The 65,249-nt window shown below is 34.4% G+C and overlaps 2 protein-coding genes and 1 pseudogene across 2 annotated transcripts; 2 read left to right on the top strand and 1 right to left on the bottom strand.

Annotated features, from left to right (window-relative positions):
• Positions 1-15,104: 15,104 nt before the first annotated feature.
• Positions 15,105-18,044, top strand: LOC110693638 (dof zinc finger protein DOF1.4-like). Its single transcript, XM_021870784.1, has 2 exons — positions 15,105-15,630; positions 15,899-18,044. Exons 1-2 carry the CDS (start codon positions 15,571-15,573, stop codon positions 17,156-17,158), a joined length of 1,320 nt encoding a protein of 439 aa, XP_021726476.1. The 5' UTR covers positions 15,105-15,570; the 3' UTR covers positions 17,159-18,044.
• An 18,107-nt stretch (positions 18,045-36,151) lies between these two features.
• On the top strand, positions 36,152-42,556 carry LOC110693637 (annotated as a pseudogene).
• A 6,063-nt stretch (positions 42,557-48,619) lies between these two features.
• On the bottom strand, positions 48,620-49,964 carry LOC110693636 (dof zinc finger protein DOF5.4-like). The gene has a single exon (XM_021870783.1). It carries the CDS (start codon positions 49,428-49,430, stop codon positions 48,816-48,818), a length of 615 nt encoding a protein of 204 aa, XP_021726475.1. The 5' UTR covers positions 49,431-49,964; the 3' UTR covers positions 48,620-48,815.
• Positions 49,965-65,249: the final 15,285 nt, after the last annotated feature.

Raw genomic sequence — 65,249 nt, 5'->3', positions numbered from 1 at the left:
TTAGGTCTTTACCTATTAATATAATTTATTATCAAAAATTACTAAAAAATAGTACTTGATGTTGTAGTATATTGATAGAGTAATTAGTTTATATACTACTTATCGGAACTGATCTTGCTCTTTTTAAAGGGTTGCTAAATGCAACTTAGGTTTACTTTATTTGTTTGCTCTAGTCTTGTTGTGAAAATTGCAATGACACTCATATGTATGTTTCCATTATTCATATGCATGCTAACATCTCTAACGTGTAACTAAACAAGAAAATCTTATGTGAATTGAAGTAGAAAAATGGAAAAAAAAAACATTATGAATTGGATGGATTAATGTGATTAGGTCATTTAAAAAGAGTACATGTAGAGTAGATTATATCGAAGGTTAAAAAGACCGATGATATAGATGAAAATCATTATAGGTTAATGAGAATATTATCTTCAAAATTGACTTATTAATTAACCATCAACTAATAACTTCACAAGCTAGTTCACAATACATCAACAACTCTTATATAAATGTATAATCGGTGAGGTGAATATAAATGGTTTTTCACGTTCTTTTTATTTGCAATTAAGATGATGTGTGTAGCATTTTCAAAGCTTTATCATCAACATTCAATGATTCAACAAAAAAAGTCACACCTAAAAATCCCACTCAAAGAGAGCAACTACCCAAATGAAAGGTCAAAGAATCAAAGATTAAATTTTATGCATAAAAAAAAAAAAAAAAAAGTCACAATTTGATCGTAGTATGTACGATGTCCGGACACCTAGTTAGTTACCTCATGTCTAAACAAATAAAACGGACGAGGTATCTTAAATTCTTAATGGATAAAAAAGGACAAAGGTCTTTTTAAGGTGGACTATATATCCAAGAATGAAATTTTTATTTTTAAATAAAATATGATATTGCTTTTCAAACATAACATTACATAAAATTCCCATACAAAAATTACTATTCCGTATTAACAGCATAAATTATTTTTGAATTTTTTTTTTTTTTATTTGGCATAAGGTTGGAATTTGGATAATCAACAAGAATGTACGGAGTACTTGTTATATATTTATTATAGTTACATCTAAAAATGATTATTAAATATTTAGCACATTAAATTCGAGTTATACTCAAATTACATGATATAATCTTGCTTAAATTTGATAATGACTTGCCAAGTTATGCTCATGAATCATGATTTGCAAAGTTATGCTCAATTGAGGCATAGAAGCAATGATGGGTTATTGAGCATATGGGAAAATTGACATCTTAATTAATTGTAATCAATATATAATAGTTGATGATGTTATGGTAATAATAAAGCAAACTACTTGATCATAATATTGATACAAATTGAACAAGCAAGTATAACCTTCGATTGGCCTAAAGATCAAAGGCGATCCAAATGACCCATTTACATAATTTAAATGTATTGAAAAGTGATAGTCATGAGTAATATTGAAGAGGATCCCTATCCCTAGTCAAAGCACGCAATCGTAGGACTATAATGAACAACCCTAATTAACAAATAAATTATTATAAAATCATGATCCATATAATCAAGGTCTATTATGTTGGAAATGCCAAATGCATGATAATCGAGATTTGAATCTTTAACAGTATATGTGCAAGATCTTTGCAAATAACTAGGCAAATCATATTATTTTTGATAAAATTAATTAGTAAAACAAAAGGACCAAACAAAACCCAAAGAAAAAGAAAGTTTTAGTAATTAGTGAAATCAACTGCAAAGGAATAAGAATAATGATGATATAGTTGGAAGAAGGTGAAGATCCCTTGAAATACTACAAAATCCAATTGTTCCCTAAACCCCATTTAACTTTAACTTTATTTTTAATTATTTTTAACCCTTTGAAATAATAAAATTTACTGAGCTACCCACATGACTCTACTATACATACATACACACTTATAGAATATAGTACTCATAATATAATGTTAGTTGATAAATTAGGGTGAAGAGATAATGAATAGCTTTTGTATTGCTTGATTTTTATTCATCAATAGGTTGAGTATTTATACAAAACTTATGCTCATAAGATAGGAAACAATCTCTCAAAAGATATATCATATATCCTAATGATATATTTACTAAATAATATCTTAACATAAAATAAACCTAAATATATTATTCCTTTAATGATATCTACGGAAAATATATCACACATATATTTTCCGATAACACATATCTCTAACACCCTCTCGCAATCGTAACGGCAGTAACACGAACGTTGCGATTGGAAATTCATCAATTTGTTGAAGCCGAGATACACACTCTTGTGATGCCGCCTTCAAAAAAAAATTCTTCAATGATGAGAACGTTCATCTTTTCGAACTTATCAGTCTTCAATCAAACAGGAACGTCATTTTTTCGAACCTGGAAATAGCAATTTTTGGTTTTTCCAGAGCAAAAACCGAGCTCCAATCAGATACTGGTTTTTTCAAGAGTAAACCACACTCAAATCTTTTATTGGTCTTTCAGAGTAAACCACACTCTCATATCCAAATGAGCAAAATCATGCTCGAATCAACTCACAAATCTTATCTCACGACACAAGGAGAACCAAATATATCTTGTCTCACGACACAACAGAGCCGTTTTTTTTTTTAATTTTTAAATATTGCGTCAAGCATAACGCTATTTAATGTCTTCATCTCCAAAGATGTGTTATAGTGGAGGAAGTCCACTCACATACTCCTACAAAAAAAAATTCTCCCAAAAAAAAATTCACATACATATGATTAACGTGTACCAACCCAAAAAAAAAAAAATATTTAAAGAGTATTAATATTGCATAGCGGAAGCAAAATTTTGAATCCCACCGATGGGTTTAATTTTCTAACCCACCGGCAGGGGGAAAATTTTTGTGAGCGGTCTCCCAAGAGTTAACCTGCTCTTGATACCATGATAAATTAGGGTGAAGAGATAATGAATAGCTTTTGTATTGCTTGATTTTTATTCATCAATAGGTTGAGTATTTATACAAAACCTATGCTCATAAAATAGGAAACAAACTCCCAAAAGATATACCATATATCCTAATGATATATTTACTAAATAATATCTTAACATAAAATAAACCTAAATATATTATTCCTTTAATGATATCTGCGGAAAATATATCACACATCTATTTTCCGATAACACATATCTCTAACATTAGTTAGCTTTAATATAATATAATCATAATTAATTATCTTAGTTAGCTTTAATTTGTGCTTAATAATATAATGTTCAGAGGTTTTTCAGTGCGGCAAGCCACATGGTGCGGCACGGTTACTTGTATTTTAGGGTTACTTGTATGGTGTTACTTGTATTATGAGGTTACTTGTATTGGATACTTGTATCGTGGGGTTACTTGTATGTGTTACTTGTATTCTGAGTAACTCCAGACCAAAATCTCATACCAAACCAATAACACCCTATAAGTAACCCTTGATCAAAACCAATAACAGCCATATAAATAACCCTAAAATACAAGTAACACCTGACAAAACCAGTAACACCCTATAAGTAACCCCGACCAAAACTAGTAACACTCATACAAGTAACCCCAGAATACAAGTAATACCTACAAGTAACCCTTGACAAAACCATTAACATCCTACAAACAACCCTTGCCGCACCATGTGGCCAGCCACATACAAAAATTTGTATATAATGTTAAACTAGTCTGACAGGAATAACGGTTGTCAGTTCCAAACCATAAAGAAGAGGGGGGAGGTGGTGGAAGTAGTGAAAAGATAAGAAAATAGAATGAATTAATTGAAGAAATAATAAGGGCAATTTTTTTTTTCAAAAAAAAAACATGGATGAACGAACCCTCGAGAATAAAGGCGTGGTGATTGTGGGGGGGTCCTTAGATTGAGATAGATGGATCACATAGATGTATGACTCCTCCCCACATGCTCCCTCTTGTCGCTTTCTTTTGGAGTTTTCAATGGTTCTTTCTTGATGCATTTTATGTTTTTGGCTTATGCTATTGCTTTATTTATTTTAAATAGCCGATCTTATAAAACTGATCCGACTTGAGTTTAAATTTTTTTTGAAATTGATCATAACTTAAAATGGATTATCATTTGTAGTAGAACCTTGGCTTGTTGGCAATTTTGGCATCATTTATGACACGTGTTGCATCTATACGTAAATTGTCATTGATCGTGTTATTACACCCAAGCTACCATTAATGTTGTTATTGAAGACTAATTTTGCCTATATGATGTGTATGATTTACTTCAACAATTCATAGTACTTAATTTATGCTATCATATTATCACTTTTTTAGTTACAAGACATAATCTAATTCTAATAGCTAGATATGGTAGACCTACATAATCACTATATTAGCCTGATCCACAAGGCCTGACTTGACCCGAAAATTCCATTGTTACACCTAACTTGACTTGAAAATCGCAACAAGGACCTCCCCGTTTTGATCAACATAATAGTGACGATTGAGCTGATTATACCAATAATCAATGCACACTTTGGAGACTAGGGATATTAAACAAGTAAATTAAAATTGAAAGAGTATACACGGATATAATGCCATTTTCTACAATTAAAAAGTTGGATGGTTGTACTGTTAGACTTTGGTTAACACTTTAAAATGATTTCCAATAATGATTTAATGGTTGATAGTTCATCTAGTGTACTAGTTTGTAGTATAGTCGTCATCTGCCATGAAAGCTATCTCGCAACTTCGCAAGTATGTGTCACTTTATTCATATATTCAATTACTCAAGTATATGCCTTAGATTCTTATATTTCTTTTCTTTATTTATTATATATATAAGTGAGATTATCATCTCAACTTTATACAAGCTTTAATGTGTGTAGTTTATTAAAACTTTCACATGCATGAATATTATGATAATATATACAAGTACAAGCTTCAATGTATTGTATGTGTAGCTTTTTAAATGAAATATTGCAAGATTCACATGCATGTATATTATGATAATATATAAGATTTCACTTAATAAAATACTTTATGCGTTATTAAATTATATTATCCAAGATATAAAATACAAATGTTGTCGTACCGAAAATTGTTGATGGATCAACTCTATGATGACGATCAAAATTAAACTTTGAAATACAAAATTGAACTAAAGTTATATATGTAAACCTTAAACTTTAGATCTTTTGCTAATACTCCCCCTTCTCATTATATGGTGTTTATTTCTATTTTCATGGTCAAATTATAAAAACTTTGACCCAACATTACTCTCGTAAATTTATTAAATAAAACATAGGACATATTCGGCAGAATATAGTTGTGGTACGTAATATCTATTAGTTGTGCAAATAACTTTAAGCTATCTATGACCTGTTAGTTATGGAGATGGATAATCAAAGTGTAGGTGTTCGATAAGTAGTTGTTGGCTAGCTGTTATATATAAAAAATATCTCCCCCTCCAAAAAAAATTTTCCCCTAAAAGTATAAATTAAAATTTCAACAGCTACCATTGATTTTCAAAAGCTACCTCAACCATTACGTTTTCATTTGTCAAATGCTCAAAGTTTTATTAAGTAATGATTTGACCAAGTCAAACCACTAAAAGCTACCAAAAAAATTAGTGTCAAATACACCCATAATCAAATATTGTTTTATATTCTCTCAATGTGTAGTTTATAGTATCAATTTTTTTTACAGTATTATCTAATAATTATTGAAGAAGCGTAAAGAGATCAATAGAAGTTTGTTGGCAAAAAAAAAAAAAAACCGTTATTAATTAAGATCTGGTTTATCATAAGAAGACATTGTTTAGCGTTATGTTGCTAGTTGCTAGCTGTTGGCTGGTTTGACGGGATTATTTTTATTTTTTTATTTATATTTATTTATTGTTGTTGTTGGGTTCACTGTTTTGACTTTTTAATACTTTTTCACTTATAAGCAACTTATCTACCTTAAACCAAAAGCTACTCCGATCCAATCATGCAGTTTTTTCATTTTGACTTAAAAGGTCGCTGAAAAGGCACACTTATCATACAAACTCTTAAATAGACCCGGTTCACATTAATCTATTGTGGACCACTTAGAGTAGTGTTACTATTGTCGTTTTATTAATTAAAAAAAAAGTCACTATGTTAAAATAATGGTTGTTATGTTAAAATAAAAGTGATTGTGTTTTTATAGATTAATTTATTTGATGAAAATTTTAAAATAGCGGTCAATATGAATAATATAAGTCACTAGGTTAAAATTAGGATCATAACGTCATACTTCAGGTTTGCAACAATATTAAAAATCACACAAATTTTATTGAAGGTTACTATGTTAAAATTAAAGTTACTATATTTAATATAAGGGTCACTATGTTTAATACCAAAGTCAGTTGCAAACGTGAAGAATTTCGGGTTTACAATAATATTATTGTGAACCAAGTTCACACAAGTTTTTCTGCACTTATCAAATAAATTTTGTAAAATTTTAATCAAATGAATAAGCCAAAAACCAATTTAAAATCAAGTGAAAAGTCATTTAACAAACAAGGTCTAAATCTAAATTTACATCATAAGATTCACTTGTGTAGGAAGGTTAACTAGGGTAATCAACTTTTCATTTGGTAGAATGTGGAATTTAATCATATACGAGTATATATTTTTAGTTTTTTACCAATGAAACAAACTTATTTAATATTCACTTCCTTGAAAATTCAATTTCACATGTTATCTATGTATCAACCAAACAACCACTTTATATGTAATGGACGACATTTTGCATAAAAGTTGGAGGTCAATGATTTAAGGCTATCAATAACTACTGAAGTAACTTGGTATGAGGTATGAGATAACAACCACATCACCACCAAAAGACAAGTCATTTACTATATCTTACATGAGAATTATAATGCGCCGAATTATTTGTACAACTTCGTATTTAATAACTGGATATAGATGATAGCTTTAATACTGTATCTTATCCGATCCAACTATATATTCTTGTTCATTTGTAATTGTGAACTTATTTGGGACTCTTCAGGACAATAAGCAAAAATAGTCATCAAATATTCCATTTTACATTTTTTTTTATTGCAGCAGCTAGAAAAGTAGAAAAGGAGATCAATTTCCATGTTATGTTTGTTAATTGTTATTAGCAAGTTGTAACATGCATATATGATACAATGATACATCACAATTTCATTTTTTTTGTTTGTGTGATATTCCTATACTCTAAATGAGAAAATAAATAACAAAATAAATAAATAAATAAATTTGCTTATCAATCAATTAGTTGCATAAAGGAGGTTAGAATGTAAAAACAAGTCCTTTATTTATTTATGTTACATTTTACTGATAGGAGAAATAATGCGAATTTGTTTATCTATAAGGGGGTATTTGGTTCACATAATTAAGGTATAAGGTATGAGTTTAGAATGGTTTAAACTCATACCTTATGTTTGTTTTATGATTCTATGAGTTTCAAACCCATACCTCAAACCCCCAAGGTATGGGGTTTAGAAACCTTGGGGGGAGGTGGGTTTGGCTCATTCCGATACATTTAGACTTAAATAAAAGAAAAACATTGCATTTCATGATTATACCAAACATATGGTATTAAGAATCAAGTTCCAAACCCATACCACTATGGTTTCATTCCTGATTCCAACCCTATACCAGTTTGCGAACCAAACGCCCCCTAAGAGTCATAAACACGATCGCATAACTGAGACAAAAAGGTACAAAGTAAAAAAAAAAAGTTCGCACCAAATCAAATAAATGAAAGAATTTCATGGACCATTTTTAACTAATAAATTAAAATTTTACAAAATAAATAAATTACATGATTATAAAAAGGGTAGTGTTATATGCAGCCAAGGGCTGCGTATAAGCATTTAATATACCTTTTTTTTAAGTATTAGTTGAAAATTTATCGATAATTTACGAGTAAATCGGTGTAATAAATGTTAATCTAATGTTTATTCTTTTCACTTTTAGTTTCTTATATGTATCCCTTGAAACTGCATATAGCCTTTTCCTTATAAAATTCCCGAACATACAATGATATATATAGGGTAAAAGAAGGTGTGTTTAATTAAAATAAAAAATTCCCCATGAATATATGATAATGCAGCAGCGCCGTGTCGAGCCCCTATTTTAAGTGGTAATGGGTGGGTGATCCCCAAATATATGCAATCATGATAATAAACCACTAAATATATACATATATACCTAAGCTAGCTAACTTGGCCTAGTACTATTTTTCCTTTTAATTTACCAATAATTGATTAGTGGTCTAGTGGAGTTGCAGCTATACAAAGCTATTTATTTGCATTGGCTAAATTACGTTGTTGGACCTCTTGTCTTCTTGCTAGATAGTACATTTTATTGGATGGTTTTGTATTGTGTAATGTGTATCAAGTTTCAAGACCTCTCTTTTAATTTATCTTTACTGCTACTCCAAGTTGCTAACTATTAACATTTAACTAAAAAAAAAAAGAAGATGATTTATAATCCAAAATTTCAAGATCGAGTAATGATAAGAAAGGCGGTATATAATTGGAAGTGAAAAAAGAATATAAGAAATTAAAGATGGCTACTACGAGTAGTAAATTATTGGATGGATGGAGAAAAGTAATTTTATTTTTTTGATGGAAGAAGATTACTGAAAAGCAATTGATGTTATGGATTAGGAGAAATAAAAACGTGATTTTAAGTTAGTTATTGATAATTAATTTTAAAATGAAGTGGAATACAAATTAAACAAGGAAAAACCAACTTGAAAAGCAAACTAATTTAAGGGATAGAGATAGTATTTTATGACACCAACACAAGTTCAACCAATAAATTTTTCCAACTTTTCTAACAATGTACTTTGTAAGAGTAAAGTTTATATAGAAATTAGCCATAAAGGCAAAATATTGTATGAGACAATTTCATATGAACTTATTATGAGATCACGATGATTTTTTAAACTAAGTCTTTAAATCTGTTTAATTGCACTATTATAATTAAGTCAATATGATTTATGGTACGGTGTGATGAGTCTAACTTACTCATAGGCTATTCGACTCTATTAATGCAAAAATGATTCAAAACTTAAATGAATTGAGAAAGTATAAAGCTCATGATTAAGCTTAGAATATATGGATTACATAACTAGACAATACAATTTATAAAGTCGTCCATTAAAATTATTTATAATTAACAAAATTTAGAAATTTGAATATGATCATTCATAAGACAAACTTCCGAGGCATAGCTTGTGACTTAGGCTCCACTTGGTTCATCTGATTATGTCTGAAATAATTTTTTTTTTCTTTTTTTTAAAAGAATGTCTGAAATATATAATTTTATCTAAACTTATTTTATTTTATAAGTAATGAAGCCCGTGCGATGCACGGGTTAGTTTATATATATTTTTTATTATTATTTTTTGTAATATTATTATTATTATTATTATTATTTTGTATTATTATTTTTATTATTAATTTGTTTGGATTTTTTTCAAGGAAACACTTGTATTGATTATTTTAATTAATTTACTTAAAAATATGCTCTCGTGTTTTAATCCGATAAAATAATTAATTAAAAATTAAATAGGTTTATTTGACTCAACTATTTCTTTAGTACCACCAGTATATGTTCCAAGTACTTGCACATGTATTAAAGTATAGCTAATCCTAATCCAATCCATATTTTCGTGTACATCAATTAAGAATTATCGGCAGTAACACACTAACAAACTAATGGTAATAATTTTATCCCTAATTTTAAATTATATGTTCCAACTTAAAATTATATGGGTTTTAAAATACATACTTGTAAATGAAAAAGCTACCCTTTTCTTGTTTCAAAAAATATACTACCTCCAACCTCTATTTTGCATTATTTGCAACATATTCCCAAAACGGATGCTACACTTTAAGTGCAACAAACCAAAAACTTTCCTCTAGTAAATTTTTTTGTATGATATTATTATATTACCCTTTCTTATAGTTTCCAAATCAAAATTAAAAGACTAAATGAAACTTGATTAAATTACAAACATAAATTAATTAACCTCAAACTAAATCAACCTCCCCCAACTACCACCATTCAATCACCAATTCAACGATCAAAAGAAAAAAAAAACTTCCAGACATTCCCTTATTCATCTTTCTCTCTCCTCCCTCAAACTTCACCAACAACCACCACCACCACTGGTCCCTCTGGACTCCGTGCACCGCTACCAAACTTCTCCGGCCACCACGAAACTCCTGTCTCTCTTCTTCGGCCACCACAATACTTCTATCTGTCTTCTCCGACCACCAAGTCAACCCGTGTCAAAATCGTCAACGATGTTATGGTCAAATTTGACCAAATAAACCCCTAAATGACGATTAGAAGCTAAATAACTACCAGTTTTTAAGCTTTGTCTTCATAGTTTTAGGTTGTATGGTGGTTTTTTCTCTTTAGTTATTATAATAGCAAAAGGTTTAGTGAAATCACTGAGTTGGTTTTTCTGTTTTGTATACCCAGTAAAAATTTTATTTCAAAGCTTAATTTGAATTCGTTTCCCCCTAATTACAAAAAAATATTAGATACACATAAAATAAATATACGTAAGAAGAATTATTTAAAAATAATTTTTTTTTAAAATAAACATACATACCATTTGTCTTCTATTTCGATAGAATCACCAATTTCGTTTACAACCATACCTACTATGTCTAATATAAAAATACAACACATAAAAAAAACATACATACCATTTATCTTCTATTTCGATAGAATCACCAATTTTGTTTACAACCATACTTACTACGTCTAATATAAAAATACAACACTATAAAAATACAACACTGAAATATTAGAAAAAATAAAATTGATATAAAACAATCTATACATTTAGATAAAATAAACCAATATATTAACCGGGAAGTGAATAATTGTTGTGAAATTGATCTAAAGAATGTAATTGTATAAAATCAAATCTATGCATTGGTATTTTTTCATCATCTCCAATAGCTCGGACAACAGTGTTTTGAAAAACTGAATCATTATTTTGTTGTCACTGACAATGCGATATTGATTTTTATTTGGAACGACTTAAAAGTATCTAATGGTGTAAACTTTTCCTTCAATCAATTTCGAACGAAAGGGTTGAACAAAGTTGGAATTGATTGAGGCGTGAATGTAATCACCCTGTAATTAAAAATAAGAAATTAAGTTAATTAGTTATAATGGAGTAAAAACTAAAGAGGTTCAATTAAAAATTTAATAGAGGTCAATATTTTATAAGAAATACCTCCTCGTCCAATAGGACCATATCCAAACTTATTAAGCTATCTTGTTTGCGAAAATTCAGTACGTCAAACAGGCGAGAAACACGTACTTTGATTTTCCAATCATTTTTGCTTGAATTTAATTCTCTAATAAAATTTGATTTGTATGTAAAAAAAAAAAAACAAACATAAATCCCAAAATAAACACAATTTACGTAACAAATACGAATATATATATTTTTAAAAAACTAAGAATTACCCAGCAATTGATGATCTACAACTGAAACAATTACTAACACAAAATTTAATTGATTTGGTTTTGTATTGATACGGAATTTTGTTGGTGACGTATAATGCGTCAATTTATAATGGTAGGTATCACAAATTTTAATTTAATTATAATAAACGAATAATTTATAATTATTATTGTAAACACCATCAAAATTTATCGTATAATGGTAGATATGTTATTTTATTGGGTTATTATTAAAATAAATTTTATCTTATATTGATAGTTATGATTATCAAATCCTAATATTGAAAATTATGATATTTTATTTTGGGTTAGGTCCATTATAAATAGATTTTTAAATTAAACCACTTGTTATTAAATTATAACATGAGTTTAATACATCACATCATGACGTCAAAACTAACGTCTAAATTAAACATGGCAAAGTAATTTATGAATCATAATTTTTTGTATGGCCAGTCAACAACCAATACAAAACTTACATGCATGATGAAAGAGTAGTGGGTGTTTAATATCATATGATAGTTAAATCATATGATATGCACGACTCTTTTTGGTGAAGATTTATCATATGATATTTAAATCACATTATTTTTTAAAAAAAATTGTAAATATGATCTTTTATGATAAAATCCTTAATGTGAAAAGATAGTTTTTTATTTTTTTTAATGATTTAAGATAATTATCTACATGGCATTATATTAAAATTGAAGATATATCGAATCTAATTCATCACTTTTATCTAGGTGGCGTGTGAATTTTTTAATTCTAAAATAAAATAGAAATATATTTTTTAATTGGTCGAAAATATACCTTCGCTTATGTGGCGCTCCCAGTGCTCCCGAAAAATGCCTACTTTATTTATATATACTAGATGAAAGCCCGTGCGATGCACGACTTTTTCATGTATAAATCTCAAGAAAATATATTTTCGTATAGATTCTATGTTTTTTTTTTAATTATTTGATTTATTTTACTATCTAATAATTTCAAACAAAAAAAAAATATTTTAATTAAAGTGTTATGGCTTATAACAAAAGTTTTTTTTTAAATGTAATTTATAACGCGACTTTGTTTATTGTTGTTTTGTATTTTATTGTGGTTGTTAATTATATAACAATTGGATTTAAAAATATGAATAAATTGTAAATATGATATCTTTCAATAAAAAAATAATAATTGTAAATGTGATATTTTATCGGTTACATATTAGGATAAAATCTTTAATGTGAAAAGATATTTTTTATTTTTAAATAATTTAAATCCTAAATCATTATTCGTTGTTTTTTAAAAGATAAAATATTTTTTACAAAAATTAAAAACATGTATACTATTTATCTTCTATTTTGATAGAATCACCAACTTCGTTCTCACCCATATCTCTTCCATCTAATCAAAATGGATAAATAAAACATGTTATCAAAAATAAAATTTATATAAAATTAATCTTTATAGTCTTATAAAATAAATCAATAAGTGAAAAATTGTTGTGAAATTGATCTAAAAATTTTAATTGTAAAAAATCAAATCTATGCATTGGAATTTTTTCATCGTCCTCAATCGCCCAAACAATAGTATTTTAAAAAATTAAATCATTATTTTGTTGTCACTGACAATGAGTGCGATATTGGTTCTTATTTGTAACGATTGAAAAGTATCTAATGGCGTAAACTTTTATTACAATTAATTTTGGACGAAATTGTACAAAGTTGGTTTTAATTGAGGCATGAACGCAATCACCTTGTAATTAAAAATAAAAATTAAGTTAATTTGATGACTTTATTATGCTACCTAAATCACAAAAAAATTATTTTAATAATATAATTAATTAATAAAAATAAAGGTTTATAAAAAATTTAATAAATGTAAACGATTTATAAAGATGTAATACCTCTTCGTACTTTGATTTTCCAATCATTTTTGCTCGAATTTAATTCTCTAATTATATTAGATCTACATGTAAAAACAAAATTCGGTAAACAAAACATAAACATATAATCATTAAGTATTCTAAATAAACACAATGTAAGCAATAATCACAAATTTACATTAAAACATGGATTTTAAAAATTAAACTAAGAATTACGCAACCATTGATGAAATAAACTGACACAACTGACACAAAATTCGCTTGATTTAGTTTTGTATTGATATGAAATTTTATTGGTGTTGTAGGATGTGTCAATTTATAGTGATAGGCATAACAAATTTTAATTTAATTATAATTAAGGAATAATTTTTATTTCTTATTATAAACACTATAAAGATTATCTTAGATATATAAATCCTATATCTTAAGATGATTTTTTTTTAAAAAGATAATTTTTAGTTTTTTAAATAAATTAAATCCTAATAAATCATTATTCGTTGTTTTTTACCTAGCAAATTTCTTAAATCTCATTCGTCGCTTTTATGTAGGTGGCAAGTGAATTTTTTAATTCTAAAATAAAATAGAAATCTAATTTTTAATTGGTCAAAAATATACCTTTGCTTATGTGGCGCGCCGAATGTTCTCCAAAAATGCCTACTTTATTTATATATATATTAGATTATTACATGTGCTTAATTTATTTAACTTGATTTATTAGATTTTTTTTTATTATTATTTTTAACTTAGCTTATTTCTTTTGAATTTTCTAAAATATCGAGTAAGATGGAACAAAAAACAAGCTAAGTAATGAGTCAAGTCAAGCCAAGCTATGAAAAAAAGAGAAATTGTTTGCATGGAAAGACAAAAGTAACTAATGTGATATATAAAATAAATAAATTATAACCTCTTATTTTTTTAGTGAGATGGTCTCATAATAACATATTTTTAAGTTATTCTGGAACTACTCTGGTATATTCTAGGCTTCTAACAAAGCATGATTCACTAATACAAACTAAGGCCTTGTTTTATTGAGTTGTTCTGCTCTGCTCTACTGAAATATGTTCTACTTTACTAACTCGCTTTGTTCTACCTAGAAAACTCAAAAGAATAGGGCCTAAGTTTGAAATGTATTGCATAAAAAATAATGGCAGGTTAAGCGAGCATAAATGCATAATACTTTTTTATTTTTATTTTTATAGTAATTATTATTGGTAAGGAGAAAGACCTTACCGGTCGAAACCTCTCACAGCATAATACTTATTAAAGATGGGGTTAAACTAGCATAATACTCTTTGACTCATATTTTACTTGAAATAAATAATGATCCAAGCCAAGATTGATGTAATGCCAAATTTTGGCAAGCTTGAGCGCAAAGTAGTGAAAACAACACCGAGATAAATGTTGTTCTTTCGAGCTGTTTTGCTGTGCTGAAATCTACTCTGCTGAAATCTGCCTTACTTTACTCTGTTGAACTTTGCCTTATTCTGTTCTGTAGTGTATGGAAATCCTGTCCTACCCTGCTAGAATCTCAAAAGAACAGGGTCGTAGTAACGTAAAATTCTATGGTAAATCATGCTCAAGAGTCAAGGTCAATATTAGCTCATTAACACTTCTATTCTAAACACGAGCACGAGACGCAGACACCTGTCGTACCCAAGACAAGTACAGTACAAACAAATTGAAATTGAAATCGTTCAATAGTATTAACAAACGGTGAGAGGGAAAGAGAGAGAGAGAGAAAAATAGGATTAAAAAAAGTGAAAGTGGGATTTGCTGTCTTGTAATATGCATCGTGGATTGGGCCTCTAGGGATTCCCTCAATCTATTCCCCTCCTTATTCTATTACCTAAAGGAATGTTACGTAGTGATGCCTCTCTTCTTTCTCGAACCTTGTCAGATTCATCTCTTTTTTATTTCTTGCTTTTTCTTCTCTGTCTTCTTCTTCCATTTTTCACTACTAATCTAAATCATCCAACCCTTAACCCTGAAAAATCACGTGAATTTAGTTCATTTCATCTTATTTACAAACTATTTATTTTCTTATATATATTAATATCAACGTACAACATAAAAATAAAAATTAAATCTTAGTGCCGTGGAGGGCGGTATTTAGCAATTCACTAAAATAATTAATTTAATATCTTTGCTACTATGAGTAGTATTTAAATCAATCTCCCACATTCTATACTACCTGTTCTTTGTCTGTTTACTTGAGTGAAAGAAAATGCTGGGAAACAGTGAGAAAATGGTGCTCATCTCTTCAACTACTAATGAATGGACACAGGTTTATTTCTTTCTCTTTCTATCATTTTCTTTCTCTCTCTTAGGCATTTCGTCGAATAATACACATGCATTACATACCCACTATTATTTTTGATTGGGACCCCATTTGTTTTTTTGTTTTCTAGCTTTTGGAAGAGTATCTTATAAAACTTCTTATGTGGGTATTGTTAATTTCAGCCCTAACAAAAAACCCACAATTTTTTTTTATTAATCTCCCTTTTTTTTTTCCTTTCTTTTTTTGGTTTTTGTTTTGTGCATTTATCTTACAGATAGATGATCCAAAAGGTAGCAGCTTCAACAACATGGCTTCAGTAGCAGCAGCCGCAGCCGCAGCCGCGACAATTGGTACTGATAGAATGGATCAGAAAGTCGCAGTGATTGCACAAGATCATCAGCACCTCCAACAACAGCAGCAGCAGCAAAAACAGCAACAACAACAACAACAACAACTACATCAGCAACAACAGCAGCAGCAGCAAAATCAGGAGGCATTAAGATGCCCGCGTTGCGACTCGACGAATACAAAGTTCTGCTACTACAACAACTACAGCTTAACACAACCCCGGCATTTCTGCAAGGCGTGTAAGCGGTACTGGACTAGAGGAGGTACTCTGAGGAATGTTCCAGTAGGTGGCGGTTGCAGAAAGAACAAAAGAGTTAAACGACCGCCTAACAACAATAATACCTGTTCTTCAAATACTAATAATAACAATACTTGTCTTGAAGCTTCTGTTAATTCAGCTTCATCTGCTGGTGGTTGTGGTGGCGGTGCCGGTACTGGTTTAAGCTCTCTCTCATCTGGGGGTCCTCAGATTCATGATCTGATATCTTCGGGCTCGAATCATCATCACCAATCTTTGTTGTATGGGTTAACCAACAATTCTGACATTAATTTCCCTTTTTCAAGGTATGATCTTCAAAACCCACCTCAAATGAATGGTGTTGGTGTTGGTATTGGTATTGGATTAGGGTTTTCATCTGGGTTGGTTCATAATATGAATAGTATGAACATTCATAATAATAATAATAATAATAATAATACCCATCAAACTCAAAATACCAAGCAAATTTTCCAAGATTTGATCTCATCAAACCCATTATTTTCCAACTATAATAACACATCAACTTCCACTACTTCCACCACAACACCATCCACTATATCTTCCCTTTTAGCTTCTAGCCTTCATCAAATCAAGGGGGCTAATAACAACAATAATAATAATAATTTTCAGACATTATTGCCCTCCTATGAAGATGATCTCAACATGAAGGGAAATGGCCAAAATGGTAACAGTGGTAGTGGAATGTTTACTAAAGAGGTTAAGATGGAGTTTGAGAGGCAACAACAAAATAGGTCATCAATTGATCATCATAATCAATGGAGTCATACTCACAACATGATTGATCATCACTCACAACCTTCAATGGCGTCGCCGTCATCGGATCAATCTAATATTATGTGGGGTAATGCAGGAGCTTGGCTTAATCCTTCAGACAATCATGGTTCTTCTGTTCCATCTTTGATCTAAGCTAAGAACTCTTTTTTCATCATCATCTCCCTCTTTGTTCAAAAAAAAAAAAAAAAAAAAAATAAATGTTGGTAAGGTCCTTTTTTTTTTCTTAGAAAGTTAAGGTGTTTTTTTTTATGGGATTGGTCTAGTACTTGGTGAATTTTTATACCACACACAAGGGGAAACTTAATGGTATACGGGAGTATGTAATTCGGTTTGGATTGGATTGGATTGGATCGGCGTGTTCATGTCAGCAGCAGGAGAAAGTGTTACAACCTCTGTAGGGTCTTTGCATTGGTTGAGCACTATTACTCGTATGTACGTTTGCGCTGAGAGGAACCTCGGATCCGATATCGCCTTCCGAAGACGATGATGACATGGATGCAATGCTTGTCATCAACAACAACAACTGCACATTGGGGAATAGAGAGCTAGAGATCCACTACAACTGGTACTATGGGAGAGGGTATACTTTGATGGATGCAATCAATCAACTTTCATAAGGTTAATTCCCAAATTTAATTAAATGTGATGAGTTTGGGTTTTCTTCTTTTGGTATTATTATGTATATATAAATGCATCATGACATTGTTCTACTACATTTCCATTGTACTTTGTTTAACTTAAAAATGAGTTAATTTAGTTTTGTTGTTAATTAGAGGGGTTGGGGTATATGGTAGAGGTCCTCAATTAGACCTTTAGAATGAGGAACTGATACATTTTTCTTTTATTTTTTATTGTAACTTTTTTATTTTATTTTATTTTTACTTATTTTGGTGCTTATTTTTTTTCTTTTGTGGGGAAAGGTTTGGTATAATGGTATAGTAAAAGAGGGAGATTGGTTATTCAATGTGGTTGTTTTGAATTATTGAACTTAATTATGTCCTTGTGATTCCTTTTTAAATTTGTTTATTATTGTTTTTTTATTTATTTTTTATTATCATGTTAATTAATTTATAATGATTTATTTTCTCAAGATAATGGCATAATTAAGCACCTAAATTAAACTTGAAACAACGTATGATCCTAATTTAATTCCTAATTAACTTTACTAAATAAGTGAGTTATAGTGTTCTACTATTAGTAAGCCTAATTTATAAAAAGAACTCTTTATATATGGTGTCTGATGCATTTTAGATTTTTAGCTAGCCTCCTAAGATCTTTTTTGCTTAATCTGTAAAATAGATAATTGAATAAGAGGGGAAAAAAGCCAATTCATGAGAGGATTCTTGCATATTTTTAGCCACAATCTAATTTCTAAATCTACCTTGACATGCAATTTGTACTTGTGTGTATGATTGGCAATTAGTACATTGGATGTACTCAATATAGTGAAAGATCAATATAACATGTATTGTTTAATTTTTTCATGGGTGAGCCAAGATTATCCAAAGGAAAAATTAGCTAAATTTTTTGTCTAGCTATATTGTGTCATTTTTATTGGCAAACAACAAAATTTTCCTGCCAAAATTGCTTTATCTTTTTTTTGTTTTCCAAAAATAATAGTGAGTCAATAGAATTACCAAAAATGAAATCTATCAAGTACACTTTTGATGCAATATTTGATTGATTTTTTATTTTAATAAATGATGGTATTAGAGATGAATTTGTATCAACCAAAATCTCATGCAAAGTTCTTGGTAATTTGGTAATGGAACTTAATATTCCAATTTATATATGAGTATATTCTTTATAATTATTTTAGTGCTCAATGACAAATATATATGACAAATTGACAATGAGTGTTAAGAATGATAATGGAAATAATATTAACATACATACTTGGCCAGTAGAAATTTATAATATTAACATACATACGTCCTTAGAAATAATATTAACATACATTATACGTCCAATAGATATGATAGTGACATGTTCATCAATAAGGTTTTTTTAAAAAAAAAAATTAGTACGAAATGAAATTGTTAATCGTTATAATCACTACAATTGGCAATCACGCACTATGACCATTCAATGAGAAAAAGAGGATGTAATCTTCTATTTGAGACAAAATCATTGAACAAATTAAAGTTTCATATGTCAATTTTAACTTTTAATTGAGTTACGATGTATTCACATATGTAGTATCATTCCATAACAAAAACCCTATTTCACCAGTGAAATATCCACAATTTAAGCACAAAGTACAAAAGGAGGATGTACTAGCTTATGCACCATGCATCTACCTTCAAAACTAATGGGGATGCATTAACTTCGCACCATCCTTTCATTTTATTAGCATGCAACATTACTCCCATCCAATCACTATAGTCTAGATAACATAAATTAGGCTTAGTTATCTTTAATCTTATTATTTTTTTTTTTACCAAAGTTAATTAAGTAATTTACTACTCCATTCAATTTACTTATAATATACATTAACATTTTTGTGTAAGTTTAACATAACACCGTACAGACTTATTAGTAAATTTATAGAAGTACAAACCCCTATATAGAGATAGATAGGAAGGGATTCAAGGAGTGATACATTAACAAATGATATCCACATAAAATAGGTGATACATCTACAGAATATTGAATATTTTATGAGAGAAGGAAATTAAGAACTGAACTGAACTTCTTGGAGCTGAACTGGAATAATTTGAAAAGAACATGCCCTTAAAATTAATTAGAGACTCGGCACACATATTTTTACTTCCATATTTCTTTTTTTTGGAGTTTAACACCCTATTTTGGGAAATGAAGAGGACAAGACATTAAACGAAAGAATATAAGTGTGTGAAAAATGCATGGTGGTTGGTGCGGTGCTGTGGCTAGCATGCTGTTGTCTAAACATAGAAGTGAATTGCTTTGTCTTTTTAGTTTTTATACTACACTTACTTTATTTATGTAGTATATTATACACCAGTACACCACATACATACAAGTATATGCTACTCGTATATCTTTGAAATGAAATAGGTAGAAATTAAAATATTTTTCTTGTAAAAGCTGGTGAATTTAAAGCTCCATTATTTATTTCAACTTATTGCTTTGTACTTGGAGCACATTTGCATGCCTGACAAAACTGCTGACATTAATTTTATTTGTGCTTTCATTTTAACTTACTGTGTTTACTTCAAGCTTAGCTTTCCTCATGCTCACTACTGTTTTGGAATCATCAACTCTGTGATTAGTTGCTTATTTACTAACCTTTATTTCAAATTATTTATAACGATAAGACAAGTTTTCTCTTTACTTTATGTTAAATCGTTGCTAATAATATGAAACTGATGTAGTATATTCTTTCGGTTTTTTGTTTTTTGAAGAAAATATTTATACTTCATTTTATGTATACAAGGAAGGGCTAATATGAGAAATGAGAGTGTTTATTATACACGCGAGTGTATTGCAACTTTCAAACACGAATCAAAATAAGGGCTATCACTTCTCCAATCTCCAAGCCAAGCACTTCTTATTACCTCTTTTTCCCACTCCCTTCATCCCATTGTATTGTCAAATTTTCAAATATGGAATAGGATGATGTTCTAAAATAATTAAGTTTTCAATAATCAGTAAATAACAATAATAATATTTGATATTTTGACGTGCTACCAGACTCAATTTTTATAGGTCAAAAGTCACCTAAAAGATGGAAAGCATCACAATAAATGATGTTCTTTTATTTAATTTTTATTCTATAAATATGACAACTATAATGAGATGAAGGGAGCACGATTCAATACTCAAATTTAATACTTATATGAATATTTTTTTTCAAATATGTGTATCTTCAATGTTCCTTACACATGATGTATCCATTATATGAGACAATATAAACTGTTTGGGTCCAATTTAGTCAAAATTGGGCCTAAGCACTAAATGATCCAATTAAAAGCCCAAGGTCAAGGTTCAACTCTCCAATTGCTCAAAGGTCAAAGGTCAGCCCACAAAGTAAGCCAATTGGGCTAAAGCCCAACCTCTCCATGTATGATGAGGTATAAAAGCCATCATATTGACACATTCACGGGGAGATTGAGATTCCAATTCATATGCTCATTCTTGCATTCAGAAATATTCCACAAAAGCCTCAAGCTACAAACTCTCTTGCATAGTGTCTTCCTTTTACACATTGTACTGACTTTAGCATCGGAGGGGCCTTCCTCGGAAACACCCCCGAGGCTAGTTTACGTGTGTTCACTGTGCAGGAAACCTTCGGCCCAACACAACTTGGATCGAATCCAGTCTTCTCCATTTCAGTGGACCTTCGGCAAGGTCCCATTGTTTTCAACCGAAACAATTTGGCGCCGTCTGTGGGGAAGACTTTCAAAAATCTTTAAGCCAAATTCCTAACCAAGATCATCTTGCAATTATCTTAGCAGCCATGGCTAAGAACCGCAAGAGCAAAAGCCTCCGTCAAGGAGCGGGCGAAAAGCCTAAAACCCCTCCGCCATCGTCCTCGCCGGACCGGAACTCTCCCAAGGGTGCCGGCTCGGGGGGAGGATCACACAAGGAGGATTCCCTATCTCCTATAATGCATGACTCTCAATATAGGCCGGACCACTCTCGGTCTAGCAGGGGTCAGTCTGATCATAGGACATATTCAGTGTCCCAAAGCCAACCATCGGCTGCACGGCCTCATTACCACACTCGGCCGGGGACCCCTTTGACGGGGCCCAGTTCGAAAGAGGTGGCAAGAGCGCTGGCAGTACTCATGGAGGCAATGAGGGCACAGAATATGCCACCGCCTCGTGATCGAACTCCTCCGCATACCCGGCATCAGCGGAGGAAGTTAGACCATGACGGTGGGAAGCTTCCTTCCTTCCGGGAACTGGAAGAGTGGGAGGAGGATTCTTGGAAAAATGAAAAACGGAGGAAAAAGAACTCTCAATTATTTAAAGGATCCTCATCCTCAAGACCAGCAGCGCATAAGAGCAGCAGCTCAGCTTCTCGGCCAGAATCTACTCGCCGGGAACCTGAGACTGTTCGCAGAAGTGTCCTTGACCGACTCGGCGGCCAGGAACCGAGCGTGCGTAGTCGCCTCTCGTTCCCTGCAGCCGAGGCCCAGACTTCCCAGCCAGGGACGAAAACCACTCCTACCTCTCTAAGAGGGCGGAGCGCGGTCCCTTCGGCCAGGAACAAGGGCAAGGCAATTATGCTACCCGCTAGTTCACCATTCGAGCAATGGATACTGGAAGAGCGCGTACCCACGGTTAAAATACCGTCGCATATCACATATGACGGGACCACGGATCCGAAGGACCACGTGGCCTCGTATGAGACTCATATGCATCTTTGCCCCAGATCCGAGGCGACTTGGTGCAAATATTTCCCAACCACTCTCAAGGGGGTCGCGCAAGCGTGGATCTCCAAGGGAGTAAGGCAAGGCTCCATAACAGGTTGGGATGATCTGTCCTCCAAGTTCAGGAGCAAGTTTTCCACGGCAAACCGCCGAGAGAAGACTACCGCAGAGCTCATGAGTCTGCAACAGGGGGAAACCGAAAGCCTCCGAGACTACCTGACCCGTTTCAGTAACGAGTCATCAAGCGTCTCCCAGCTGGACCAGGGGCTAGCTGTTTTTGCAATGCAGAATGGCCTTCAGCCAGGAAAATTCCTAGACTTCATGGTCATGCATACCCCGCAGACCTTGGAGGAAGCTCTTAGTGCTTCGGATAAGTTCATCCGAGCCGAAGAATGGAATAAAGCAAAAACCCAACCTCAATCCGGGGGAGGGAAACAGAGGCAAATACCCTTGTCTGAAGGCCAAGGCCATAAGGCAAAGGGAAAATCAAAGGCTCCGGAGCCATCTCCGGCCAACGACCTAAAGAAGGACAGGTTTGCCTCATACACAGGCAGATACGAGTCCTACACTCCGCTCTCTCTTCCACGCGCCAAAATTTACAGTGTGACGAAGGAGGAGCAGAGTTACCGAAAGCCGAGACCACTCCCAGAGTGGTATCAGCGAAAAAATAAAAATCAGTGGTGTGAGTTCCACGAGTCTTCGGGCCACAACACTAAAGAGTGTATCCAGCTGAAGGACCAGATAGAGGACATGGTCCGGAAGGGATACTTGAAAAAATACATCGCGGATCACCGCGAGAAAAAAGAATCCGAGAGGCTAGCAAAGGACCCTCGGCAGGACCTTGATTTCCCCCGGAAAAACAGTAAAAAACCGGAGGGGAAATTCCCTCCGATCAATGTTATCTCGGGAGGAATATACTCTCGGAGGGAGCACAAGCGTCACCTTAGAGCTTTGACTCACCAGGTGAACAACGCTGACATTCAAGCTCCCCAGTCGCCGGTGCCGAACATGACGTTCACAGCCGCCGACTGCCGGGGGATTACGTTCCCTCACGAGGATCCGTTGGTGATCATCGCCACGGTGGCCAACCACGACGTCAGTAAGGTCCTTGTTGACGGTGGCAGCGGAGCAAACATTCTGTTCCGAAAGGCCTACAACCAAATTAAGCTGAAGCCCAAGCACCTTACGCCGGTACCCTATCCGGTATCCGGGTTCAATGGGGCTTCAACTTATCCAGATGGGAAGGTGACACTTCCTGTCACCATCGGTTGCGATGAGGCAGCCCGGAACGTCATGATTGAGTTTTTGGTCATCGATGCTCCTTCAGTGTACAACGTGATTTTGGGGAGACCCATAATTCACGAGATCCAAGGGGTCGTCTCAACTTATCATCAGCTGATGATTTACGTCTCAGACGCCGGCTTCCCCGAAAGGATACAGGGCAACCAAAAGGACGCCCGAAGGTGCAACTACCTCAAGCCATCCAGTAGTCGCCCAGATAACGACAAGGATGAGGAGGAGAAAGAAAAAGAAAGAGAGCCAAGCACAAAAAAGCCGAAAGGCCTAAGTGCTTCGGCCCAAGGATCCGTGCCCAGAGAAAAAGGTCCCGAAAGGGAAAAGGTTGACTCTTCAGCTGAGCCGCAAGACTCAGAGAGCCAGCCGAAGAACACAAAGACTGGGACACCTGCTGACATTGGCAGCAGACCAGATTCTGAAGAGTCCAGTCCCTCGGCAATGGACATGGACCAACAGACTGAAACAGTTGAGTTGGCCGAAGGAGATGCTGAGAAATGTGTAACAATCGGGATGGACCTTGATCCTAACACCCGTTGTGAACTTATTCAGCTCCTTCGGGATAACAGAGATGTGTTTGCTTTCTCGGCAGCTGATATGCCCGGGATAAGTTCAGACCTCATCTCCCATAAGCTTAATGTTGACCCAGCGTGTCGACCAGTTAAGCAAAAGAAGCGGAATTACTCCGCCAATAAGAACCGAGACATCGCAGCCGAAGTCAAAAAATTATTGGAGGCAGGGTTCATTGAACCTTGCCAATATCCGGAATGGCTGGCAAATGTGGTAATGGTTCAGAAGCCCAATGGTACCTGGAGGATGTGCGTTGATTTCACGGACCTAAATAAGGCTTGTCCAAAGGATTTCTATCCTTTGCCAAGAATCGATCAGCTAGTCGATTCGACAAGTGGCCATGCCTTGCTTAGTTTCATGGACGCATTCTCGGGGTATCATCAGATCTTTATGCACCCCGACGATCGAGCCAAGACAGCATTCGTCACGAACGCTGGGGTGTATAATTACAAAATGATGCCCTTCGGATTGAAAAATGCGGGGGCAACCTATCAAAGGCTGGTGGATCAAGTTTTCGCCGATCAAAAGGGCCGAAACATGGAAGTCTATGTTGACGATTCGATCGTCAAAAGCAGAAAACTAGAGGACCATGTAAAGGACCTGGCTGAAACTTTCGCCACCTTGAGAAAGCATCAAATGAAGCTGAATCCGAAGAAGTGTGTCTTCGGCGTGAAGTCAGGGAAATTCCTGGGTTTCATGGTCAGCAAAAGGGGGATTGATGCCAATCCCTCTAAAGTCAAAGCGGCGCTCGACCTTCCTGAGCCGAAAACAAAGCGGGATGTTCAGCGGCTCACCGGAAGAATGGCAGCCCTCTCGAGGTTCATTTCCAGAGCTTCGGATAAGGGGTTACCCTTCTTCAAAGCCCTGAAACTCCCGAAAACAAAAGAGCTTGTTTGGGAGGAAGAGCAAAAAGACGCCTTTCAACAGCTTCGGGAGCATCTGGCTCAACTCCCAACGCTGGCTAGCCCAGTTGAAGGAGAAATTCTATACCTATATGTGGCCGTGAGCCCGGCCACCATCAGCGCAGTATTGCTGAGGGAAGAGAGTAAGAGTCAGCAACCGATTTATTTCGTCAGTCATACACTGACGGATGCCGAGACCCGCTATCCTCTACTCGAGAAAGTTGCTTTCGCGGTAGTAGTAGCTGCTCGGAAGCTGAGGCCCTATTTTGATTGCCATCAGATAGTGGTCTTAACTGATCAGCCATTGGAAAAAGTTCTTGGCAAGGTTGAAAAATCCGGTAGGCTAGCCAAGTGGGCTTTTGAGCTCACCGAATTCAGCATCAGCTACCGTCCGAGGGCTGCCATTAAGGCTCAAGCCCTGGCGGATTTCTTGGCCGAATGCTCATACCAAGAAGTGCTGGACAGTGAAAAGAAAGTCTGGACCGTGTTTACGGATGGGTCTTCCACCGAAAACGGTTCGGGGGCAGGAGTAGTGATAACTTCTCCCGAAGGCCAATCCTTTGAGTATGCACTAAAATTTTCTTTTAAGGCCTCGAACAATGAAGCCGAATATGAGGCAGCAATCGCCGGCCTACAATTATGCATCTCCTTGGAAGCCGATCATGTCTGCTTAAAAACAGACTCTCATCTAGTTGCATATCAGATCAGTGGCAGCTATGAGGCCAAAGAGCCCTCCATGATAGCTTATCTTGCCAAGATCAAATCAGTCATTGCAGAGCTGAAAACTTTTGAGGTTCAGCTGATCCCAAGGGGTCAGAATACTCAGGCCGATGCACTCTCCAAACTTGCTAGTTCATCTTTTACCGAGCTGAACAGGTCTGTATATGTAGAAGTGCGTCGAGTAAGAAGTGTCGACGAAGCACCTGAAGTGTGCTGCGCCGACCCAGAGCCTAGTTGGATGGAACCCATTTTAGCTTTTAAGCTTCGGGGAGAAACTCCTGAGGACAAAGCTTTGGCCTCCAAAATGAAGAGAACCAGCTCTAGGTTCATTGTCTTCAGGGGGGAACTTCTGAAAAAGTCCTTCTCAGCCCCATTGCTGAAATGCGTGGGACCAACAGATGCAGATTATATCCTGCGGGAGATTCACCTCGGCATCTGTGGGAACCACATTGGGGGAAGAACCTTAGCCCACAAGGCATTGAGGGCTGGATATTACTGGCCCACCATGATCGCAGATGCTAAGGAGCTGGTTCGGAAATGCGAAAAATGTCAAAAATATGCTCCAGTTATCCATCAGCCAGCAAGGGATCTTCAGCCGATCCTTAATCCACTCCCGTTTGCCCAATGGGGACTGGATATACTGGGACCATTTCCAGAGGCTGTGTACCAGAAAAAATGGCTGATAGTTGGTGTCGACTACTTCAGTAAATGGATCGAGGCCGAAGCAGCCTCGAACATTACAGAGCAAACTGTCAGAAAGTTTATCTGGCAGAATATCATCACTCGCTTTGGCATCCCGAGAGTATTTGTCTTCGATCATGGGAGGCAATTTGACAACTTACCGCTGAAGCGATATACAGATCAGTTCGGCATAACACTGGCATTTTCAGCGGTATGCCACCCGCAGAGTAACGGACAAGCCGAAGCAGCAAATAAACAGATCTTAAGTGCCCTCAAGAAGAGGGTGGAAGATCAAAAGTCCAAATGGCTAGAGGAGCTCCCTGGAACCCTTTGGTCCCTTCGGACAACTGAAAAAGAGGCAACGGGCCACTCACCTTTTGAACTGGTGTACGGTGCCGAAGCCGTCCTTCCAGTGGAAATTGGCTCTGAGAGCCTTCGAGTGCACCATTTCTCGGCTGAGAATGAGCGACTGATGAGGGAATCTCTCGACTTCCTCGACGAAGTAAGAGACTCAGCTCGAGATAAAATGGCGGCCTATAAGCAGAGAGTCAGCAAATTTTATAACCGAAGGGTCCATGCAAGGCCTCTCAAAATTGGAGATCTTGTCCTTCGGAATGCTGCTGCAGTTCAGAAAGGCCGAATCCATGGGAAGCTCTCAGCTACATGGGAGGGACCTTATGAAATTTATGATGAGCTTCAGCCAGGGACATACCGACTTCGGCAGTTGGATGGAACTGAGTTGAAAAATCACTGGAACGCTGATGTACTGAAAAAATATCATGTGTAAACCCTTCGGGGCAGAACAATCTTTGTAAGTACATTTTGAACTAATGAAAGGCCTTGGAGCCGCCATTTATATAAATATTTACAACTTTTTATCCTTTCAAAGTTTTCTCGGTTCTATCTACTCTTTAAGGGTTTTTTATTCAGCCTCGTCTGAAACCTTCGCCTTCGGGTAACTGGGCTTCAGATTGCTGACAAAACTCGTCTTTTTAAAGAACACCGGTCTTTCAGCTGAAGTCAAACTTCAGTAAGACTTGTTCTCCAAAGACATGAGTCCATGGACAAATCTGGGATATTGCCTTAACTGAGCCTTGTATCCCAGAGAGCCATTATCCGAAACATTGCCTTAAGTTGGCCCTGTGTTTCGGGTATCCATTTTTCAAAGATAGACAGAAAATCAAGGATAACAGCAACAGTTGAAAATTTTTAAATCAGCCTCGTCTGAAACCTTCGCCTTCGGGTAACTGGGTTTCAGATGGCTTACAAAACTCGTCTTTTTAAAGAACACTGGTCTTTCAGCTGAAATCAAACTTCAGTAAGACCTGTTCTCCAAAGACATTAGTCCATGGACAATTCTGGGATATTGCCTTAACTGAGCCTTGTATCCCAGAAAGCCATTATTCGAAACATTGCCTTCAGTTGGCCTTGTGTTTCGGATATGCGTCTTCTTTAAGAACGCTGGTCTTTCGGCTGAAGTCAAATTTCAGTAAGACTTGTTCTAAAGAGGTTAGTCCCAGAAAGCTAATATCCCAAGCATTGCCTTCAGTTGGCCCTGTGTTTCGGATATCCAACTTTCAGACAGTCAATCTTCAGTAAGACTTGTATCCCAGAAGCATTGCCTTCAGTTGGCCCTGTGTTTCGGATACCCATTTTGAAGAAGTTCAGAAATTGCTTATTCAACTGAAGTCATACTTCAATTTCTGTGGGGGCAAGAAGCACTCAGTACAACTATGTTCGGCAGAGTTGAAGAAAAGAAACAGTAAAGCATTCAAAAGTAAAGCAACTGAAGAAAAGAGCATTAGATTAATATTTCATGCTCAAAAATTGAGCTACAAGTTCAATAATTCAGTATCGGCAGCCGCCCACAAGCGGAAAATAACAGCTGCCGAAATACGTACATAAGCAAAAAAATAAAACTGCTGTACGACAAGGCAAGCTGAAGCAAAAAACAAGGCAAAAAACTCAGAAAGCGGCAAGTCTAAAGTTAAGCACATGATGAACCGCAAGATTCTGAAGACGACTGCCCGAGTTTCTATGCTTCAGCCGGAGGATCAGACTGATCAGCGTTGAGCCCCATGGTGGCCTCAGCTCCAGCAGCAGAAGAAGCGGGCTTTGCACTTTGCCGAGCCTCCCTTTCCCTCTGCTCAGCTTCCAACTCCAGTCTTTCAGCTTCCTCTTCGGCTTCCTCAGCCTTGAGAATTTCAGCTTCGGCTGGAGTTGCATACTTCATGTGAGGGTCTTCGGGATTCTGGACCCACTCAGCACATTTAGACCAGTCCAGTTTCGGCTCAGCATGAAGGCAGACTCTTCGGCATACTCGGAATCCGTTTCTGAAACCCATCTCATATTCCTCTTGGGTATAAACACGGACCTTGAGTAAAGCCTCAGCATCAGCCAGCTTCTTCTGGGTCTCCTCCAAGTCTTCCTTGGATTTCTTCAGCTCATCAGCGACTTTGGAGGAGGAACCTTTCAGCTCATTCAGCTCTTGCTGAATTTGGAAAGCCTTTGTCTGAGCTTGGGCCATTTCAACTTTCTAGATCAGCAATTGATCCTCAGCCTCTTGGAATTTAGCTCTTTGGGCTTCAGCAGCAGCAGCAGCCTCTGAGAGTTGGACGTCTTTGGCCAGGAGCAACTCTTCAGCAGCCATTCGGCTGGCTTCAAGAGCCTCTAGACGCTGCTGCACTTCAGCTTGTGCAGCAGTTCCTTCTTGAATTCGGCTCTCAACGGCAGCCTTGAATTTGGAGACGTCCACTCCCATATGCTCCTGGAGGAATTTTTCCCCTTCCATCAGTGGGGGAAAAACTTCCTTCTCCATAGCATCGCAGAAGGTTTTCAGGGCTTCGGAAGCTTTTTTCCCGTACTCCTCAACCTCCTGCTGCTTCTCTTCAGCTGCTTCTTGCTTCAGCTTAGCAAGCTTAACTTCCTCTTCAGCCACCTTCTTTTCGTGCACAGCAGCGTCTACCCTATCTTGCAGGGTATCTATCAGCTCTACAGTGAGAGTCTGATTGTGCACGAACTGAAAACAGGAAGACAAAAAAAAAAAAAAAAATAATAATAAATAAAAAATATATATATATATATAAAGAGCTGAATTTCGGAGGAAATGAAGGAAAATTACCTGCATCATCAGCAGTTGGTTAGACCTGGCTGGGTCAGGAACTGATCTGCTGGATTCGCCCATCCCAGCAGTGGCCTTCAGCGACCAGATCCTTGCCCTGTCTACTTCGGACATGCCAGCAAAATTGCCGAAGTAGGCTGCAGCTCCTTCTCGGTTTTGACCCTATATGAGGTCCCAGATGTGATCTGGGATTGGAATTCGGGGGGCCGAGAAACCCATTTCTCCAGAATGCAGAGTCTGGAAAGAAGGGAAGGATGACGATGGAGCTTGATTAGCTTTGGTTGTCTCAGCATCATCCTTCTCAGAGGAGTCAATTACTATGACCTCCTCTTCTTCAGGGGTGAGGACGAAAGCCTCAACCTCTCTTGCGATGTCTGCCGTGAAGCCCTCAGCGCTGGACATCACGGCATCCTTATTTTCGTGCTCATCAGCACTCTTCTTCATTTCTTCTTGGACCCCTCCCTTAGGTTCGGGAGTTCTCTGATCCACCTCCATCTCAGGAGGTGGCGGAGGGGTCTTTTGAGGAGATTGGGGTGTTGGCTGGGGAACCCTCGGCGATCCATTGCCTTCCTCAGGTTCCCTTATTGCGACGCCGATGGTCATCGGCCTCTGCTGAAAGTCATGAGGGACGATGATGGCCATCCTTCGGCGCCTTTTTAGAAGGGGCTGCTCGTCCATATCTGAGTCTGAAGACTCTTGTATTTGGTCTTCGGGACGAACAGGAGCTTTGCCTTCTCTGTGTCTGTTACTCTCTTCAGACTGTAACAGACAGGGGGAAGAAGAATGTGAGTAAAAAAAAAAAAAAAAAAAAAAAAAAAAAGAATCAAGTTGTCTGAAAGCTCACCGAGGTTTTCAGCAAAGCCTCGTCTTCTTCAGCTGCTCTAGCTGCAGCTTCGGCTTCAGCAGCTCTGGAGGACCCTTCTCCTCCTTCGCAAGCCTCAAGTACCCGTGCAACCTCTTCGGCTGTGCGGGCAGCTTCAGCTTCTTCGTTCAGCAGCTGAAACCAAGGGTCTCTCTTCTTCCACCAAGGCTTCTGCCTCTGATACAGAGCAACAGCCTCAATTCGGAAGTGGGAAGAATCCAGATGAACTTCCCTATGCCTCGGCTCAGTGATAGACGGGGCCCGTTCAGTTACAACTCGCTCTCGGTTAACACCAAGACGAGCGTAGTTAATACCAACGTTGGTCTCGTCCCGCTCTGAAAAAAGGAAAGGGAAAAAGTTTAGCTCAGATATGTTGGCACAGCATAAAAAAAGCAAAGCGAGAGAAGAAAAAGAGGTTAAAAAGCCTCGGCCCCAGCCGAAGAAGCTTACCATCCTTAAACTTTCGGCTGAGGCCAACAGCTGCTAGCATGTTCTCTTGGAAAACGTAATGCGTATCGGGGAGCCAAGTCTCCGGGATATGCTGCATTCGACCACTTCCCCCCGGGTTCGGCAGCTTGCCGAAGATATGTTGCTGATCTAGGTTCGGATCCGCCCCGTTATCTGCGGGGGGACCTAGACTTCCCATTTCGGGATCAGGCTCAGCTAAGTACCGGGGAGCGCTGAAGACGCAAGGGTGGCCCGGATCTGTGGGTGCCCTAACCCAAATCCATTGACCTCTCCAGTCCTTGTCTGAAGAGTCATTTGGCCACATGGTCAAGTATTGGGGCCGGGACTCAATCCGATACCACCCAGAACCATGGCTTCCGTGCCCACTTTGAATATTTGGCACTAGCCGATGGAGCTTTCTGAAGCAGTGCAGGTTCGGCACGTACTTGAAGAACTTGCAGACCCATAAGTATGTCATCACCCTTCGGATGCTGGTGGGGGTTAGCTGGCATAGGGAAATGTTGTAATGGATCAGCAAGTCTCGGACGAAAACGTCCAAAGGGAACCTCAGCCCATACTGAAGCTGTCTTGTGTACACCCCCACATACCCCGGGGGTGGACGATGGATTCTATCGGATGCTGAGGGCATTCGGCACCAATATCCATCAGCTTCAAAAATGCCGTAATGCAACTCAATTTGCTCGGCAAATCGATATTGATCGGCGTTCTCTACCCACCATGAGTAGGGGCGGTTCTTTATCATGGCCGAAACGACTTCGGCATTCTCCCACTCTGAAAACCCAGGGAGGATATCCCAAAGGACAGCGGGAACTTCATCATCCCGTCCAGAAGCGCTCGGCTCATCCGTTCTTTGAGGAGGAGCCGAGGAAAGGGGAGTCGCCCTAATCCCTTCAGCAGGGTCAGACTCCGGCCTTTGACCATTCCAGGTCCCAATCCTGTTCCTAGGATCGGGAATCGGCCTTGCTCTTCTTGGAGCACGGGCTCTACCTCTAACTCCTCTTGCCATGGATTATTTCGAAGAGAAAAGTCGAAAGAAAAGGGGAAGGAGTTCGAATTCGAAGAAAAAATAAACTGAAATCAAAGGAATTTACCTTAATCTGAAGCGAAAGTTGCCGATTTACGAGTTCGTAGTGGCAAGTCTCAGTTTCTAAGCTCAATGCTCGGGGAATTTGCGAAGTTTTGATGCGGGTTCTTGGTTTCTCTCTCGAAGAATTCTGGGTTTGTGTTGGTGAATAAGTGAGGAGAATGATGCGCCTCTGTTTATATCTCCAGGTACGGGATACGAAGAGTTTGTGCTTTAATTTCTCTTAAATACCCACTAAGTAGCCATTAAACACATGTCTTGTGATTAAACTGCCCATTATCCGTCCAACTTCCGCAAATCATTAACCGTTGTTATCTCATTAATTACGGTTTAAATTCAAATTTTTGGATCAATTAAATCATTTACTTCCCTCCTTTTCTGAATTAAATCAAACCCGACCCGTCATCCTTCCAAATCGGGTCTGGGGGGCAAGTTGTTTGGGTCCAATTTAGTCAAAATTGGGCCTAAGCACTAAATGATCCAATTAAAAGCCCAAGGTCAAGGTTCAACTCTCCAATTGCTCAAAGGTCAAAGGTCAGCCCACAAAGTAAGCCAATTGGGCTAAAGCCCAACCTCTCCATGTATGATGAGGTATAAAAGCCATCATATTGACACATTCACGGGGAGATTGAGATTCCAATTCATATGCTCATTCTTGCATTCAGAAATATTCCACAAAAGCCTCAAGCTACAAACTCTCTTGCATAGTGTCTTCCTTTTACACATTGTACTGACTTTAGCATCGGAGGGGCCTTCCTCGGAAACACCCCCGAGGCTAGTTTACGTGTGTTCACTGTGCAGGAAACCTTCGGCCCAACACAACTTGGATCGAATCCAGTCTTCTCCATTTCAGTGGACCTTCGGCAAGGTCCCATTGTTTTCAACCGAAACATAAACTATATTAAAATTAAGAAAATACTGCAATTCCTAGACTCAAGCTAACTAATTAACCGAATTTGAATCATAGAGTCCTAATAATATACCACTGAGAGTCTGAGACTAGCTAGTACTCCAGTAATTTAAGTTGGATTTTGGACTCTTCTTTTAACAAAAATACTCGAAAATTTCGAGAAGTATGCCAAGTTGTAACACGTGAAAATAGTTTAGTGAAATGTACGAGTATGACGAATCCAAGTAACAGTATTACAGTAGTACTACTGTACATGAATATTCTTGTAATTCCGACCAAACAATAAAATTAATAAAACAAGTCCAGAGATTTTTTGATTTTCGACAGCAGTAGACAATCACTAGTCAACTGCATAGCAGAGCTACCTTACAACGACTCAGCGAGTAGTTACATAATCGATTCTGTATGATATCAAAATGTCTTATGTGTGTTCTTTATTTTACTTGTTGGTCTTAGGCCTATAATGTATGTACTCATGAACAATTTTGGTAAAAAATTCGATCAAAACTTGTTTGTTAAACCAACAACCAAGCTTAAACAAAATTTTTAATCTCGTCAAATAGATGAACAAAGCCCGAACAATATCATATTCGACTTGATAATGTTCATGATTCATGAACAACTCGATAATGTTAAAATTGGGCTCATTTATTAAATCAAGCCCGATTTAAACCTATTTAACCTCGAATTTATACTCGAAATACAAACGACTGTGTTCTTGAACAGTACAGAATTGCAACGAGCTAAATTCTTAATGAGCTAAGCTTGAACGAGATTTTTAAAAGCTCGTTCAAGCTCGAGATAGTTAGAACACGAATAATTCTTATCAAGCTTAACTCGAACGAAGTGAAACTCTGCTCGATTCGGATCGTTTGCAGTCCTAGAAGGCTAATTGTGTAATGTATAGTTTGGGCTATGTGTTGATAAGCCCAATTTAGGGCCTGTTCTCTTACGTTGATATTCAGTTCAGTTCAGTTTAGCTCAGTTCAGCTCAGCTCCTAATTTCCTTCTCTTATAAAATATTCATTTCAATTCAGTTCAGTTTAGTTCAGCTGAGTTCAGTCAATGAGAACAGAGCCTTAGTTCTTATGTATATACTCTTCTTTACAGTAATACAAATCTAACCAAGGAAAATTAATTCCTGAAATGGTATCATAGCCATAAATCGGTTGAAAATGAACATAAAATTATTCAAAGTGATCCTATACAAAGTAAAATACTAAACAAATATAATATACACTATATATATAAGAGCCAATATATGATGTGGACAACACATTTTTATAAATGAACAAGCATGGATTAAAAATACTACAACCCTTAATGAAAATGTTAAGCTATAAATTATTTTAAATTAAGGGTCTGTTCTAATATATTGAAGTGAGCTGAACTGAACTGAATTGAACTAAATTGAACTGAAATGAATATTTTATAAGAGAAGAAAATTAGGAATTGAGCTGAACTGAACTGAGCTGAGCTGAACTGAATTGAAAATAAACGTATGAGAACAGACCCTAAATGATCTTATATAGAATTAACTAGCAAAGTTTTTTGAGGCAATAATTAACTAGTAAATAAAAGAGGTTTATTTCATAAATATATTTGTGACCTAGTTTGGTTTATGAACTTAAATTTAAATGATCGAAAATCCAAATCTAAAAGAATGATCTATTGTTTGTTGTCTTTAGAAAAATGATAACCATTAATAATGAACAGTTAAGATTTAATGATTTTAAAATTATAGTACTGTTTTAAAATTATTTAAACTGATAATGTTATTTTAATATTAGTATTTTAAAATTATGATATTAATTTAATTATATCCTCATAAAATTTAATTTAATTTAATTTAATTGCTAGAATTTTAATTTTATAACTAATTAAAACTGAATTTCATAAATTAATATGAAAGAAATTTAAATTTAGAATATTTAGTTTTCAAAGATTTAAAATGAATTCCTAAAATAGGAAAATGAATCTTAATTAACTTTAACATTTAGAAAAAGTTCAAAAATATTAAATCACAACCGTCCAATTTTAAAAATTATGGACTACTATTGAATTTTCTCAAATAAAAAATATTACATAATGAACATTTGAATTGTGAATATTAGATTTTTTTTTTGAATATTTACCTCACTTAGAACATGTTAACTTCAGCTTAATTTCATTTCAATTTAGTTCAATTCAGCTTAGTTCAGTAAATTAGAACAGACCCTTAATTTCTTCTGTTGTATCCGTAAAAAAATAAAAAAAAAAGTAAATCTGAAATAGATAGAAAAGATCATCGTACTATTTTTTTTTTTTTTTTTTTTGGGGAGGGGGGGGGGGGAGCTATTGTCTTTGTTCTTTTTTGTTTTGTTAGGTTTTGAGTTTTTGTGGACAACTTTTAAAACCTTTGACTATCAAAACTAACATAAAAGCATCAAACTATATAATGTAAGGTCACATTAGATCCGATTTAAAATGTATTTTTTAAACTATTAACTTTCATACAACTAATATTTACTACCCATGTATCCTCTCTGTGTTTTAATAAGTGTTACACTTATCAAATGTGATCGTGTTTTAAATTTTTAATAAGTGTTATACTTTTTTTTGGGGGGGCAAATACGGAGTACATTTTAATATTATACAATACTTTTTAATTTTTTTTTTCTTTCATGGTCATCCAAACCCGCTACTTATTTTTTATTTTTTTTCCACTCATATTCATTGCTTAAACACACGAAGGAAGCAGTATAATTGTATGTTTACGTGATAAAAAAGAAGGAAAAATACACTTTATTAACCCAAATTTGTCTAATTTACTTTGAATAATCCCAACTAACGATTATTTTGCAATAATCCCAACTAACGATTATTTTGCAATAATCCCAACTTTCACTTCCGTTTTCTTGTAGCAATCACCAAAACGGGGAAGAAAATTGGACAATGTTGAAATTTACAAAGTGTAAATACTGCCTTCGTTAAATATTATTTGCAATAAAAGGATATTATTTGTGAGATATAAAATATTCTTTTGTTGTAAATAATAGTTAATGGAGATAGTAATACTGATGTGTAACATGAGGTGTAAACAAATGCTTTGTTGTACACTTGTATTACGGTTGTACGTAAGTAAAGAAAAGAATAATGGTAAACAAAATGTGGTGTTCAAATATAGTCCACATAAAACATACGTACTACACCATAGAATACTAGAATAGTCATCTTCTTCAATTTTCCATAATATCCATTAACAAATTAACATTAATTCCAGCAAATTAAACCCTGCAATTTCTTACATTTTCACTCAGACATGGCTAAAGTTCTTGACTCCCATTTCTTAGCTATCACTGCCATTATCACAGTAATCCTCTTACATTAATTTGTTTCCTTATATTTTGCTCTGATTTTTCCTTAGAATTTAACCCCTTTAATTATTTTTTTCTGGGTATTTCTTGTATTGTTTCTGCAGGTGTGTTATCAATTCGTATTCTTTGTTGTTACAGCGCTTCTCAAGTTTGATAAAGTCACCGACTTTGCTGGTACTTTTTTTTATGCCCATAATTCTGTAATTCTTGATTTTTAATCAATTAATTTCAAATGTCAATTATTGGTTGAGTTATATTTGTGGAACCTTTGAATTAGGGAAAAAGAACAAGAGAGTTTTTGTTATTGCTACATTGTTATTAGTACAATTTACAACCTGATATGTTTGGATTGTTTCAAGTCTTTCAACTGTTTCTTCTTCATTATACTTCTGATTACAATAGTATTCTTATAGTCTACAAAGTACAAACTAACAAACTAGAACCAGTTTAAACATAGGGTGATGACAATTTTTATTATACAACCGGTTGTACTCAGCAATGAACAATTGATTACCATAAATGCTCATTTGCACAACATTTGAACAAATGAGCAAATTTTTTTAGCTTATTTAAGTTAATTTTGTCTGTCTTGCACAAAATGAGCAAATTTGTCATGTGATGGGGTTTTGAGAGCAGAACTTGCTCATTAGTGCAAGTGAGCATAACCAATTTGAAACTGATTTGCTCATTCGTATGAATGAGAAATCTAGGCAATCGGTGTGTGTTGATGGTAAATGTTGCTTCCATCTTCAATGTGATTAACCATTTCAACAAAACTTTCGAACAAGCCATTAGAATATTCTTTTGATGTCATTTAAAATTGCTCAAACATTATGATTTTGAAAAATAAGTTGTAGCAGAGCAACCCATTAATAATATTATGATCATCCCTTTTTTTATTGTGAGGAGTTCTTAATTTTTTTTTCTTTTCTAGAAAACTTACTAATTTTAATGCTTGTCTCAGAGAGCACATATTAAGTTAGAAGGCGCTATATCATTTATTCTTCGTTGCCTTCCATGTAACTAATTTTAATGCTTGTCTCAGGGAGCACAAATTTTATCATACTTGCTGTATTGACTATAGTCATCAAAGCCTCATGGAATTTTAGACAGGTACTTGTTACTATTCCAAAATTCAAATGTTGCTCTGACTATGCAGCTCATATGAATGTCCATTTAATCTTCCTCATATGGTGCTTTCTTTATTGTTCTTTCTGTCTCGTAAAATTATGGTCTTTTGACTTTGATTCTCATATTAATGTAAAAAGCTGTCTTTTTAACCATATGTTAGTGGCATAAAAATGCGGTTATTGGTGTTTATGCTGTTGTTCTTATTGCACAAATATATAAATTTTTGCTCAAATCTATTGCTAATCAGAATCAAATCAAGCCTTTGTATGATCTACTGCCAACAGTTTTATGAATGTACAATGAATTTACTAGGTTACGGATGCCTTATCTGAGATGCCGTAACATGCATCACAATCTCATATCCAACATGGGGGTGGAACCAAGCACCTTACTTTACAAATGGCTAATCTAAATAATAAAGAGCCCAAAGAGCTCTGGGAGATATGTACTCAAAAGTGTATTGTCTCATTGGGTCTATTATGATTCCATAAACTGGCAATTGAAGCTGGGAACCAATCCCTCATAGGGCGTTTAGTGTTTTATTAAACCCTGTCAGAGTCTGTCAAAAATAATATACTACGTATTAGTTTGTGATATTTCTGATATGCAGATTCATCTGTTATCCAGGTAATTCTGACTTTGCTCGTGGTCATATGGGGTCTACGTCTGGGGTTATTTCTTTTGATGAGGTATGAACTGATGCTTTGATCTTAGTTCGTATTCGGTATAGTATAAATTTGGTTGTATGCATGAACTTGTGCCCCTTGGTTCAGGCCTGGTTTTCTGTGCCTATTTGTGCATTTTGTAGCTTTTGTTTTCAGTGTCTTTCCTATGTTAGTAGTCTTAGTACAACCTGACCCAAGCAAGTTTCGCTTGCATTTGACAATAGCACTGTATGGTCTGTATCTATGTCCAGTGCTCCCTCCTAAATGAAATCAAGTTCAGTAGGTTATAGAACAATGGATATGGTTCTTACATTTGACTTCGGAGCTTCTTATCAGGATATTGCAGTGGGGGGAGGACCATCGATTTGATGAAATGCGTGCAAATTTGGGAAAACTGGCAGTATTTTGGATCTTTCAGGTTGTTGCAATGATTTAATTTATTTGTGTTTTTTACCATTGGGATATTCCTTAGTTTATCTTTATTTTCTTTATCATTTGAGAATGTCCAATCACATAATAAATCTGTTATCAAATGATGACAGGCTGTGTGGGTATGGACTGTGAGCTTACCTGTGACAATTGTCAATGCAAGTGACAAGGATCCATCCATTGGAGCAGCGGATATAATTGGGTGGATTATGTGGTCCATAGGTTTTTTCTATTGAAGCTACAGCTGATCAACAGAAACTTTCATTCAAAAATTCACCAAGTAATAGAGGGAAATGGTGCGATGTTGGAGTTTGGAAAGTACTCTCGTCATCCAAACTACTTTGGAGAGGTTAGTATTGCTTATAATGTACAGAGGACTAATCAAAGCATATGCAATATTTGATCCTTCTAAAAAACTGGAAGCATTATGAGAACCCCCCCCCCCCCCCCCCAACACTCACACACACACACACCCCTCTGTTTTTGATCTGTTTTCTGATATGTTTGAATTACTTATAAGAGTTGCTTGTGGCTGCAAATCTGTTATGATGATTTGAACATAATAAGGTTGACGGTCCACTACTTTTTAATCAGCATTTATCACCACAAAGAGTTGCTACTTGCTAGTGAGTATGAGCAAATCTGTGTCTAGGATACTGCATGTCCTGTGAGCTCCATCAGTTGCATAGTTCAAACAAATCATTCCTTTACCCCTTAGAAATTTCTGTGATCAATTCATTCAGCTGCACCATCTTAAATGTGTTTAATATAAAGAATTTTTTTAAGGAACATCACCTGTTATCAAATTCAATGTTACCAACAGCTGTTAAATCTCATAATATGTACAAGTACTCGTATGTTTGGAATATTTTTGTGTTTATTTAGACATATTTGTTAGCTGCACATTTTGCTAGATTAACCAATTTCATTTATCTTCTCCTTACTTTTCTCCCTAAATAAATATTTTTCAAGCTGTTTTCTTTGAGCTGAGAATGTTGCTCTGCTTATGTCTTTCTTTTTCAACAAATCTACTTCAATCTGGCAGATATTTCTTTGGTGGGGAATTTTTATCAGCTCGATACCAGTTCTAGTAGGTGCTGAGTGGCTTGTTGTCATAGGGCCAGTGTTCCTCACGCTGCTGCTACTTTTTTGTCAGTGGATTACCATTGCTTGAGGTAAGATTTAAGCTTGTTGTCACTTGTTACTCATGATATTTGTTTTAGTAAAACATTTGGTAAATGTTCTTCCTGTGTCCAACAGGCTTCAGCAGATAAGAAATTTGGCAGTGTGGATGAATACAGACAATACAAGAGAGTTACTAGGTCAGTATTTTCATCTTCAGCATCTTCTCCAGGCACTGATAATTTGATAAATAGGCTTGGACAATCTAGTTACATTGCATTTTTGTCAATGGCACCACTGAGATTGCTTCCATAATTCTGACTTCTTCGAATGTATTTTTGAATTTTATTTAATCTAAGCAGAACAATTTAGTCAATTTTTTCCCAGGCGGATTTTAGTTCATGTCATCATTACCATAACAAGTTGTTTAAGGTTATAAAGGAAATAGTGATGAAGTTTGTGTCCCTGTCCTTTGAATATTAGGAGTTGCAGATATGAATTTATAATTAATGCAATTGAAACCTTGAAGGAAAAGGAATTTGAAGTGTTATATATAAAACTGCATTGTACATACATTTACTTGAGATGACACGTTCAAATTTTACATATAGATTTTGATGCCTTTTTTCTTTTTAATTAACTAAATTATACTGTTTGGACTATTATAAACTTGAGGCCTTGTGGAGAATGGAATTCCTTCTTTACCTGTCATAAGAAATTACTAGAAGATTTACTTTACTATAATTTTGTAGCTAAACACTGTAAATCTTGAAAAATAAATAAAAGCAAAGTTGACTCAAGAGCGACCTTTGTTGGATTCGTTCCTGAACACAAGTTGAAACATAAGAAACAGTGATTACTGACTAGTTGGGATCCTGTTTTTTCAGCCCACTTGTCCCTTTGCCACCAGCAGTATATGGAAATCTGCCTTTGTGGTTCAAGAAGATTTTCCTCTTTGAATTTCCCATATACAGCAAGAGTCTTCCTCAAGAAGGATATATGGTAAGGTCTTACTTGATATGAATATGTACATGACTTTGTTGTATATGGTATTTACAAGCCTTTTCTCTTTTATCTTGATGTTGAATTGGGTCATGTGTTAGCCTTGGTAGTTAAATTGGATCCCTTGGTCCTGTTCTTTTTGTATTGGTTGCATTATCTTGGTCCTGTTCTTTTTGTATTGGTCAAATAAACTGGTTGCATTATCCATTTCACTAAGCAACTACCTTGTCGAAGTGTGAATCATACTTTGTTTTTTTAGTTGACACCTTTCTATTATCACGCTTGCTAACGCATGTTTTTGATGATTAATATCTCTAATTATAAACATTGTAAAATTATAAAAGTGGATATTAATAAAATATACATTGAAACGATTCAAACAAGATCCCACATGAATATGTTTTATCGAATTTATAAACCACAAAAGTGAGTCAAAGCATGTTGTGTGAATAGTATAAAAGTTAAACAGTGTCAACTAAAAATAAACGGAGGAAGTATTAGTTAATTCTTGTTTACATCTTTAAAATCTCTTCATATTTGTCCTTTTTGTGCTTTATTTAGGTTGTCTCTACTCTTTAGAAAATAATGTTTTGTTGTTATTGACCAGAAAAATGTTTCCTCCGTCCAAAATAGCCTTACTTTTGAGGGATGTGGTGATGTTCAGAATTTTTTTTGTAGAAAGCATGATACTGAGAAAAAGTTATATACGGAGTAATAGTAGATTTTTTTTTCAAGCATATAATGATGAATAATTACTATTTTTTGCTTGGTGTGTTTCATCCATGCCAAACACAAATACACACTAGTACACTACACCCTTGATGAACACTCGTAACCAAATAGAGTGCTAGAATAAACCTCTCAGTACTTCTGTGCAGGATAGTCATAATAGAAGAGGTGAAACTGCATAAAATAAATGATATCCTGAATGAGGAAATAGTTTTTGAAACAGATATAGCTAGTTTACATCAAGTTATTTATTCTATTCCAAAGAAGCGTAAAGTAGGTTCTGGCAATCGTGGCATGGCATCCAATAATGAACATTCTTACTGATAAGCAAAAGTCCTGAGCATTTACAGATTTATTTTTAAATTCTTACTGCAGACAGAATATCAAATCTAATTTCTGATTCAGTGACAACAAAGCAAATAGATTGTGGTTTCATAAGACGAAACATCTATGTTCAGATTCATATACTGTTCAAGACTTTTTCCTTAGTGTTTTAAGATTATTTAAAACAGATACACTATAGGTTTTCCAAGGCTAGAGGTGATGTCAGATACGTGCAGGTACCCGGATGTGTCAGACATGAGTACCCAAGACCCGGCAACATAGGTTAATCAAGACATGCTACAAATATATGGTCAAAAGATTATTGTTTTAATTGTGTCTTTTGATAGTTCATCTTGGTTCAATCATAGTTGAGTTCTGTTGTTGTAAATAGATTAATGACTGCATTTTCTGCTGCTCTTTTGCAACTGTCATACAGTGTTACTCATCCCTCTGTAAACATTCTGATATCTGTGCAAGGTGTAGGTCAAACCCATGAAAAAAGAATGAAGAGAAGATGGAGGCAAGACGGAGTATACTGTTGTTATTTGAAGAATCCCGCAATGGTTGAAAATATTTTCTTCATCCTTAACACTGTATCTCTCTGTCTTATCTTTTTATACTTCCAGCTATCTTGTACAGAACCATTGTTCACATTAATTTCACGTAGATGGTTAGAATACCAAGAAATCCTGATTTCGTCGATGATGTTTGCTTGCGCAAAAACCTGTGTATGTAAGATTGGTTTTACTGCAACATATCGTTGCAATCAGCTGGTTATGGGATTCAGTATATTGTCGTTGGGTCACTTATATCTGTTGAGGGGTGAGGTCTCAACCGATACCAGCTGCTTAAATCAATGGTTTTACTCGATCTCAGATGTAGCGTTTTACCCACCCCTCCTATCTTGAAAATGGAAACATTGCATAAGATAGTGAGCAAAGGAGCATATAATTGACAGGACTAATACGCAGAAACTTCGATTTTATTGTCGGTATTTCCTGCTACATAGCCTGATAGAGTGATAGCCATTTGTTCCAGGTTAGGCCACAGTTTCTTTGCAAAAAACTCAATGACTACTAAATTTTGGGAGTTATTAACCAAGATTGAGTAAAAGTCTCCCAAAAATTGAGCAGTCATTGATTGATGTATATTGATCTTGGACAAATTAAATGGCCTTGCAGTTTTTAATTACAAACTAGTGTTAGGCCCGGGCGATGCCCCGAATTGCTGCATTATTTCCATGACAAAAATCTTTAGTAATATTTTATTTTTATTAAATGACATGTAATATGGTAATAGCTTAGTGGCTAACACATTGAAATTTAAACTTGAAGTTGTGGGTTCAAATCTTGTAAGAACACATGGAGTGAAAATCAGATTAAATGAGAAGAGCGCCACATGACACCTAAACTTCATTAGGAACGCTTTGAGGAGAGCGCCACGTGGCATCTCAACTTCTTTAGGAACGCTTTTTAATATATAGTATAGATATAGATGTTTGTTGATTGTCTACTAAACAAACCACTACTGGTGAGTAAAATTTTGAATGCTTCTTTAATTAACGCACTTTACCCTGTAATTTTTAAAATTATTTCTCTCATTTTAATTTTTTTTGAAAGAAAAAAAAATCTCAAATAATTTATTTATACTATTCATTAGTTATATTAATGTAATAGAGTATCTCACTAAACACTAACTATAATAAAATAGAATTAATTTTATAATCACTCCCATTACCAGGGCCTAGTGTAAAACAAGCAGAGAAATAACCGGTGTTCTTTCAAAAAATAAAAAATAAAAAAAGCGATAATTGGTGTACCTTTATTTTGGGGCGTTTGGATCTTTTAATAAAGCTCGGATCGTGCATCCGCTCCAAAGTACAAAAAGGCGGAATAAACATGCAGGTATATACTAATGTACATGGGCATATAAAAGAACATAGTGTTCATTTATAATGAACATGGACATATACATTAAAGAACATAGTGTTCATTTATAATGTAAATCAGATTTTTGTGCAACAATTTTGTATATTATTTTTGTATAATAATATAATTATTTATTTTGTATAATGAAATAGATAAATAGTACTATAATTATTTTTTTTACCATACATTAATTACAATCATTTCAATTTTTTTTTTAACCAAAAGTTCATTTTTTCTCTCCAAACAAAACTTCAAATCCATTTAAATTCCTCAAACCTCAAGCAAAATTTCAAGAAATTCGAAATTTTGAGTCCAAAATTGTTCAACATGACAAATAAAAACGAAAGGTAAGACCAAATTCGACATTCATACTTGTTTATTTGACATTCATACTTGTTTATTTTAAGTTTGAGTGTTTGTTTTTTTATAAATTTGATTGAAAATTGTAATATTTGATTTTATTGGGAATTATTGCGATTTTGATGTTATTTTGTTGTTGCAATGAGAAATATAATGAAGTTCTTGAAGAAGATCGTCCGATTAATCCATTTTTGAAGAAGAAAGTAAGCAAATAGACAATTTTAGAAAAAGTTGTAGATTCAAATAATACAATGTACATTAAAATACAGTAAAATGTTCTTTTTTCATATACTTACATGATGCAAATAATACAATGTACATTAAATATGTAACCAATATTATAACATATATGTTCATTAGAATATAATACAATGTACATTATAATACAATAAAATGTACTTTTTTATATGCATACATGGTCATTTATACCAAATGTACATTTACTATATGAATAATGTTATTTAATATTATCACGTTCTTTACTAATATTACAAATGTTCTTTAGATTTACAAAAAAAAAAAAAACATATAAAACTAGATGTTCTTTATAAAATAGCTATATATATGTTCTTTATAAAATAGCTATATGTTCTTTATAAAACAACTATATGTTATTTACTGAACAACTAAATGTTCATTCCGCCTTTTTTTTTTTTAAAGAAAACCGGATGCACCAAGCATGGTCCATCCGCCTCCACAAAAAAAATTGCTTCGAAAAACTTTCTCTCTTCACTTATAATTGCAACGATTTGTCTACCTCAAATAATGATTTCTTAGCTTAACTTGGTAGTTTCCAATTATAAAATGATACGTCGAGATTTATTTATTATTTTTTAATTTTTTTTAATGGGAAGAAGAAGGTCTATCCTAGGGGGATTGAAAGAGAAATCCCTCCTAAAATGTGCCTTATGAGATTCGATCCTTAACTTTACGCCTGAGTGACAGAAAACTAGCCAATTACTCTAGCCTCTAATGGACCTCAAGTCCTCAATCAAATATGTACAAGAACATATACTTACCATTAAAAGGAGATCACATACACATTGCTAAATAAAATAAATCAAATCAATGGACCATTATATAAATCAAATCAATGAACATATGTGCAACCTTATTCAACTCTACAAACTTAGGTTTGTTCGTTATCATTTTTGTTTTAGCTTTTTGTTTTTATAGAACAAATAATTATAATAAGAAAATGCGGTTTTACAATAAAACTAAAAACTACAATAATGTCAAATGGGCTCTTAGTTAATTACTTAGTTAATTGATGTATTAATTAGCCAATTTTATCTAGCTATTTTACAAATGATACTACATTCTCATTTAACCAAGTATACAAGTTACTCCGTAAGAAGTTACATTAAGTGATTGAGTAATTAGTGAAAAATTTATAATATTTCGCTAAAATATTTAAAACTAATAACTTCTTTAGACCTAAAATTATTTCTTTTTCTTTTATAAGTTTTTTTTTTTTTTCATTTCCTTTTTCCTTTTTCCTCTTTATGTTTTATTTTTTCTTCTTATGCCTTATTAGTCTATAACTCTATAGATACCTAGCTTGATTGAGCTTCATTTAGTGAAAATTAAGAGGATATATTAGGGAGAATCACCCTCCACAATTAGATATCAAATGAAAACACTACAAGGTTTAAGAGGAAAAAACAAGGGGTAGATATAGCATCAACTATGGAATATACAACGATGAATAGAAGATTGAAAAACTTTAATCATACAAGGGGTAGATATAACCTCAATACGCATTTCTTACTCTCTCTTATCTACTGTTGCTTGAATTATATATTTTTTATTTTCAAGTTGTTATATTGCTTTTTATTTATTTATTTTTTCAAAGAGTTGCTTTTTCTTTACCTTGTTGATGTTAAAGTAGTGATAATTTCTTTTTATTAGTTTGCAACTTCAATTCTTTATTTTTCCTAATTTCTTGTTTAGAGGGCATATTATTATTAGGGTCGTCTATTTGGATTTCCATTCAAATTTAGGCCAAATACAATCTAATCCGATCTGATACGAATTTAATCATATTAAAAAAAAGGCCAAAATCCATTTTGATTCAATAAAAATTGGATTTTGGTGGTTTAATTCAATCTAATCGACTTAAATAAATATAAAATACTTTAAGTTTTAATTAAAAATTTGTGAATTATAATTTTTAATTGAATAACTATAAAAAATTATAACTAAGTGATTAAACCGTAGTTTTCATAATTCTTGATATACTACCGATAATAAAGATTGCTATCACGTTGGAATTATTTCCAAACATTATATTAAAGCAATCGTATTGTAGATGATTCATTAAAAATTAAAAATTAAACCGTAGTTTTCATAATGCTTGATATACTACCTATAATAAAGATTGCTATCACGTTGGGATTATTTCCAAACATTATATTACAGAAATCGTATCGTAGGTAATTCATTTGTATTAATAACCTCTAATATAAAATCATGTATATTTAGAAAATAAAATAATTGAGAAAATTAATTACTGTTTAAAAAGATTTCGCCACAGTAAAATATCAAAATCATGGGTCAATGAACCCAGAACCCAAAATGACCGGATTAAATCAATTTGAATGAACCCAAAATGACCGGATTAAATTCATTTTTTGGTTTTATATATTTAAATTAGGATAATTTGCAAATTACCACCCAAAAATAGTATCAATTTCTAAATAACCACCCAATTAAAATTTTATTTTAAATTACCACCCATTAAATTAAAAAAACGCTCAGATTACCACCCATTTTGTTTCTCACTCTCTCTCCCCGATTTCACTCTTCTTCTTCCTTTCTTCTTCCTAACCCTCACCCCCACCATTGCTCCATCACAAAAATCTTCTAATGATGCTGATTCCTTAACCTTAATACAATTTCTCCTTCAATTCGATCTTCTGGCAATGAGTTCCCTGCAATTTCTCCCCTGCCATCACTCCCCAACCAATAACAACAGCACCACCACCGCTGCACCCCAACTGCCGCCCACCCAGCCACCATCAGTGAACTCCTTCAGCAACCGCATTTGTGCAGCCACCTTTAGCAGCCCACACGCACCCAATTGTAGCAACATCAGCCCGCAACCACCGTACCCCACCTCTTCAACATCGCTTCACCAATCTCACCCAATTCGTCGCCAATTAAACCAATTTCAGCCACCAATACAACACCGATTTCAGCTCCAATCACCAACAACAACCACCTTCAGCAGCCCACACGCACCCAATTGCAGCAGCATCAGCCCGCAACCACCGTACCCTACCTCTTCAACATCGCTTCACCAATCTCACCCAATTCGTCGCCAATTAAACCTATTTCAACCACCAATTGGTTCAATTTCACCCCCGACAACACCGATTTCAGCTCCAATTGCAACATTCGACCATTAATTTATGCCCAATTTTGAAACCCAGATGTGCGTTCACCACGAGTTGTTAATTATTGGGTGGTAATTTATTGGGTGGCTGAACTGGTGGTTGTTTGTTGATGTTGTTGTTGTGGGTTGTTGTTGACAGACGCGACGGGGGAGAAGGAGGGGAAAGGTGGAGCAATGGTGGTGGTGGTGGTTGGGAAGAAGAAAGAAAGTAGGAAGAAGTTGAGTGAAAAAAAAATCGGGGAAAGAGATGAGAAAGCCAGAAAATTGAAGAAAAAAAAGGAAAAAAAAATTAAAAAAGTGGGGTCCACTGACGGAAATTCCACCGAAAAATCTAAATGGGTGGTAATCTGCGCATTTTTTTAATTTAATGGGTGGTAATTTAAAATAAAATATTTTTTGGGTGGTTATATCAAAAGTGGACTATTTTTTGGGTGGTAATTTACAAAAAAACCTTTAAATTATAAGGTAATTCTACTCGTGTTAAGTATGACTACAGAGCAAGTACTTACGTGTATTGTACTAGCTTAGGTAGAGTTCAGCGTGGGCTAGGCTAGCACAAAAGCTAGTTAGACTCAACACCAAATGGATTGACCACACAACACGACAACCACTGTAATTTTGTATCCAAAAGCATACCCATTTCTTTTAATTATTCAACCCCACAACCCCCCATCAAATTGTAAATCATGGATCTTTTATAATTACTTGGCACATCAACATACAACAATAATAGTGATGCATATATAGTGTACAATTTTTCTTTGCCCTACGATTTCTCATCGAATTTTAAATGTCGAGGTCGTAGGAAAATTGTTGGAGGGTAAAGCAATTTCGACTTTTTTTTTTTTGACAAGCAATTTCGACCTTAATTGGCTTAATTTTGTGTAATTAACGTAGACAAGTGATTAAAAAAATATAAATATTTCATCACACAATTATTGATAGCTAATTAAACAACATGCTTAATCATCATCATTTTTTTTTTTTTTGACAAAATTCTATTACAACCTAATCCCACCAAGGAAAAACAGAGACACGAAATGAAACTTTCAACCCATAAGGTTGAAATGTATATAAGTACCACTAATATATAGCTCATTACAAGCCCTGTGTCTACTATGATCTACTCTTACGATAAATTAAAAATGTAGGGATCGGATATTAAAATAGTAAAAACTTTTTATTTTTATTTTTTTAAACCAACAGCAAAAACAAATTTGGATAAATGGAAATTCTTTTTTCTTTATAAAACTGCATTGTAAGGGTAATACGTCATCATGCTTCATCAAATCCACCAATACCCATGTTGTTGACCCATTCCAGAATGTTGTATTCACCATCATTGTCTTCAACGTTGTGGTGGTGGTTGTCGTCGTCGTCTACCTCCGGCTGTGGTGGTGGTGGTGGTGGTGGCCGACGTTCAACGAATCACCAAGGACGGGCCCTGCGGTTGCAGGGTAAAAGTTGATAACATGATTCATTGGCATAGTGTTCGAGGATATTGTCGATGGCGTCAAAGAACTTGACGAGTTAACGTCATTTTGACGTCTAAAGTGGCGCATGTTCCCATTGTTACGAAAAACAACAGTTGGTGGAACAACCAGTGACAAGGGAATTATTGAGAGCGGCTGCTGCTGATGACTTGTAGAAGCCGTGTTTGTAGCCGAGACAGCCACAGACTCAACCCTAGAGCGCTTGCTCTGTCGTCTTTTACCACCCACAGGAACGTCACGCAAGGTTCCACCTTGCGTCCAGTGTCTTTTGCAGTCCTTACAGTACTGTCGGGGTTGTGACAAGCTATAGTTACTATAATAACAAAACTTGGTGTTGGTTGAATGACATCGAGGGCAAGTTAGGTTTGGTGTGTGCTTGCTATTATTTTGTCTACCGCCCTCCTTCGGGAACGGCCTCTTGTTCCGGTCATCCTTTCCGTCTCCTCCAGCACCAGCACCAGCACCGCCACAACCACCAACAACAACAGTCTGGTATTCCATTTTTTTAGAGAGTGTTTTTTTTGGAAGTTGATTATTGAAATGATGCAAGTAATACTCTAGCTACGTAGAGTAGTACCAGGTATTAGAAGCAGGTAAGCAAAAGAGAGAGAGATAAAAAAAAAAAATGTAACAAAGATACCTTATATTTATAGCAGAAAAGTTCCTAGGAAGATCTTCTCAAAAAATCATCTTAGAATGAAAATCAACCTGATTATAGTATGTGATCATCTATAGAAGTAAAGAGATAAAATCAGAATCATGAAAAAATAGAAAGGTTTACATATATTAGGCTGGATAATTGCCTCATTTATCTTTAAGATATTAAAAAAAAAAAAAAATTGAAAAATATGAAACAAATTGTTATTTTGTAGGGAAAATCAGGAGCAAATCACCCCCAAAAACTAAAAAAAATAATTGAGGTCTGATCATAGGATATAACAAAAATAAGGAAGCAATCAGAAAAGATATTGGATTAAAAAATAATTATTTAAAATAATTATTAATAAAAATAAATAAAAAATGAAATAACAAAAGGATAAGGGTTGGTTTAGCCGTGGCTGAAACACCACGATTGAGGCGGCGAGTGGTGGTGGTGGTGGTGGTTTTTCAAGTGGTTTTTAATTATAATTTTTCAAGGTTTGTTGAAGTGAAATTATTTTTACTAATTTTCTATTATAATTCATCTTTAAGAAAAATGAATTTTACTAAACTGAAATTATGTTTACTAAATTGAAATTATTTTTATTGAACGTATTTTTACTGAAATGAAATTATTTTTTACTTAATATTATTTTTTTAAGGTGAAGTGAACAGGACCTTAGTCTATGTGAGAAAGTATTGTTGGGTTTGCTTTTAGCTTCTTTTTATAATTTTCTCACTTAACGTTATTTTATAATTTATTTTATTTTATTTAAAATAATTGTGTGTTTGAGGTTTCTGTTCTTCTATTATTTTGGATTGTTATGGATTTTGTTAAGTGACATCATTCCACTGACTTATGAAATGCCAATTCTTTTCTTTGACGCCCAACTACTAACCTCTTACAATGGAATTGAAAACAATGAATTATGTACTCGTTTTTGTATGGAATTATTGTTCAATCTACTCGGATATGTCCCATAATATAGTGTTCTAATTTTATTATGTAAACTATGATGGATTTTAATTAATTTATGATGTTGTGCGGAATTTTGTTAGATTTGTCACGATATATGTTATTAATTTTTCAAGTTATGATGACATTAATGAGTTAGTAGTTAGTAAAATAATAAGCTGAAGAATTAGGGTTTGGTCTAGTGTCTACTAATATTTCTAGTCTACTTTGAATTGATAAGACTTTCTAATTTGGTCAAATTTGAATTGAACTAATGTGGGATAATTGATTGTTAAGTCTAATAATTCATTCTTTACCTCAATTATTGATCTTAATGTATGCTATGTGTCCATAAAATTAGAAGAAAATTACGATAAATTGAATTATATTAAGATAAAAAAATCATAATTTTTAAATTACGGAAATCAAAGTAAGGGTATTATAGGTTTTCGATTTAAGGAGACATTAAACTACTCAAGAATTGGCAAATAATTAAAGATCATGTAATTATTTGACTTTTACGCTTGTCAATACTTAACTTTGACCATTAACATATATATATATATGTATATATGTATATATATATATATGTATATATGTATATGTATATGTATATATGTATATGTATATACACACATATATATATACACACACATATATATGTGGACCAATTAGAAACCAGTAAGTGGCTTAGTTTTAGGTTAGCACGTGGCATCCAGCTTAGGCCAAGTGGCCTATAAGAGACTGACACATGACACTCAATAATTGCAGAAATGATGAAAGGCTCGAAAGCTATGACAACGAGGTAACCTCGTAAAATGGCACAAACCCTAACGCGTGTCATGCACATATTGTAACCAATCGAAGCACGAATTTTTAGGTTACGAAACCTAGGGTCACAGCATCACGCATTCCTAGAATAGTATAAATAACCCTTATAATACAACATGTTATATTATATGCATAGAAATAACCATTAGTTTCTTATATATATATTTTTTTATCTTCTTCATGGGCGTTTATGGCAACCCCAATTGATTAAATATCCTAAACTTAACAATTTTTAGCACGTACATTTGAGACTAGTTCTCTTCAACTTATTTCAATAATATATTATTTAGGGTATTCTAAAATGGGTACGGATCGAAAAAATGGACCAGACGAAATTAATTGGTCCGATATCCTGGTCAAGAAATTTATTTTTTCGATCTTTGGTTTGATCCGGACCAAAACCTTATAAAAATTGGTCTTAGACAGGACCGATTTTATTCTTTAAATAATACATAAAACCTTTAATAAAGATTAAAATTATCCTTAATAAGCTAGGAAAACTTTAGTCGTATGAGCTTTTTTGTACTAAACATACAAAAACAAGACGTTAGAATATTATTTTTCCTTTTTTTTTCCAGTTTTCCATAAATTGTTTAAAACTTAGATTTTTTTATAAAAACCCCAAAAATCTTGACGTCGTTTTTTTGTATGTTTAGCACAAAAAATCTCATACGACTAATTTTTTTCAAGCTTATTAAGGATAATTTTAATCATTATTTAAAGTTTTATGTTTAGTTTTAAGAAAAAACCGGTCTGATCGTAGACCGGTTTTTATAGGGTTTTGGACCGGACCGAAAAAATAAATTTCTCGACTCGAAGATCGGATCAATTAGTTTGGTTCGGTCCGGACCAAATTTTGAACACCCCCTAGCTAGGGGTACAACTGGTGTACAAAAAAATCGTGTACACCAAGCTCCCTATTGATTATAAGGGAATTTTTTTTAAGTGGATCTTTTCAATCATTTTCCTTTTATCATGGTTGATTTGGCAACATTTCATTGGCGATGTACAAGAGAATTTTGTACACCAAAATACCCCTATCCTTAGGGAAAGTTCTTATATATCATCAACTAAGGGCGTGTTCAGAAAAATATAGCAGTGAATGTAGTTGTTAGCTGTGAATGTAGTTGTTAGCTGTGTAGGTAGCTGTTACTCATATTAGCTGTCGACAAATTGTTAGCTGTAAAGATAGATAATTTAGGTATGAGTGTTCGGTAAACTAACGGTTGACTAGTTATTACTTTAAAATCAATATTTTATTTTAAAAACTATAGATTAAATTTTCAACAGCTACTCTTCAAAAGCTACCTTTAATTTCAAAAGCTAATATTTCTTATTTTTCATAAAAAATACTTCCACCACTAAAAGCTATCCTAATTAACCACTACTATGCCAAATACTCATATTTTTTTTGTTAAGTAGTGGTTACCACTAAAAGCTACCTAAAAGGTACTTAAAAGCTAGTGCCAAACACGCCCTAAAAAGAAAACTATGATAACCCAAACATTAATTTCAATGGGCGTGTTCAGCAAAATATAGCTGTTATGGTAGTTGTAGCTGTGGAGGTAATTGTTAGCTGTGTAGGTAGCTGTTAATTGTCTATAATCTGTTAGCTGTGAAGATAAATAATTTAGATATGAGTGTTCGGTAAAGTAGTAATTGACTGGTTGTTACATATAAAAATCAATATTTTATTTTAAAACTATAGATTAAAATTTTCAACAGCTACATGAAAAGGTATCTCTAATTTCAAAGGCTAATCTTTTTAACTTTTCATAAAAGCTACCTATACCACTAAAAGCTACCCTAACTATTACTTCGCCAAACACTCACATTTTTTGTTAAGTAGTGGTTTGACTTGGCAAAACCATTAAAAGCTACTCAAAAACTTGCACCGAACACGCCCAATGTCTAACATACAGAAGGCTAGTATTGTGAAGAGTTGTTGCTTCCACAATTAAAAGGGAGGAAGCAAGCACTAATGTTAATATGTTTTGGTCATGTTACGAAAAGTTGTCCGAAACTGAAAAGATCGATTCTCCCAAAATTTTGAGTAGTAGTTCTCTTGAACTTCTCTTTTCTCCAATATCTATTTTTCTTCTTGACTGTAATTTTATCCCACATTTAAGAAATCTCAACCTTTTGTGCGTCTCATCCTTGCGCAGGGGCCATGCGAAATCTCAACCTTAATTTTGTGTAATTAACGTACTTAAGCAAGACAAGTGATTAAAGGATATAAAAATTTCAACACAATTATTGATAGCTAATTAAACAACATTCTTAATCATCATTCATTTTTGGGGCAAAATTCTATTATTCCACCAAGGAAAAAAAGAGACGCACAATGAAAACTTTCAACTCATAAGGTTGAACGGTATATAAGTACCGCTAATATATAGCTCATTACGAGCTGTATGTTTACTATAATCTACTCTTACGATAATTAAAAATATAGGGATAATAAAACAGCAAAAAACAACTTTAGATAATTATTTATTTTTTATTTTCTTCATAAAAATATGCATTGTAAGGGTAGTACGTCATCATGCTTCATAAAACCCACCGGTACCCATGTTATTGACCCATTCGAGAATGTTGTGTTCATCATTATTGATCTCATGGTGGTTGTTGTTGTCGTCGTCTACCCCCGGCTGTGGTGGTAGCAGAGGAGGAACGTCGTGACCGACGTTCAACGAATCACCAAGGACGGGCCCTGCGGTTGCAGGGTAAAAGCTCATAGCATCGAACCTGCGTAACAATTCATTGTTACGCATAATGTTCGATAATACTATCGATGGCGTCAAAGAACTTGACGAGTTAACGTCATTTTGACGTCTAAAGTGCCGCATGTTCCCATTGTTACGAAAAACAACAGTAGATCGGGGCACTAAGATTGGCTGCGGCGGTAGCGAAGCCGGTCGCTGGCGACGTCTTCTAGATGCCCTGTGTGTGGCCGAGACAGCCACAGACTGAGGCCTAGAGCAAGAGCGCCTGCTCTGTCGCCTTTTACCACCCACAGGAACGTTATTACGCAAGGTTCCACCTCGCGTCCAGAATCTTTTGCAGCTCTTACAGTAGTGTCGGGGCTGTGACAAGCTATAGTTATTAAAATAACAAAACTTGGTGTTGGTTGAATGACATCGAGGGCAAGCTAGCTTTGGTGAGTGGTTGACGTTATTCAGTCTACCACCCTCCTTCGGAAACGGCCTCTTGTTCCTGTCATCCTTTCCGTCTCCTCCAGCACCAGCACCAGCACCAGCACCAGCACCGCCACAACCACCACCAACAACAACAGTCTGGTATTCCATTTTTTCTGAGAGTGTTTTTTTTTTTTTTTTTTTTGGAAGAGGATTATTGAAATGATGCAAGTAATACTCTAGTTATGTAGAGTATTACTACCTGGTATTAGAAGCAGGTAAGTAAAAAAAGAGATAAAAAAAATGTAACAGAGATACCTTATATTTATAGCAGAAAAGTTCCTTGGAAGATCTTCTCAAAAAATCATCTTAGAATGAAAATCAACCTGATTATAGTATGTGATCATCTATATAAGTAAAGAAATAAAATCAGAATCATGAAAAATAGAAAGGTTTATCTTTAAGATATTTAAAAAAAATAAAAAATATGAAACATATTGTTATTTTGTAGTGAAAATCAAGAGCAAATCACCCCCAAAAACTAAGAAAAATAATTGAGGTCATAGGATATAACAAAAATAAGGAAGCAATCAGAAAAGATATTATTGGATTAAAAAATAATTAATTAATATAATTATTAATAAACATAAATAGAAAATGGGATAAGAAAAGGATAAGGGGTGGTTTTTCAAGTGTTTTTTTTCACTCATTTTTTTTTTTTTTGATATTAGTCTATGTGAGAAAGTACTATTGGCTTTGCTATAATTTTCTCACTTAACATTATTTATATAATCCTTTTTTATATTTATTTTATTTTATTTAAAATAATTGTGTCCTGAGGTTTATGATGTTCCATGATTTTGGATTATTCCACTGACTTATGAAATGCCAATTCTTTTCTTTGACGCCCAACTACCTCTTACTATACGATGTAATTGAAAACAATGTCCTATAGTCAACCAATGTACTAGTTTTCATACGGAATTATTGTTCAATCTACTAGGATATGTACTCGATTTTGTATGATGTTGTAATTGTATTATGTAAATTATGGTGGATTTTTAATTAATTTATGATGTCTTGCGGAATTTTGTTAGATTCATCACGATACATGTTTATTATATATATCTCAACTTAATAGATGAGTTAGTAGTTAGTCAAATAATTAGCTGAAAATAATATTAAGTTTGGTGTAGTGTCTTCTAATATTTCTATTCTACTTTGAATTGTTAAGACTTTCTAATTTGGTCAAATTTGAATCGAACTAATGTGAGATAATTGATTATTAGTCTAATAGTTCATTCTTTTTCTCAATTATTGATCTAAATGTATGCTATGTGCCCATAAAATTAGAAGAAAATTACGATAATTTGAATTATATTAAGATTAAAAATCGTAATTTATTAATTACAGAAATCAAAGTAAGGGTATTATAGGTATTTGATTTAAGGAGACACTAAATTGCTCAAGAGTTGGCTAATAAAGTTCATATAACTATTTGACTTTTACGCTTGTCAATACTTAACTTTAACCATTAACATATACAAGAACTTTTTTTTTTTTTTTTTTTTTTTTATAAATAATATAACATTATGAAGTTTATACATAAAAAAATCTACATTATTGATATTAATCATAAAATCTTCGGTGTTTGGAAATATAGATATGAATCTCTCGGATTTATTATTTGTAAGTAAAGATCAGATACGAATCTCTTGGATTTATTATTTGTAAGTAAAGATCAGATACGAATCAACAAATTATTGTTATTTCCAATATTAAAATGCCAGTCTGTTAGAATCAAGCCAATATTAAGATGACAGTCTATTATCAACCAATTATACTAGTTTCCATATTAAAATGCAAGCCTGTTAGGATCAAGCCAATATTAAGATGCCATTCTATTATTAACCAATTATACTAGTTTCCATATTAAAATGTCAGTCTGTTAGGATCAAGCCAATATTAAGATGACAGTCTATTATCAACCTATTATACTTGTTTTCATATTAAAATGCCAGTCTATTTATGAAGTGTTTAGGTAAGAATACTCCTATCACGTGGACCAATTAGAAACCAGTAAGTGGCATAGTTTTAGGCTGGCACGTGGCATCCATTTTAGCCCAAGTGGTCTAATTAGAGCATGATACATGGCAATCGATAGTTGTAGAAATGATGAAAGGCTCGAAAGGCCATGACATGAGATAACCTTATCAAATGGCACAAACCCTAACACGTATCATGCACCTACATACACATGCTGGGTAACCAATTGAATTACGGATTTTTAGGCTATGAACCCTAGGAGCATGCCTTCCTAGAATAGTAGAAAATTGTAATTAGCCCACATCTTGTAGCATGTTGTAATAGGGGTGAGCAAACCTAGTACCCGGTCAAAATTTTAAGAATTGGACCCGATATTAGTTGGGATCGAATTCTAAATTCGGAACCGGATTTGAAATTGGTTCCACTGGGTCTTAAAATTTAGGAATTGGAACCACCGGGTACCGGTTACAGGTACTCACTTATGTATGTATTTATTAAAATATAATACAAATTATATTCATTATTCCGATTTTTTTTTTCATTTTTACCATTTAACGCTTATATTTATATATACATTAAGCTATTTCTATTTATGTTAGGTAGTAGTAAAACTTATTATTATTATTATTATTATTATTATTATTATTATTATTATTATTATTATATAACAACAACTACAACAACAACAACAACAACAACAACAACAACAACAATAATAATAATAATAATAATAATGGCAGTGGAGGCTTGCCACCTTACCATTTGCGTTTGGAGGGCTTGGTGTTTATTCCGCAGGTGATGTTCGTCACTATGCTTTTCTTGCTTCTCGGTTGCAGTCGGCTGTGTTGCAGACACAACTTCTATGGCATGCTGGTATTGTTAGTCTTGGACGAGCCTTTGAATATGCGCTTGGTTTGTTTAATGGAACAGTGGAGTCTGACATATTGAGTAATTCTAGTGAGGTCGTTGCCTCTAAACACATGAATAAATTGGCAGATATGTATTTCAAAAAGGTTACTGCTTCAGCAGAATTTGCTTATTCTTTAACTCCTCGGCAATCAGCATTATGGAAATCACAACAAGGTGATCACACCTCTGCTTGGCTTAGGGCGGTCCCTATTTCGGGGTTGGGTCAAACGATGAATGCCAAGAATTATTGTTGTGTGTTGTGCTACCGGTTGGGTGTTCCATTATTCTCTATCACGACGCCATGCTCTGCTTGTTCAAGGGTTTTTACTGGGGATATTTTCGGTGATCACGCAGTGTCTTGTGTTGGTATTGTGGGCATTAAACATTGGCATAATGTTGTTCGGGATACCCTTGTTGATGTTTGCTATCAGTCAGGGATTTCAGCTAGAAAGGAGGTGGATATTGGGTTATCTAGAGGGAACAACGGGGCGCTCAGATATGCAGATGTGTTACTTTATTCATGGGATCGTGGTTGCGATGTCTGTGTTGACTTGGTAGGGTCTTCTCCGTTCACACAGTCTGGGATTTCTGACTTTGTTCCTGAACGGGTAGTGAATGATGCGTCCAATCAGAAGCAGATCAAGTACGAATCCAGTTGTTGAGTAATTGAATATGGCTTCCTTCATTTCTCTTTCTTTCTCTTGGGGAGTTAGAAAAGGACGTTGTTGCATTGCTGAAGTGGATCCAGAAGTTCTCAAAGACTTAGGATATTGGGGTGCGTGCTACAGCTCATATCTTTACTAGGATCGGCTTTTCTATAGCTAGAGGAGTGGGGCCAGATTGTATCTGTAACACCCTAGAAATTCCTTTCGTTTAAAATACCTGTTTTGACCTGTTTAAAAATTTAAATAGGAATATCTAAGATATTACCGCTACCGTGAAAACGGCTAAGGCAACCATCAAAGACACACATTGGAAGACTAATTTCAAAACCATTCAAAACAAGTCAACTTGAAAAGTCAACCAACGAAAGTAAAGTCAAAACCAAAGTCAAACGAAGTAAAATAAAACCATCCTACAACTTGGAACCATTGTAGGCCCTTATTGAAACCAAACCAACTTTAAAAATTTTGCGTTAGTCATGCATGATAATCATATCATAAATAATTAAAGCATTAAACACATCATGTACTTATAGAAATTAGCACAATTCGCTCTTCACTCATGCCTATTCATGAATATGCTTCATCACCTGAAAACCTCCTCTCTACTTGTCCCCACTACTCGCCATTAGAAAATGGGTCGTCGTAGGGACAAATTAAAGACATGGCCAAACACACAAACACACACAATCAGCAAAGCTGAGTACATAAGCGTAATTAAACACACTAACATGCTTTCACCTATCAACACACACTTACCTCATTGTACCTGTTTACAAACACACACAACAATCAACAAGACACATTAACTAGACACTAAATAATTTATTTAGCGTTGATTACGCATTGAACGGGTTTCCAACTATACCACCCCCAAATAAATTGAGGTTAACTGACATGGGAGCTAACCGTGCCAGCGACAAAACCACTCAAAGGTGGCGGAATTCCTGCGCATAATAATAAATAAAAAGGAATGTACAACGTCCTGTACTCCATTAGAAGTTATGATTAAATATAAAACCCCATATAACTCCCCCCATTGTTCATACTCAAGGTATATACGTTCCAAGAGTTTTGGTGCGTAATCTCTTTCACTTTACGTTATTTACGTGTTATTGGACTTGGTGATGACTCTCAAAGATTAATAAATCAATCAACAATAATTATTCAATCAACCAAACATACCAATTTAATTCTTGAATAATTAGTGACCACATATTATTTAATGTTGAACCCCTTTTAATTCTACCTCAGTGTCAAAGACACCAACCCCTTTTAATTCTACCTCAGTGTCAAAGACACCTTAAACGCATAAAGCGCTAAAAATCCTATCCCACGGTGTTTAAAAAACACCTTAAGTGCACAAAGGCACCAACATACAATTTATTCCTCGTGTACATAGACACTTATATAGCTCCTTCCTCATGCTTAAAGCATCAATAAAAAAATTATATGAACCATAATAAAATTCCTTTACAATATTCCAAGCCAAATTAAACATGTAGTTTAATTAAACATGAACTCTAACATGCCATAATTAAAAGTATAGTCCATATAATCATGCCTAAATCTAATTTTAAAATCCATAGACCATCACAAATAATTCATGCTTCACAATTCAATCACCAACACCAGTACTTCACAATTCCATACGTAAACCTTAGCATGATACTACTTGTAATTGATTGAAATCAAGCCTAGCATGATTCTACATCATCAAAATATGCTAAGTACGCTAACATACCTCAAATAAGCCCTTAAAGTAGCCGATTACACTACAACAATTCCCGAATTAAGTCTCCTACAATATATAAAGGGACAATAATACTATATTAATTCTCCTTGTATACACAATTTCCAGCAACTTAAATTTACTTTAGACTACTTAAAATAATCTGAAACTTATTTAAAAACCCCTAATTAAACTCATTTTTAATGGGTAATCACACCCTTTTATTAAAATCACAATTATACTACTTTAAATAAAATTCCAGCATTTTAAACTAATCAAAAACCCTTTAAAACTTCATCAAAATACATCTTTATACTTAAATTATCCATAGAAACATTAAATTATCTCTTACCCCTATTAAACTCAAGGATTAAAAATTTAAATCATAAAAAAAAACTTCGTTAAAAATCAAAAACTGCCCGAAAATTATATTTAGAAGCTGAATTTGGCCACTAGAGGATGGTTCTAACTACCAAAGGTAGTGAGTCTTTCTTAAGACGTTTCCACATGAAAAACACTACTTTTTTTTTTTATCAAAATCGGACTAGTTCATAACCTGATCGGGATTAAAACGGGATTAATATTAACGAATGAAAATCTAATTATTAAAACATGAATTTACGTGTTCAAAATAATCTAGAATTAAGTTAAATTAATCAGTAGTTATAATCACCAAAATTTCAAAACATCATTACTATAAAAGCTCTAAATCAATTGTTCATAAAAACCCTAAAATCATGATTTTCAATAATTGAAAACCCTAGGTTATAAAATTTACAAAATCTGAAAAATATGACATTTATAAAATCTGAAATTATAAAGTTTAATCATAAAAATACAATTTGATACTAATTAAATTAATTTCAAACAATAAAATCAAAACCCATAAATCAATAATTATAATTACACAAATTAATAAAACAAAGGAGAGAGAAAATAAGACTAACCTTTTTGTGTGGGAAATTTTTGGGGATTTATGGGGTATTTATAGAGTAGAGAGTGTAGGGTTAAATTTGGGCTTATAAAAATGTGGGCTTGAGTTATGGGATAGGGCTTAAGTTATGGGTTTTGGAATGGGTTATTCCAATAAGAGTATGTAGGAATAATTTACATTGCCCAATAATAATAAATGTTTGGCCCAAAACATATTTTACTTTTATAAAACTTTATATTTAAAATACTTTAACCATTTAAAATATTTAATTAAAATACTTGAGCCCTTGACAATACATTTTATTAATACATAAATACTTTATAAAAATACATAAAAATACGGGGTATTACAATATCTCGGCTTCCCACTAATTTTCGATAGGTTGTATAACTTTGTATGTTTTTGAGATATAATAATAATAATAATAATAATAATAATAATAATAATAATAATAATAATAATAATAATGAATTGTTTGAGTGGATTGTTAGAGTGGTGCTGCAGTTGCTATTTCAGATGAGTTGGTGGACTCTATTACGCAGGTGGTTAATCTTTTCCTCGCTTGGAAATTTCCTGTTGAGTTGGGAGAATACATTGCTAGTGCTACTCTTACACCACTTTTAAGCCTAGCGATGGTATTCGTCTTATTTTTGTGGGTACCTTTTGGAGGTGTATGATTTCAAAGTTTGGGGCTGCTTTAATTGGTCTGCGTCTAGGAAGCTATCTAAGCTAGGAAGTCTTTAGATTGGTGTTGGGGTGCCTGCAGAAGGTGAGGCTATTCTTCATGATGTGAATGGATTGGTTGAGGTGCGTGGTGATGATGTTGGCGAGCCTGACCTCTCCATGTTGCTAGTGGATTTCCAGAATGCCTTTAATTTGGTAGACCGTTCGACTTTGTTGTGTGAGGTTCGTCTCTGTTGTCCAGCTCTCTCGCGATGGGTTGAATTCTGTTACTCTACTCCAGCCAGGTTGTTTTACGGGGAACATATCTTATGGTCATGTCAGGGAGTGCAACAGGGTGATCCTCTACGCCCTTTGCTTTTTGCTTTGGTTCTACATCCGTTAGTATGTCAAATTAGAGATTATTTTGACATATGTTTGCAAGCTTGGTCTTTAGATTATGGGACTATTATTAATGACACCTTAGTAGTAGGAAAGGTTTTGGAGTTGATTTTGGCGGAGGGACCTCATCTCGGACTCCATGTTAAAGTTGAGAAAACAGAAGTATTATGGCCCTCAAAGGATCCTCGTAGCCGTCTTGTCGGTGTCTTTCCTCCGGATATTGTTCGACCTGTGCATGGTGTTAAGTTGTTGGGTGGTCATGTCAGTGCTGATTCCTCTTTCAGTGGTGAGCTTGTTTCGCAGAGAGTGTCGAAGACCGTTCTGTTAATGGATGTTGTTGCTAAGCTCGATGATCCCCAATGCGAGTTGTTGCTTCTTCATGCGTGTACTAGGGTTTCGAAACTCTACTTTGCTATACACACTTGTCCTCCTCGTCTTTTTGAAACAACACAGGTTTATTTTGACGTAGCCCTTCGGGCTTCTTTAGAGCGCATTGTAATAGCTTCAGGGCCTGGTTGTAGTGATTTGCAATGGAGACTTGCCACCTTACCTTATGCTTATGGTGGTTTGGGTGTCTATTCAGCTGGTGATGTTTGGCATTATGCTTTTCTTGCGTCGCGTCTACAGTCTTTTGTTCTTTAAGATACGCTTCTTTGCAATTCTAGTATTGTTGGTCTGGGACCGGCCTTCGATGGTGCTCTTAGTCTTTTTAATAGAATTTTGGAGACTGACCTTATGGGTAACCCTAGTGAGATCGCTGCCCCCAAACTCATTAAAAAGTTGGCAGATATATATTTCACGAAGGTCATTGCATCTGCGGATTCCACTTTCTCCTTAACTTCGCGTTAGGTAGCCTTATGGAAGTCCTAACAGGGGGATCACTCTTCGGCCTGGTTGCGGACGGTCCCGATATCATATTTGGGTCAAACTATGAATGGTAAGACTTACCGTAGTGTTTTTTGCTACCGGTTGTTTCTTTGTTCTCCGTTTCAACACTGTGTTTTGCTTTCTCAAAGGTTTTTGATGGGGATATTTATGGGGATCATGCAGTGTCTTATTCTTGGATGGTGGGTATTAAACATCGGCACAATGTTGTTCGTGACACCCTTGTTAATATTTATTTTCGTTCTGGGATTTCTGCTCGAAAGGAGGTTAACGTTGGGTTTACTGGAGGGAATAACGGGGCTCTACGACCAGTAGATGTGTTGCTTTATTCTTGGGATAGAGGCATTGATATATGTGTTGACTTGACGGGGTCTTCACCTTTGACACAATTGGAGTTGTCTGACTTCGTTCCTAGTCATGTTGCGAAGCGGGACAAGTATGGGGTGCGTTGCATGGCTATTGACTATGGTTTTCTTCCTTTCTCCTTTTCTTCGTTGGGGGAATTAGAGAAGGATGCTATTGCGTTGCTGAAGCGGGTTTAGGCGTTCGTTAAGACTCAGGATATCGGTGCTCGTGCAGCTACTCACATCTTCAGTAGGATCGGGTTCACTATAGCTAGAGGGGTGGGGGCCCAGATTGTATCTCGGCTCCCCACCAATTTCTTGTAAAATGATTGACTTTGTAGGTTTTTTGATATTTTTATAATAATAATAATAATAATAATAATAATAATAATAATAATAATAATAATAATAATAATAATAATAATAATAATAATAATAATAATAATAATAATAATAATAATAATAATAATAATATGCTCTGCTCTGCTCTATTGACCTCTGCTCATGTTACAAAAAGTTGTCCAAAACTGAAATGATTCTCTGGAATCTTTGAGAAGTTCGCTTGAACTTCTGTTATATTTCCTTCAATATCTGTTTTTCTTCTGTCTTTTATCCTAGATTTAAGTGTGCTTATGAGTCATGACGACTACTATATTTATTCAATTCCAAGAGATCGAAAGATCGAATAAAAATAGTTTCTTAAAGGTTTCTTTTTACTATAAAAGGAGTAACTTGATGATAATTTAGATGGTTTCACATTAGAAAGACTCATTATAATAACCCTCTTATTACTTTTCTGCTTATTTCTTAAAATTTAAGTTATTTTGAATTGTACACCTATGGAGTGAACCATAGAATTCTTGTTTCTGTTTTCTCGATTAGTATTATTCTTCACTAATCAAATCACCACCTATGTCATACTAATACTTATACGAAGTATCAATCAAAATACAAAAATATCAACGAGCTTGAATATACAGTTATTCACTGTTAGTTACATTATTCTTGAATCGAATCGAGAGACTCACGATCTAGGTGTTTTTAGTGGTTGTATCACTAGGGGAAAAATCAATGATGTACCACATAATATCTACTCAAGTTGGCCTAGATAACATAAGTACGTTGTACATATTAAATACACATATAACCATTATATCATAGCATGTATTATTTATGTAACAAATAGTTATAACAATTGTCATGAAGACCCTCATGAGGTGTTGTCACCTTCAATGGTTGCTTCAAATCATTGACAATAATAATTTAAGTGGTGGCTTTCACCACCTTCTGCACCACTAATTGCAACATATCTCTGTTTAGGTCGGTTGCCAATTGACAGATTTGACACTGTGTACTATTTTAAATAAATGCTAGATTTAGACTTATATTTTTGTCTATGATGTATAGCTTTACATGGATTTTGGTAAAGGTGGTATCTATTCGAATGAAAACAATAATTGTACGTATGTTTATTATAGTTTGCAAATTCGTTTGATGAATTATAAAGTACATGTGAAATTGGTCAATCTATCCTTTTCATCAAGTAATCCAAATAAATGTTCCAAATATCAATTAATGATATGTATATAATATATACATATGTATATGTGAGGTGGATTGAAACCTTCAACTTGTTATGCTTATATACTAAACTCTACCATGCAAGTTAAGGATATAAGAAGAGACTATAATTGTCATTCAATTATATTAATTTATATCTTTCCATCGATTTTAGGAGATATTGTAATTCATAATTCTAAATATGCCCTAAATTTATATGGAGTGTACCCTCTATCATCCATAAATATTGAATTATTATTATTATTATTATTATTATTATTATTATTATTATTATTATTATTATTATTATTATTATTATTATTATTATTATTACTACTACTACACAAACTATTGCGTTACTCTAGCCTGACCATTTCGTCAGTCCAGCGGATTTTTGCTTTATACCAATGATCGCTCCCATTAGCGATGTTGTTATTAGTGGTGGTATCGTCGACGGCGAGAAACTCATTGATTGTTGGTTATATTTGTTTATGATTTATGCTTGAATCAGCTTGATAATTGCTTGAGATTCTCGAATATTTCAAAAACTGCCCAAAAAAATTGATTTGGCCTGAGGCTTTCTTGTGGGATGTATAATTGTTGAAATTGACTATTCTAAGTGAT

The sequence above is a fragment of the Chenopodium quinoa genome, unplaced genomic scaffold (assembly GCF_001683475.1).
Source record: "Chenopodium quinoa cultivar QQ74 unplaced genomic scaffold, ASM168347v1, whole genome shotgun sequence".
Classification (NCBI taxonomy): Eukaryota; Viridiplantae; Streptophyta; class Magnoliopsida; order Caryophyllales; family Amaranthaceae; genus Chenopodium; species Chenopodium quinoa.
Note: the sequence above shows the minus strand (reverse complement) of the source record. Positions and strands in the feature narration are given on the sequence as shown.

What these genes read in the sequence shown, in the direction of transcription:
- LOC110693638 (XM_021870784.1), top strand. Translation starts at nt 15,571, where the DNA reads ATGCTGGGAAACAGTGAGAAAATGGTGCTCATCTCTTCAACTACTAAT. An exon ending in CTACTAATGAATGGACACAG is followed by an intron (nt 15,631 to 15,898) that starts GTTTATTTCTTT and finishes TTTATCTTACAG; the next exon opens with ATAGATGATCCAAAAGGTAG.
- LOC110693636 (XM_021870783.1), bottom strand. Translation starts at nt 49,430, where the DNA reads ATGGAATACCAGACTGTTGTTGTTGGTGGTTGTGGCGGTGCTGGTGCT.